The sequence below is a fragment of the Coregonus lavaretus genome (genome assembly GCF_964263955.1).
Source record: "Coregonus lavaretus genome assembly, chromosome: 4".
NCBI lineage: Eukaryota > Metazoa > Chordata > Actinopteri > Salmoniformes > Salmonidae > Coregonus > Coregonus lavaretus.
Window position 1 is genome coordinate 51,057,835 of NC_139991.1, and position 72,089 is coordinate 51,129,923.

Sequence of the window (72,089 nt, forward strand, 5' to 3'; positions counted from 1 at the left end):
CATTAACCACCTTCACTCCTCACAACACGGGACGCTATCACGGAAGCAGACAACTCGCTTTCAGTGGGTTTCAGTCATCTTTCAGTTCGGTCTTATAATATTAATGTTTTGAATTTTCTGAAGCAGACTCGTGTTATGCCACAGGGGCTCACTGGTGGGTTCAAGTCAGATGAAGGTTTATCAAGACTTGACGGGCAATTCCACATTTCAACCTCACTTTCATTATCTCCAGCCAATACCAGTGTCTACCTATGTGCATTTCAAAGTTTGGTAGAAAAAATTTAGTTCTACCTGATGACATCATCAAAAGTTTAAAAAAATTCAAACACAGATTCGCGGTGACGTGGGGAACAAGAAAATACCCTCCCTCTGACTAGAAACTCATTGCAGGTTTTGAAAATCACTGTTCTTCCTTTTAATCCTACCCTGTGATGTCACAGACGCATTTCTGAGGACCTTTCTTCTTAAATATAGAAACGTGCCGTTTTCACTTATGTAGACAATGGTATGGTGATGGAGATTAAGGTGAAAAGTGGCAGAATGTCTCTAAGTTGTCAGGAGTCCTGCAGAGCTCAAAAATAAATACAAATAAAGAGTAACAAATACTTGTGCATTTCCATTGTTGTGTGTCAAACTTGACCCTAGATTTTTTCTACATAGAAAGACACACTACAAGCCAAGTGTCTGAATTACATAATACATTTGCTTAAAAAGGACAATTTCACATGCAGCACACCCTCCAGTGACAGGGGAAGGGTAAGAAATTAGGTAACTTTCAACATAAAATGTTGATGAAGTTTGGGGATATGATCTGTGCAGCTTTGGCCCCGGAGAGTGCCCCGGAGACTGCAATTACGCTCGCTCTCCTTCCTTGTCATCTCTATCTTGACATTCTCATTGGTTATCATGCAGGGAGCTAGCCCGAGTCCCCAGATCATGACTATGATTAATAAATAATAATGGAAAGTACACAGCTATATTTATAGACAGGAAGTTCTAACTTGACCTCACTTCACACACTGACCATGGTCGTCGTCCTCAAGCCAAGACCACTACGTCATTCTTTCACAAGTTCTGCTCACCTCCTTACCATGAAATATTAACACCTGCATACTGTATGTTTGGAGGGTGGATGGCGGACAGTAGCACCTGTGCATTTCATCACAGGACAGCGATAGACCTGTGTGCTTTCTCTCTAGACAGTAGCTATTAGTATTGATAGCTACACCTTGCATACTATGTCTATTAGAAGCACTGTGTCTATTGCAAACATGACAGTGATACCTGAATGCTGTGTCCTTGTAGGACAAGACTGCGTAACACACCTACAGTACATACTGCAGCTTCTGTCATTTGTTCTAGAAGTACTGTGTGTAACCCAGGAGTATAAAGCCTGTATGTGTCTTTAGAAAGGACATTAACACATTCACAATCTTTCTGACTTACTGTTTCGTCAGCAAAAAGCAAGTTGGATCCAGGCCAAGGTGTGTGTGTTTCTGTGTGTGTGTGTGTGTGTGTAGGAGTGCTCGGAGGGAGGTGTGTGTGTGTGTGTGTGTAGGAGTGCTCGGAGGGAGATGTAGGCAAGCAGGCAGGCAGGAAGGTACATTGGGTGCCTGTGAAGTCAGGGGGGGATAGGTGGAGTGTTAACGGGGGAGACACCTGACAGCGGTGGGGTGTATGCTCCCTGGCACTTCTGTACATTCATGTCACCGCAGATAAAGTCAGCACCTGTGAAGAAGAACTACAGCACTGCTGCCACTGTCAGGGACAGGAGGAATCCTATATACTTCTGTTCTTGTGTCCTCCTCGGTCAGCACCCTTGTCATTGTCAGGCACATGGTATGAGATGCATGTACAGAAAGCAAGCTGAAGCTGTGGTTCTCTCTCTGCTTAGGTAACAATCAAGAAGTCTACTTGGGATGTGACCTGGAGTGAGTTGAAAGGGCCTATTCTCTCCTTTTCTTCAACTGGAGACGCAGGATCTGGCAAACCCTGTTAATTATAAAACGACAAATGGGGCACACGTTAGTGTTGTAAGTTAGCGCAGATGAATGAGCGAACATGATACTATTGAGGCACAGCCATGGTGGAGAGTGAGCGTGAAGGGCTAGTAGTTGTGTGTAGAAGAAGAAATGGCTTAACGCCCAGTGAGAGTCATTAGATTGAACCCGTGTGTGGGCTGCTTACTTCATTACACTTCGCACAGTACCGGGTGCAATAATAATCACAGTTCCATCTCATTCATCAAACTCTGGGAATTCACTACTGGCTGCACCTGGATGAAAAACCCCAGGAAAAAGAAAGTTGTCTCCCATTTAACTAGAGGGTAACACAGAAGGAGTGCAAATACCCATCACACTTCCAGGCTATCGAGTTTCACTCCTGTCTCCATGTATATGGAATATAAAATAAACATACACACGTACGCTAGACAGAGGCCGCAAAACAAAGCCAAAAACTATTATGATTGTATGGCCCTCTAGTTTTGGCAGCAGTTACCTGTTCAATAAATCTGCCTCCCACTTCCAGTCCTTACATGCATGTCTGAGAGAGATCCATGCCCCTTTTCCTGCCCCATAATGCACAGCTCAGCAAAGCCAAAGGTTACCTGGAGTTGGGCTATCTATCAATGTGTTCCCAGTTCACCCCTTAAGAACGGCTTGAGCTAAATCGAGCTAAAGCCTGGTACTGCCACCTGCTGGCCCAGGGTGTAAACAGGGTAACCCCTCAATCCCAGAGTCCTCGAAAACGAACTCCTGCCTGCCAATGTAATGTAGCACAAGTCCGGTTAAATTAGTTCTAAAGCTACAGGTTATATAGAGGTGCTAAAGTTAATGTGAAAACGCATTGTACGTGCACAACATACAGGTAAATGCCAAAAAAGGAAACACTTGAATAAATGAGGGATAAAGTATTTTATCAAGCAGGTGTTTCCACACAGGTGTGGTTCCTTTATTAATTAACTGAATAAAAAACGTCCCATTATGGTCACATATAAAAATGATCTCAACCCAATTGAACACATGGGAGATTCTGGAGATGCACCTAAGACAGCGTTTTCCACCACTTTCAACAACAAAACACCAAATTATGTAAATTCTCGTGGAAGAATGGTGTTCCTTTATTTTGGCAGTTACCTGTATTTGGATACTACCCCTAGAAAGAGCTGATCTGCAACAACTTCTCTCACTAGCACATAATGGGATGTAATAGTCTAATAAGTGGTGGGTTGTTTTTTCCTCCACCCCCTTTGCTTTCTAAAAGACTGAAAATGAGAGCTTCCCTAATACTTGTGCTTTAAGCAAACGTCCAACTCTGTGGTGAAACGGTGTGGAAAAACTCACCTTCAGCAGTGGGGCAGGGAGGGAGAAGGGGAGGCCGCATGTGCTGTGAATTAGCTTTCGCGGGTAGGCTTGTGGTGGGAGTAACCTTGGAAACCAGCGCGGGTGTTTCTGCATGGCTGCAGTCTGCAGTGCCTCAGGGGCTCAGTGACCCGGGTGCGAAGGGAGGAAAAAAGACAGCAGGCCGAGACCCACGCTCCCCCTCTCCTACTCCCTCGTCCCACCAGTGGCCCCCGGGGAACCCTTGCACGCACCTCCAACCAACCAGCCTCTCTGTAAGGCATCGCTCTCCTTTTCCTTACATGTGAGTCCTCTCCCTCACTCTGCCTTTATGTAAGGCGTATTCGCCCCCTCAGTCTCTCACTCAGCCACTGTGTAAGGCCTTGCTCGCCCTCTCTTTCTATTCCACTGAAAAGCAGCCACCTGTCTCTCATCACGTTCATTTCTGAATGGAGGGTGTCTCAGTCCTTTCTGTCTTACACACACTCCAGTCAATGCATGGACACTGCACATAAGAGCACAGCCAGAGGCTGATGATGTTCATTTCAGCCAGTTTATTCACACAGCACATACTACAGTGGGTAATGTATTTCAAAACATTGTACAGCGCTGTCACATCTGACAAAAGACTCTTGATCCTATCAGTAGTATAAAAATAGTGTCACTACAAAAGTATAAATTAGGCCTACCGATAAGACAACTCAAATCCAAAAAACGATCTGCCAAAGCGTGATAAAAAGACAAATTATGGAATCAAAATAAGCAACATGAAATCAATTTTTTGCAGCCCAGCAGAGTATAAAAATTACAAAGAATGACAATTCTCCATAAAATAAGATAAACACAACATTAATGCTCTGTTAGAATTGAGAATAGTCAAATTCTGAACGAGAGGGAAAGAGTATTCATGTTAGCCATCTTGTATTTACAGTTAACATTAGCATCTTCTTTCAACACACCCACTGGAAAAAGAACGAGACCTGTGTTTCTGCGAAGTCATAAGTTAGCAGCAATATTATTTTATTTTTTGAATGTAGTTCTCTATAACAGTATTTAGCTTGAGTTGTGTGTATCAAAACCTTTGAAATGCTAGTTTATAAAAAGAGGTATGGTGTTATCAACGGTGCTACCCATTTCTGCAACACTTGCTCCCTCTAGTGGAATAAAACAGCAGTTATCTTGTATTTACATACTGCCACCCCTGAAAGGAGTACAACGAAGTTGCCCTTAGACTCTGAGCTAAAGTCAGTTTTGTGCCTTTGCCCCTAATGTTTAAAGCTAGGACTTGGGGAGGTTAAGCAGATCTTTAGATCTGTGCCTATGAGCAACTTCTAACCCCCTGAAACTGTTCCGTCTTAGAAGAAACACACTGGCTTATATGATAGAATAGATCAGTACTCTAATATTGATTACATGCATATCTTGTAATAATTCTAATCTTACCAAAGAAAGTATATGAGGCAATAGTAGTAGTAGTAGTATTGGAGATAGCCACATCAACGACTGACTGCATGTCCAGGATCATTTTCTGCTTGAAATCCTAATTTAAGATCTACAGGTAAAATCCCTTCACTACAGCTGCTCTAAAAAAGAACACTTAAAAACTAAAACATCAATTTCAGTTCCATTATCTATATGCTACACTTACTATTTTATCATATTGGACAGATCCAAAATCATCATGTCGGACAGACCAGAGCCTTTACTGTATGTCCTTCAGTCATAGAACTTGAGGTAAAAAAGCACACCATTGCTTTGGACAGAGGAAAGTTAAGTCTGAACTATCTATACTGAATGGGAATGTTATCAAGATGTACCTCGGTGTGTGACACTCACTTCCAATATAGTATTGGTCAAGCCGTTTGAGACATTATGCACATTCCAACTACGTTGTGCAAGTTTGTACAAAGGCAACAAAGATTTCACACACTTAACTCCTAAATTAGAAAGTGGAACTTGTGTCACTGAATGGAGGACAGACAAAACTCAAGTGCGGGGAAGGATGAACATACATTGCCAAAACATTTAATCCTTCAATCGAAATCATACAAACAAATCCAGTGCATTAATTAAAAGCATGAAACCATAACAGCCACACCAGTAAGTTTCTTTGGACTACTTGCTTTTGGATAAATTAACACATGGGTCTATCTTTGATGTAAAAAGTACAAACGACAAATGAAGTCTAAGAAAGACTAATAAATATGAGAAACTGACAAACATAGTACATAAAGACAAGTGATGTTTGGTGTAGTGAAAGACTGTCTTTAAAAACAACATGGCTAAAGACAATGGGAGGACCAGACTCAAAGACACCATCTCACATAGAAAAAGTTGAAAGATGCCACTAACAGTCCTGGGGCAATCAGGCCAACGAGTTCCAAAACACATCCACCCCTACCGTCAAGTCATTCAGTATAGTTACTCAGTAACACAGTGGAGTCTAATCGCACCATTGTCCAGAATGGATCTGAGCCCAGGCCCTACACAACCACTGGAGCGCACACTCGCCTTAAGCTGGCCATACATTACACGATTATAAACTGCGATTTTGCCACGATTTGGGATCCACTACAAATTTTCTGCGATCGAAGGTAAATCGTGATGTCGTAGGCTCTGACCAAGACGTCGTACTTCACATAATGTGATTGGGTGAAAGAAGTGAGATTATGGGTTTTGCGCTCTGCCGATCCACATTTTAGGTCCCGATAATTTTTCTGCCAGAAATTTTCAGTCGTGTCTTGTGTAGTGAGGGGGGTGCTACGATGTGACTTGCAACTTGTCCTCCGTTGCTCGGCTACAGCAACAGAGTAGGAGGTGGGCCATGACACATCTGGAAATAGCAGGACAGGGAGGGGTCTAGACAGGTCGCAATGTGAGCAAACTGGTGTAATGTGAGCACACCGGTCAGGGTGACAAGATTATGCAGTCAATTCAGATAATGTGAGTGCGCCAACGATGTAAAGATTTGTATCGTTGTCTAATGTATACCTAGTTTAGTCCTTCAAATAGTTACTATAGTCAGACAACTACACGCCATGGAAGAAATGGTGAAAAGGCAATTTGATAACAATGTAAAAGGCATGAAGTTGACTATGACGTATAGGGACAGAAGTAACCTCGCCTGGTAACACAGTGCAACAAAGTGGGACTTGAAAAGTGTGCGGTTAAAAATCAAGGCGGGAGAGGTCCTGTGGTCTTGTGTAGCTCGGTTGGTAGAGCATGGCGCTTGCAATGCCAGGACTGGGGGTTTGATTCCCACGTAGGACCAGCATGAAAAAAAGTATGAAAATGTATACACCCAGTACTGTAAGTCGCTCTGGATAAGAGTGTCTGCTAAATGAATAATATGTCGATGTAGAGCGAGCCGCTACAGCTGTATTACATGGGACTTTGAAAAATGTCCTAAATCTCCAATCAAAATAAATGTTCTATCACATTGATCATATTAATTTTGGGAAGCCCAGTTGATTCTGAGTTCAGCATATAACGTTTATATGTGAAAACTATTTCTAAGATGCATACTTTCAGAACTCACTTCCTTGTTTAAATCAGTTGCGCTGCTCGCGCAATGTAGGGGGGAGGTTCTAAAGGTTATGCTAGATGGTGATGGACTGAGAGACCAGCCAATTAAAACCAGTGGTTGTTTCATCTGCTCCTGCCATAGACTTCCGGCCAAGTCTCGTTCTGAGGCGCTGTGAAACCAGACTGTTCGACAGAGGCAGAGCCGGCTGGTGGACGAGACTAGGTCAGAAGTGAATCAGCGAAAGACAGAGAGAGATCTTTAAGGCCCAATGAATAACAGAGGTTACTTGCAAGCACCATATGCAACACCTTTACCATCCTTGTCATTTATCCTATGAATTTTAAGCCATTGAACCGCTGATAATTATTTGTTGTTGCATTTGGCACTAACCAGATCAGCATCTTGAGAAGACCCCCTATTCCTCGCCTCCTTGAACAGTATCCAACCAGTCCGGGTGTTTGATAAAATAAAATAAAAACATGACACGGGGGACTCGAACCTACGCTGCAAGTTGTGACAATTGTCAGGAACTAGACGTTCTACACTGTAAACTAGCTAGTTACTTTGATTATCAGAACGTGCCAGTGGACTTCTGGTAAGGACGCTTTCGTGAAAATGTGTTGGATCACGTCCAACTACGTCAATTATTTTAATTGGCTGATACAGAATCTGTTACAGGATTTAATTACGTGCTCAGCTGGTCGTCCTCAGCATCATGGCTAATTGTGCCAGGTTGGCCTATGAGAAACGCTAGCAGCTAGCCATTTTAGACCACAGGTATAAACCTTGGGTCTAAGCAAACGTTCACGAGTATGGCCCCTCTGGGCTCCCCTATCCCTCTGTAGATAGCCTGTGTAGTCATTGGTGGAAAGGTCGTGGTTAGGTCAGCGTTGGTGGTCGGACCGTAATGTTCAGGCCATGTTGGAGCGCAGGAAGACAAGTTTGTTCATCTCCTCGGCGGTGACCTGCTGCCTCCTCTTCATGGCCAGGCTCTGCTCACACACGCTCACACACTCGCTGCGGACGCCCACGGCGGGCACGGCCAGCAGCCACAGTGCTAGGCGTGCCAGTCTGGGGAAGCGGTCGCCCACCGTGGTGCTCCAGTAGTGGAAGAGGTCTGGGGTGGTGCCCTGGAGGAGCGGTTCAGCCAGATACTGGAACACCTCCTGTCTCACCTGGGTCTGGCTTTCATCTGACGACGCCTCCGACGACACGGCTACTACCCCTCTGGCGTTCACTCCACCACCGGGGACATCCACGCGAAGCCGTTTGGGTGTTGAGGGTCCATCCATGTCCTCAACTCCGGACCCCCCGCCGGTGGCTTGCCCCCCGTCGCGGGGGTCTGTGGCCATCTCGCAGGCACGGGCGATGATCTCCTCATGCTGGTAGGCTGGGACGGGACGCAGCTTCAGCTGAGGATCCAGGACCATGGCTACCTGGTGGGCTTTCTCCACCTTAAAGTTCTCCTTCAGGGCTTCCAGGAAGTAGTGGCAGAGCTTGCTGGCGGTCCCCACCTCCCCAGCCTTGGAGGTGAACAGTTTCTCCAGGCGCAGGTAGACAGGTAGCACCTGCTGCAGGGTGGGCCTCCTCTGGTTGCTGAGCTCCAGGGCGGCCAGGCGCAGGGGGGCCAGCAGGCAGGCCAGCGTCCCCAGCAGGTGTTTGTTGAGGCCCTGCAGCGTGGAAGCTGTGGCCTTGCTCCTCCCATATGCCTCACAGATCTGCTCAAAGTGGGCGTGCACCTGAAGCAGGGCCTCAGCCGTGCGGTCCCAACAGGGAGGGGTGTGGCTAGGCCTGGGGGGAGCGGAGGGGTTAGACGTGCCCTCGTCCATGGCGGCGCTGGTGGAGTCGTCGCGCAACGAGAGGCTGGTGGAGGCAGCAATGTCGCGGCAGGCAGCCAGCAGCTCAGTCAATTCGTGGAGCCCCCGCGCCTGCAGGCTGCGCTTCCCCAGCACTGCCTGGACCACTACACCCAGCGAGCACCCGGCGCACCGCAGACACACCCTCCCCCGCCCGCCTCCAGCCAGCGGCGAGCCCCCCACCCCCACCGCAGACACCCTCGGCTCAGTCACATATACTGTGCGGATGTCCGACATGACGAACTCCGACAGCACGTTCTGGGTCCACTGGTGCACCTGCTCGGGTCCCTCCCTCAGGTCTGCCTCCTTGACGCCTAGAACGTAGCGCTTGAGCCTGGACCCCTCCACCTGGTAGGCTGTCAGCACTAGGCAGGCGTCAGGCCCCACTGTCTGGGAGTGGCAGGTGACGGCAATGCCCAGTGAGGAGTTTGAGCCCAGGGCGCAGGTCACCTTCACCTTGATCTGGTTGTACATGCGGGGAAGCTGACGCAGGGCCAGCGAGCTCATGTTGCCCAGGGCTTCGCGGGTGGAGTAGGCACCATGGCGGGCGCCCGTGTCCACCAGAGTCTGGGCCAGCTTCAGGAAGTCCTTGCTATTGAGCATGTTGAGCACACCCAGGTCTGTACACATCACCCTCAGGAGACGTTCGGCCACCTGCTGCCTCTCCTTCTCCGGTAGTCCACCACTGTTCTCTGTGGATAGAGAGAGGCAGTGAGAGAGAGGAGAGAGTGAGAAGAGATGGAAGGAGAAAGAGGAAAAACAGGGAATATATGGGAAAGAGAGGTAGAGAGAGGAGAACGAGTTTGAGTGTGTGTATTCATAGGCAGTGTGGCCATATCTATTCAGTGACAGTGATGATTAATAGTAGCCTACTCACGGTTGGTGTAGTGGTTTCTCTGTGTAGGCTGGGGCTGAGCCCGTATCTGGACTTGAACTATTTGAGCTTGGGCCTGATGCTGGGGCTGGGGCTGGGGCTGAGGCTGGGGCTGGGGGGACCTCCACAGCTGGTCCTGTGAGGCTGGGCCCGGTGATGTCTTTGGAGACTCCCCTTTGGTGTGGTTCTCATTATCCGCTGGGGGGGAAACAGAGATACAGGGTTAGCATTCTGTGATAGAGAAGGTCAACAGCTACTAGCTACAAGTTAGTTAATTGCTAATAACAAAATGGGGATAGCTAAAGGTTAATAGCTAAAGCAGAGGCTAAAGGGTTAGCTAATGACTAATTGTTAATGGAACAGCTAGCAACGCGCTACAGTGGGTTTAGCTAAAAGCTAATAACCAGAGGGTTGGCTATTGTCTACTAGCTCGAGAGTTAACAGATAGTTACATAGGGTTAGGAAACAACCACTAGCAAACAGGTAGCCTCTAATAGAGTGGCTACACATGATAAAACAACAGGGGTGAAATGGTTGTAACACAAAGAGCATACTCAATTTAATATGCAAAAATGAAATTAGAAAATGCAAAAAAACAAAGTGTTAGATGAAAATATCCCTTCTTCCTCTCTCCTAGGAGTTTGTATGTTTTAGCTTGGAGTGCAATGTACAGCAGCTATTTCGGCCACCAAATTTGGCTGAGCTTTGTGCAAAGGAATAAACAATTCCAGTAGTTGGAAATACAATTGACAGTATCTGAAGTATTCCGCCATTACAACCGTACATTTAAACTTCTGCTGAAAGCTCCCCCACCCATTTGACTGCTAGTGTTACACTTTGGGGGTACATCCAGTCTGTTGCTGTATGTATATCCCTCTAGGTGCAGTTAACTCACCAGCGTGGGACTGCATGTGCTCCAGCAGGTTGTTGTAGAACTGGAACGGGATGCCACAGGCGCCACATGTGTAGGGTTCTAGAAACACAAGGCCCAGAAAAAAGGGTTCCCGTATTGTAACAAGAGCACATCCACTGTGGACCTGCCCAGTCTATCCCCTGAGTGGTGCAAGATCTAGGCCACTGTAACAAGATGTTTAATTTTAACACATATAAAACACATGTTAAACCTACTTAATGAAATATTTTCTTGTATTATCTATCTATGCCATTTAAGAGTGATTGAGTCTTCCTACCTAGAGACTTTGTCTCTGCCACTGTCGCCTTGTCTTTGGGGTTTTGGGGGCTGTAGGCCCGGATTGTTGTGAAGCCCTTTGTGACTAATGAATTTGCAAAAAGATGTAAATAAATAAAGATAATTTGATTGATTGCTTGAATACATTGTATTTGACATTTTCCCACCTGGCTTGTTGTCAACAGTAACAGGTTATTGTTGAAGAGCACATAAGCATTATGCCCAGCTGAAGTAAAGTATGAGTCAGCAAATATTCTCATCTGCTGCCACAACAACACGAAAAAACAGTTATGCCACACCTAGTCTCTTCCAATTCACCATGGAGTAACCTGCCCAAATCCAAACCAACTACTACAGGGTCACAAACACTGACTAAATGGAAGAGCAAGTGTGACAAGCCCAAATGAACAGGGAGACTGATAAGAAATGACAAGTGAAAGGAAAATATCAGTGGCAGTAGCTGCATCTCATTATGGTCAAAATAAACAACATGGAGAGGGTGAAATGGTCCCATTTGTTTGTGTTTTCAAGCATGCAGGCAGAGAGAGAGAGAGAGAAGTAGACTCACTCTGTGATGCAGGGAACGAACCGGCCACCAGGGGGCTTGGAGTACCTTAGGGAGAGCGTGAGAAAGTGACATCACAGACACTGCATTGGTTTTTAGATACGATTCCCTACTCTTCACCCATTTCAGTGTGCACATGCTCTCTTCCCCTTGTGGAGTTAAAAGCATTCGATTTATGTAAGCATTGGCTAGAGAATGTTTCCCTATATTTCATAGACAATCCATTATTTTTTAATCCACAAGGGGGAGTAAATTAGTGCGTACTTCAGGGAGAAGGGTAGAGAATCAGACTATGGCCTCGATTTGAACGTGGATATATGCTTGGACACTAAACCACCAACACTCACACTCCTGTCTGATTCACTCTCCATCTACCGCAGTGTTCTACCCAAGTCTCAGTAAGAACACATCTCCCTGTTAATTGACATTCACAGCTGATATATTGGGAGAGTTGCCCAGCAGAAAATAAATTTCACTGTGCAGAGAGACATTCATAAAACACATAGGCACACAGCTTATGAGAAGAGCCTCAGTGCTCACCGCTTGAGTTCTGGGAACTGTTGGTGTCCACCAGGCTGGACTGGATTTTGCTCTCCATTTTCCGACTAAAGGGACTGTCTGTGAAAGATAAACAATGTTTGAACTGACAAGACAAAAATGGAAAACCATGTCACGCTCCCAAAAGGTTTCTTACTTAGTGCGTAGAAACAGTTAGTGCACATACACAAAATAAATACCTATTAGTGCAGACCCACTGAAAAGGTGAAAAGCAGGTGGATAGATGATTTCCGAAACCTACACAACACTAATCCATAGCGGAACGATATATATATAGGTACTCTGCGTATTGAATTCTATCATGTCCTTGGGATGATCCATTGCCTTTTCGGCACAAATTTTTTAAATGAATATTCACCCATAGCATTTGAATATGGGTCCCAGTACTCCTCTCCACTATTTCTTTTGACCCATATTTCTGTGCTAGGGGAGACTGCCAAGCTTTAAATAGCTCTCCATAGACAAACTGCTCAGTGGAGAGAGACAGGAACTGATCAGGTTAGAGATATGATAGATAAGAGGAGCGAGGCAGCGTTTCGGATCACAGCAGACAAAGTAGAGCCAAATCATCTTTGGCGGGAGATTGTAGCCTTGGTTTACAGCAGGGATGGGCAACTTTGATGGGGGTGGAGGCCACAAAAAATCTGAACTACTCATGAGGGGCTGCAGTGGCTCGCAGGGATTGCAATGCACCCACCCACCTTTCGAGCAAAACATTTTAGCGGCCCCCCTCTTGACAGTGGAGAAAATAATGTATGTGTTGTGTTTGAAAATGTTGCAGTTAGTTTAAAGCAATTTCGCTGCCATTCTACACATTTTGCCATGGGGCGGAGAGAAGACATTGCAATTTTGTAACTCATTTCATGCAATTCTACTCATTTTGCCATGGGGCAAAGCGAAATATGACATCACAGTGAGTGAGAGTGGCTAACAAAATCAATGTGGGCCCCCAGGTCGGTAATTCGACCACGATTACTACAAGTTTAGATACAGTGCCTTCAGAAAGTATTCACAACCCTTGACTTTTTCCACATTTTGTTGTGTTACAAGGTGGGATTAAAATGGATTTAACCCTGTACAGACTAAACCATGTCTAAACCGGGAGAAAGGGGGAGGTTCTACTAAGCTATATGGAATTGTTTTAAGAAGGTCATACCAAGGATCATTTAGCCATTTGATCTTGAATTTTAAGAACCCTTGAAGTATCCCAAAAAATACACACACACACATATATATATATATATATATATACACATACATATATATATATATATATATATAAATAAAATGCTATTAGCCCACACAAAACATTTACTACATGGAACAGATAGTACAAAAAAATCTAAAGGAAATTTGTTCTGAAGTGTCTGTCCTATATCAGAGAAATAACAAAGATCAGGATTTTCTCAACTGGTACCGGGGGACCTTCAGACGACATGTTCATGAGAGTCTCACCTTTCCACAGAGGGGTCATATATTATTGTGTAGCCCAAACTGTTATGACGCTCCAGACAGAAGTTGGCAGATCGGCTGTACCGACTTCAGTAGAGTCCCAAGACACTTGTGGGGGTCGTAGAGCAAAACGGAGAACACCATCGTGTTCGTGAGAGTCTCATCTTTCCATTGAGGGGTCATAACCGTTCAGCCGCTACAGACCGATTTCTGGGATGTCTCATGGTCTGACAAACACCGCTCTAGCTCTGTCACCTTTCACCGCAGATGCGGAAGTGCAACATCGCGGAAGCGGTGGATTGAGACACATCCAATGCAAAAAAACATCTAGCTTAAAACTGCCCAATTTTTTTATTATGCTAATTCGACTTTTTGTCAGTGATCTACACAAAATACTCTAATTATAAATATTCAACCCCCCGAGTCAACACATGTTAGAATCACCTTTGGCAGCGATTACAGCTGTGAGTATTTCTGAGTAAGTCTCTAAGAGGTTTGCACACCTGGATTGTACAATATTTGCACATTATTCTTTAAAATAATTATTTAAGTTGATCATTGCTAGACAGCCATTTTCAAGTCTTGTCATAGATTAAGACGATTTAAGTCAGAACTGTAACTAGGCCACTCAGGAACATTCAATGTCATCTTGGTAAGCAACTCTTGGTAAGCAAAACTGTTTTAGGTTATTGTCCTGCTGAAAGGTGAATTTGTCATCCAGTGTCTGTTGGAAAGCAGACTGAACCAGGTTTTCCTCTAGGATTTTGCCTGTGCTTAGCTGTATTCAGTTTATTTGTATCCTAAAAAAACTCCCTTGCCGATGACAAGCATACCCATAACATGATGCAGCCACCACCATGCTTGAAAATATGAAGATTGGTACTCAGTGATGTGTTGTGTTTGCCCCAAACATAACACTTTCTATTCAGGACATAACATGTATTTCTATAGATACACCATCCAAAGTGTAATTAATAACTTCACCATGCTCAAAGAAATATTGAATGTCTGTTTTTTTTGTTTTTTTACTCAGCTACCAATAGGTGCCATTCTTTGCGAGGCATTGGAAAACCTCCCTGGTCTTTGTGGTTGAATCTGTGTTTAAAATTCACTGCTCGACTGAGGGACCTTACAGATAATTGTACGTGTGGGGTACAGAGATGAGGTGGTCATTCAAAAATCATGTTAAACACTGAGTCCATGCAAGTTATTATGCGACTTCTTATGCACATTTTTACTCCTAACGTTATTTAGGCTTGCCATAACAAAGGGGTTGAATACTTAACTCAAGACATTTCAGCTTTTCGTTTTGATTAATTTGTAAACATTTCTAAAAACAGGCCAGTGTGTAGGCCAGTGACACAAAATCTCAATTTAATACATTTTAAATTCAGGCTGTAACAACAAAATGTGGAAAAAGTCAAGGGGTGTGAATACTTTTGAGGGACTGTAGCTGGCTAAACCCACTTACCAATCTAAAGAATGTTAGCTGTCATGGGCTAATTGAGTGACTGCCAGTGACTGACATAAGAGAAAAACTGCTGATGCACAACCATATTTTGAAATTGCACCTTGTGCATTCTACTATTCCAACTCTCAACAATAAGTGGAGACCCTGACTGAGTTCCAATTTAAAAAGAAATAAAACACATTTTGGGAAGGGGGGGGGGGGGGGGGGGGTGATCCGCGGGCCGCCAGATGCCCATCCATGGTTTACAGTGATGTCAAATGATGTTACACAAATGTTACAGGTAACGGTTTGTGGGGTGTGATTGAACCTACCCACGATCTGGGTAAATTTGCAGGTCCATTTGATGGTCTAAAAGTTGACATCTTTAAGTGGTATACAGTATATTGTATACGTTCAAGCTCAGTGATTGCGAATGAATCTCAGGTTGTGAGACAGTGCGAGAGCTGCTTAAGCACAGATCCCAGGTCAGTTCTCCATACCTGTTTCTAATTTAGTGGCACTGTATTTGCTGACGTCCATGTTTCCATCCACACTTCCACGGGATCGAGGCGACTTCATATTATCAAAGGAGAAATCTGTGGGAAGACAGTTCTGTCAGTATCATCATATAAATAATAGTGGTAAATTATCAAGCTACTTTAACTGAATTGATGATAACACAGGTGTTTTGATGACCCAGGTGAGTTTGGGAGGTAAGAGAGGGAGGTTATGGACTACAACAGACGACTAAGTCCCTTCTGTAGACCTGTGAGATTACTTACTCATTGGTTGGTGAAGAGCCACATGCTCCTGGTATGGGTTGAAGTACTTATACTGCTTCCCACAGAACTCACACTCATAGCTCCCCGTTTCTGTGAGAATTATTTTTTTGAAAAAAAATAAGTTAACTAAAATATCACATATCTGCATGCGCTAAATATATATAACATCTCCTTCTGTAATGATAAGAGTAGCATCCTTGGTGGTTCACTGAAATGGTTTCCTTAATTTTCAGTAGTGGGGACATTGATTGAATTATTCCCCAAATCTAAATCATATTTTATTTCTCTCATAAAGGATATAATGTACAAATAATACCTATCCCGAGAGCAAAATACATTGCATGTATGAGGTAAAGAGCTAAATGAGGACAAAACTAATAACATTGCCTTAACACACTGCAAAAGTAGGACTTCAGATACAAAATCAACCACTGGAAAAAAAAAAAAAAAAAAAAATATATATATATATATATATATATATATATATATATTAATAAATATATATATATATATAATAATAAATATATATATATATATAATAATATATATATATATATATATATATATATATATATATATATATATATATATATATATATAAATAATAATAAATATATATATATATATATATATATATATAGTACCAGTCAAAAGTTTGGACACCTACTCATTCAAGGTTTTTCTTTATGTGTACTATTCTCTACATTGTAGAATAATAGTGAAGACATCAAAACTATGAAATAACACACATATGGAATCATGTAGTAAACCAAGAGAGTGTTAAACAAATCAAAATATATTTTATATTCAAATAAAATATAGCCACTCTTTGCCACCCTATAGCCAATATAGCCACCCTTTGCCTTGATGACAGCTTTGCACTCTTGGCATTCTCTCAACCAGCTTCATGAGGTAGTCACCTGGAATGCATTTCAATGAACAAGTGTGCCTTGTTAAAAGTTAATTTGTTTGCGCCAATCAGTTGTGATGTGACAAGGTCTTGGTGGTATACAGAAGATAGCCTTATTTGGTAAAAGACCAAGTCCATATTATGGCAAGAACAGCTCAAATAAGCAAAGAGAAACGACAGTCCATTACTTTAAGACATGAAGATCAGTCAATCTGGAAAAATTCAAGAACTTTGAAAGTTTCTTCAAGTGCAGTTGCAAAAATCATCAAGCGCTATGATGAAACTGGCTCTCATGAGGAAAGGAAGACCCAGAGTTACCTCTGATGCAGAGGAGAAGTTCATTAGAGTTACCAGCATCAGAAATTGCAGCCCAAATAAATGCTTCACAGAGTTCAAGTAACAGACACATCAACATTAACTGTTCAGAGGAGACTGCGTGAAGCAGGCCTTCATGGTTAAATTGCTGCAACGAAACAACTACTAACGGACACCAATAAGAAGAGACTTGCTTGGGCCAAGAAACACCAGCAATGGACATTAGAGATTTTTTTTGTCCAAATTTGAGATTTTTGGTTCCAACCGCCGTGTCTTTGTGAGATGCAGAGTAGGTGAACGGATGATCCCCGCATGTGTGGTTTCCACCGTGAAGCATGGAGGAGGTAGTGTGATGGTGCTTTGCTGGTAACACGGTCAGTGATTTATTTAGAATTCAAGGCACACTTAACCAGCATGGCTACCACAGCATTCTGCAGCGATACACCATCCCATCTGGTTTGCACTTAGTGGGACTATAATTTGTTTTTCAACAGGACAATGACCCAAAACACACCTCCAGGCTGTGTAAGGGCTATTTGACCAAGAAGAAGAGTGATTGAGTGCTGCATCAGATGACCTGGCCTCCACAATCACCCGACCTCAACCCAATTGAGATGGTTTGGGACCACAGAGTGAAGGAAAAGCGAATGCCAAGACTGTGCAAAGCTGTCATCAAGGCAAAGAATGGCTACTTTGAAGAATCTGAAATAAAATATTTTTGGATTTGTTTAACACTTTATTGGTTACTACATGATTCCATGTGTTATTTCATAGTTTTGATGTCTTCACTATTATTCTACAATGTAGAAAATAGTAAAAATAAAGAAAAACCCTGGAAGGTGTAGGTGTCCAAACATTTGACTGGTACTGTGTATATACAGTGGGGAGAACAAGTATTTGATAACCTGCTAAATCAGCAGTGTTTCCTACTTACAAAGCATGTAGAGAACTGTAATTTTTATCATAGGTACACTTCAACTGTGAGAGACGGAATCTAAAACAAAAATCCAGAAAATCACATTGTATGATTTTTAAGTAATTAATTTGCATTTTATTGCATGACATAAGTATTTGATACATCAAAAAAGCAGAACTTAATATTTGGTACAGAAACCATTGTTTGCAATTACAGAGATCATACGTTTCCTGTAGGTCTTGACCAGGTTTGCACACACTGCAGCAGGGATTTTGGCCCACTCCTCCATACCTTCTCCAGATCCTTCAGGTTTTGGGGCTGTCGCTGGGCAATACGGACTTTCAGCTCCCTCCAAAGATTTTCTATTGGGTTCAGGTCTGGAGACTGGCTAGGCCACTCCAGGACCTTGAGATGCTTCTTACGGAGCCACTCCTTAGTTGCCCTGGCTGTGTGTTTCGGGTCGTTGTCATGCTGGAAGACCCAGCCACGACCCATCTTCAATGCTCTTACTGAGGGAAGGAGGTTGTTGGCCAAGAACTCGCAACACATGGCCCAATCCATCCTCCCCTCAATACGGTGCAGTCGTCCTGTCCCCTTTGCAGAAAAGCATCCCCAAAGAATGATGTTTCCACCTCCATGCCTCACGGTTGGGATGGTGTTCTTGGGGTTGTACTCATCCTTCTTCTTCCTCCAAACACGGCGAGTGGAGTTTAGACCAAAAAGCTCTATTTTTGTCTCATCAGACCACATGACCTTCTCCCATTCCTCCTCTGGATCATCCAGATGGTCATTGGCAAACGTCAGACGGGCCTGGACATGCGCTGGCTTGAGCAGGGGGACCTTGCGTGCGCTGCAGGATTTTAATCCATGACGGCGTAGTGTGTTGCTAATGGTTTTCTTTGAGACAGTGGTCCCAGCTCTCTTCAGGTCATTGACCAGGTCCTGCCGTGTAGTTCTGGGCTGATCCCTCACCTTCCTCATGATCATTGATGCCCCACAAGGTGAGATCTTGCATGGAGCCCCTGACCGAGGGTGATTGACAGTCATCTTGAACTTCTTCCATTTTCTAATAATTGCGCCAACAGTTGTTGCCTTCTCACCAAGCTGCTTGCCTATTGTCCTGTAGCCCATTCCAGCCTTGTGCAGGTCTACAATTGTATCCCTGATGTCCTTACACAGCTCTCTGGTCTTGGCCATTGTGGAAAGGTTGGAGTCTGTTTGATTGAGTGTGTGGACAGGTGTCTTTTATACAGGTAACGAGTTCAAACAGGTGCAGTTAATACAGGTAATGAGTGGAGAACAGGAGGGCTTCTTAAAGAAAAACTAACAGGTCTGTGAGAGCCGGAATTCTTACTGGTTGGTAGGTGATCAAATACGTATGTCATGCAATAAAATGCAAATTAATTACTTAAAAATCATACAATGTGATTTTCTGGATTTTTGTTTTAGATTCCGTCTCTCACAGTTGATGATAAAAATTACAGAACTCTACATGCTTTGTAAGTAGGAAAACCTGCAAAATCGGCAGTGTATCAAATACTTGTTCTCCCCACTGTATGTATGTATGTATGTATGTATGTATGTATGTATGTATGTATATATATATATATATATAACATCACAGTACGACGTGCCCAATCGCAAATCCTACTCTGCCAAGTAACAGTAGACCAGCATGCAGTGCTGCCTTACTTGGTCCTATTTTCTGGAAGGGTTCCACTGGTTCCTCCTCCTTGAGGTCTTCCACAGGTCCTAGAACGACCTGCTCGTATGGGTCTGGGGTGAAAGGGGGGGTGACATAAACATACAACATACATGGACAGATGGAGATGGAAAGGAAGAGGTCAAGTTAATTCACACAGGTTACTTTATTTAAAGCAGCAGTAACCATGATAGTGGAAGTGAAGTTTCAATAAAATCTCTGTTTTCAGGGCTACAATGATACTTACTCTTACACATAACACTATAATAATTTGGATAGCCACGTTAGCGTCGCCCTCATGTGGGTGCTAGCAAGCAGGCTAGGTATCAACAGCCAATCCAGTAGGGCCTGGAACCCCTTCAAATTAGTGGATTCAGCTTTTTCAGCCACACCCGTTGCTGACAGGTATATAAATCGAGCACACAGCCATGCAATCTACATAGACAAACATTGGCAGTATAATGGCCTTACTGAAGAGCTCAGTAAATTTCAACGTGGCAGTCATAGGATGCCACCTTTCCAACAAGTCAGTTAGTCAGATTTCTGCCCTGCTAGAGCTGCCCCAGTCAACTTGTGAAGTGGAAACGTCTAGGAGCAACGACGGCTCAGCCGCGAAGTGGTAGGCCACACAAGCTCACAGAACGGGACTGCCGAGTGCTGAAGCGCGTAAAAATAGTCTGTCCTCGGTTGCAACACTCACTACAGAGTTCCAAACTGCCTCTGGAAGCAATGTCAGCAAACTAACTGTTCGTCGGGAGCTTCATGAAATGGGTTTCCATTGCCGAGCAGCCGCACACAAGCCTAAGATCATCATGCGCAATGCCAAGTGTCGGCTGGAGTGGTGTAAAGCTCGCCGCCATGGGATTCTGGGATAGTGGAAACGCGTTCTCTGGAGTGATGAATCACGCTTCACCATCTGGCAGTCTGACGGTCAAATCTGGGTTTGGCAGATGCCAGGAGAACGCTACCTGCCCCAATGCATAGTGCCAACTGTAAAGTTAGGTGGAGGAGGAATAATGGTCTGGGGCTGTTTTTCATGGTTCAGTTAAGGCCCCTTAGTTCCATTGAAGGGAAATATTGTCCCAAATCGTAACGGTACAGCATACAATGACATTCTAGACGATTCTGTGCTTCTAACTTTGTGGTAACAGTTTGGGTATTGCCTTTTCCTGTTTCAGCATGACAATGCCCCGATATACAAAGCAAGGTCCATACAGAAATGGTTTGTCGATATCTGTGTGGAAGAACTTGACTGGCCTCCACAGAGCCCTGACCTCCACCCCATCGAACACCTTTGGGATGAATTGGAACGCCGACGGCGAGCCAGGTCTAATCGCCCAACGTCACTAATGCTCGTGGCTGAATGGAAGCAAGTCCCTGCAGCAACATCTAGTGGAAAGCCTTCCCAGAACAGCAGCAAAGGGGGGGACCAACTCCATATTAATGCCCATGATTTTGGAATGAGATGTTCGACGAGCAGGTGTCCACATACTTCTGGTCATGTAGTGTACAGTGAGTTTTGAATGGTCAATAGCGTTGCAATATTGCAGAGTATTTGCATAAAGTTCAGCTTTCCCCAACTTTGGTCCCACCCTGTTCACGGTCCCTCGTCCAAGCTCACCTCCCTCAATGGGGTTCCGTTGTCTCATCGCCCCCATTGTGTTATGTGCAAATGCACGGTTATGCATATCAGCAATTTAACTGCCTAGTTTCCTGTTCTAAGCACTTTGAGCTCTTCATTTTTCACCAGGACTTCACATCCATAACTTCCCAGGAATTCATTCTAGCAAAACCACACAACTATGATGGAACTGCAAGTCATGTCAAAGTTGGCACTGAGGCAGAACAAGCTACCACTCGAATCCATACAGACAAATAATAGAAAGGCCTAGTAGGAATGCAATAATGGAGAGTAAATTAGAGGAGAAGAGAGGGTAGGTAGTCAGTTACCGTCCACAGCGTGCAGGTCGCGGTGCTCCTGGAAGCAGCTGTAGTACTTGTACTTCTTCCCACAGATGTCACAGGAGTAGCGGAAGCTATCTGCATTCGGACACAGAGAGACCGCATTGTCTGGTCTGTGGCACACACTGGCATTCAATGACATCACAACCCGCTGGTCACTGCCTAGCACACAGCACTGATTTGTTTCATATCACTCAATAAGGTATAAAAACCAGTAGATGGTTTGCTGTGTTATGGGTCCATCAACTTTGCTTTTGTGTAGTGTTGGCATATTCCATGTTGTACAGGAATAATATATTTATATTTTTTATTTGACCTCTATTCTCTTACTAGGGATGGAGTCAATACAGTTGAGTATCGCAGTATTTTTGACGACATTATATTAAGTCTGACTCAAAGTAACGATCTCCAAAAAAAAAAAGCCAGGTAGTTAACATTAGCTAGCGCTAGTTGGCTATACCTGCGCCAAAACATCTGTATTTCTCCTCTTATAGCTTGGACTCAATCTTCTTTTTTTTAAAATGGTAAGCCAACATGCTTTCAGCACTTATTTCCATGACTGATCAAAACTAAAAACGTTCTATTATGGCAGTCTTGTCCCTGCTTTTATTATGGCTCTCTCTTGTACCTGATAAATTGTGATACATATAGAATCACAATACATATCGTATCAGCGGCTAGTTATCATGATAATATTGTATCAGGAGGTCTCCGGCAATTTTAAATGTTCTCTAAATAAGCTTTATTGTACAATTAAAAGGTCAAATACACTGCATTTCAAACAGTCAGCAATACTCTATTGAATTCAGGGCTTCTGAAATTATACCTAGGCTAAATATAAGCCTTCCACAACCACAACACCCACTCGTAATATAATTATTTTATCAACATACAGTAGTTTAACATGCTTTTTTGCAATAATCACTGATCTAGCTTTCAAGTCGGTCTATGAAAATGACCTTTTTGTTACAAATTTAACCAGAACCATGCATAATGCACATTCACTAATGACACACTTTTTGTAGTAGGCATTATAGAAAATGAACACAGGTCTCAATCTTTCAAGCACAAACTAGTGCGTAGCCAGCTAATCTTTATATTTCAAGTTAGTCAACTTGGATCTATTTTCACACCCTTCTGTCAGTCTCCAACTGTTTGAACAGCATGCTAGCCTGTCCACTTTGTTCAGATGTTGAAATCAAGTGGCTTAGCTACCTTATTTCTCAGAATGAGAACGAGTTGTCAACTCTTTATATAATTGTGTTTTATGCTTATTGCTCATTTATAAAAACACAGACAAGACAGCTAGTATAACAATCCTTTACTAAAATGCTGCTAGCGGTACGTGGTACCGTAATGCGCACGCGACAAACTGAGCATACATTTTCCAGAATCAATGTTAATTGATACTCCCGTTTTAGTAGTGTCTGCTCTGCGCGCAATTTGAGGAGTAGAGACAAAATAAAACGGGTATCATTAGAAAGGTTAACTTCTCTATTACAATAAAATAATGTCTCAATGTGTTTGTCTATATGACCGATTCTGTTGGACCAAACTTCAAATGCAAATAGCGAGTTGAAACCGCTTGTCAGAGGGGAAGAAGTGATGTCTAAACTTTGTTATTGTGAGTGGCAGGGGCTTGGTGTGTGTGTGTGTAAACAGAGAGGAAGAGACAAAGCAAGATGTTTCACTCTCGCCAAAATCTGTCCAAAACAAGCCCAATGCATTTCTATGGGCTTATTTTGGACGTAAGCTTGTCCCCTGCCTTCCCGCCTTTGGGACAATGACTCCCATTGTTAGGGTGGAGACATGAGCATCTCATCATTATATATAGATCAAGTGTAAAATCAGAGAATGAAGGTGCAAACAGTAAAAGCCTTCCGAAATGGACCTGTTTCGAAATGGACCTGGTGCTTTTTCACCTGGACCCGATATGCATAAATACATGTGTTTTTTTTTTCAGGGGGTGCGGAGGCCATCCATCGTTTTTGCAAAAAAGAGCTTGCTTTTTCATTGTAAGATCATTTGTGTGGCTTCCCGCGGGTATGCCTCGACGATACACCACTGGTTATTTTACTAAGATTTATGAAGTCAAGTAGCGACTACTACTAGCTAGCTACTTTGACTAGCTAGCTTTACAATGTAAACAAAAAGCAGCTTGTGTAATTAGAGGATAATTTAGTACAACCACTAGCAACAATTTAATGAGTACTTGCAAAAAACTGGACCAAAGCTATTGTACTTATGCATAATCGATGAATATGGTACAGTAGGGGAAAATAGAATAAAGATGCTCTTCCCCCTCTGCTCCTCTCCACTCTCAAAACAGCATGCTCTGTGTATCAGGTAGAACGTCACATTGACAACGCTGATGGCATAGCAACACAAAGCTTATAGTGGAGCTGAAGTGTAAGGGACAATGAAGTTCTACCGCAGTCATACAGTAGGCCTAAGCATCTGGAATCTGCTTTGTGGCTGCCTGAACGTGCATATGAAATTTAGTCCCAAAGCCAACCGTTAATTCACGTTGCCTCTAGTGTTCCTTCCATTTGTTATGTGCATTAGCGAATCACAACAAAAAAGAAACCTAGCCAAGTGATCACAGCTCTTCTCCCTAAATTCTCTTTCCCCTCAGTTACGCGTCTCTCACTCAATTTCGATCCCACCGCTACATTCCTTGCCAAATCTGACAGATTTATCAGTCTAGGGACATACTTTGTTTCATGTTTAACAAAAGCCTGTCCACTAAGTTTAAGCTCACAAATCAAACACGAGGCAAAATAAAACACGCGCCAAATGCGGGTATCTACTGGTTAAAAAGGGAAGGATTTTAGCGTTCTAATGCTGTTAACTGTATGTCTCAACTCCCATTATAAAGGGAATAACACCCTGTTGAAACAGGAGTAAACGGTGAACAGTGTTTTTGATGAGAAAGACGCACCCGTTTCAGTAGTGTGAGTCGCGGCACAAATGACGCTTGCAGTCCTTCATTTAGCAAATTACTTCGCAACTCAAGTAGGCCATTGACAGTGGCTGCATTTCAACTACAATAATTTCTGTAATTAGCGCTTTTTTTCCAACTGTTAATGACGATGTGCTTATATCCGTGGCAAATAATTTTAAAGATGCATATCCCCTCTTACCAACCTTACAGCAATTGTTGCGTTAGGTAGTAGGGTTGGGCGGTATCCAGATTTTCATATCGTCATACTGTCCTTCTCTCCAGGGATATACGGTATTACCGTCTTAGTACACAAGGGGGCGCCAAATGATGCAAAAAACATTGGGCGTCTGTTACCAGAATGCTACCAAAATTAGCACAAGTAAGAGCGAATTTCAAAAGCGGCTGCTAGCTAAATATGCTAACGAGCGCAAATGAAAATAAACAAATAGCAAAGACAGCTAATCCAGCTCAAAGTTATACATATATAGGAAGGAGCTACCAAATGTCATTTTTGGTGAGTTCTGACATTTACAAGCGAATGTGAACTAGACATTGTGCATATGCTTGTCTGAAGGAAGAACAGTCCTGGCTCTGAGCAGCATGTGTAGGCTACACACCATGTCTGTGTGGAGTCTGGAGTCACTAGGGCAGCGTTTCCTAAACTCGGTCCTGGGGACCCCAAGGGGTGTACGTTTTTGTTTTTGCCCTAGCACTACACAGCTGATTCAAATAATCAATGATGATTAGTTGATTGTTTAAATCAGCTGTGTAGTGCAAGGGCAAAACCCAAAATGTTTGAGAAACGCTGTGCTAGGCAACGGACCTGCCTGCTCTGAGAAGAGGGGCCGAGAACGGAGAGGAAAATAAATAGATAGAGGCAGCTGTACAAATAACTCATCCAAAGGGCTTTGACTTCTCAAACACAGCAGAAAGCTAACACAATATGATGCCCCATCACATTATTATTTCAGCCACTTAATTAGATTATTAACTACCAAGTTAAACTTAGGGGTCGCGTTAATGCAGAATTTTGCATTTTTCACACAGGAAAAAAAGATCAAACGCACAAGAATGCCATGACTAAGTCGCTTTGGATAAAAGCGTCTGCTAAATGGCACAAAAAAATCAAATAAAATATCTTGCTGCGTTTTGTAAACGAAGACTTAAAATGCTTCTTATTGTAATTTATTCTCGGTATCAGACTAAATTCATGCTTCAGTTGCACTCCTCAACTAAGATGAGAATGCACAAATGCACATTCTATCAGCAGACAGCACTGACTGATGTGTAGCTACTTTTGTAGTTGTAGCCAGCCTAATTTTCTCCGGTAAAATGCAAGATTCACTTTTAGGAAATGTAGCTGGCTACATTCTTTCTATGATAAACATTAGAAATATGGCCATCCATCATTTTTGCAAAAAAGAGCTTGCTTTTTCATTGTAAGATCATTTGTGTGGCTGCCAGCCAAATAGCGTTGCAATTAGTTGTCATCGGATGAAAATGATGCTATTTTCTGCCGAATGTGTTGCACTAATGTATTTTCTGTGAAGGAAAGCTATAGTTGTACGTCCCTGATCACTCTATTGAAGAAGAAAAATAAAAACACACACAAAAACAATACACAGCTGGACACACCTGCTCCCGCTTTCTCCCATAGTGCTATTTCCAAACAAACACGTGACTGGCCCAACTGTTCTGGGGAACTATGGTAAGCTTCATAATGTAAAATAATGTGACAGGTGAAATGAAGAACGCAATCTGCTTTATATCTAATGTATGCACAAGTTGACTGTAGGTATTAACTTAAAAAGTAGCTACAAGTATAAAAATATATTGAAAAACTTCCCATGGCTATTTCCAAATACCTCAGTATACGGTATACCGCCCAAGCTTATTGGGTAGGCCTACTTGTTTAATTTTTTTCCATTTATGATGATGACGATCAGGACCCGTTAGTGGTAGTTTTGTGATAACTGCACTGTGATTAAAATGTAGTGGTGGTGGGGGACAGTGACGGACATAGTTTTTCGGTTAGGGATTTTTTCTTAACATTAACTCTTCCATTTTGTTTAAACGTTCACAACCCTAGTGTGCATACACATCCATGTACTCACTGTTGGGAGTTGGTGTTGCCCCCTCTCCTGGCATGCTGTCGGACTCTGCGGGGGGAAGAGAGACAGGCACATTCAAAAAGAAATCTGCTGTTGGCGTGGTGCCAACGCTTATAACAGCTTGACTCACTCCGATCTCTTGCACACAACATTTGGCATCGATCACATTAAAAATAATGATGTCAGAAAGGAAAGGGGAAAAGAGAATACTTGAAAAGTATTAGCGGATGAATGCAGCTGACAAGTTAGAGGGCAACTCCACCACTTTTCAACCTCATATTCATTATCTCCAGCACCATACCAGTGTATAAATATGTGACAACACCGCATTTCTATGTTTTGTAGAACAAAATATAAAGTAAAATGGTTCTACCCGATTACGTCATGAAAAGTGAAAACATTTTAAAAAGTGATTTTCAAACACTGACATTCACGGTGTCGTGGGGAGCAAGCCAATACCCTCCATCTAGCTAGAAACTCATTGCAGGTTTTGAAAATCGTTAATGCTAAGAAATGTTCTAAAAATTGGGTTCATGTGACTACGGATAGAGGCTTGCATGATCATGCCCCATATATTTAGCAGGAGGGGGATATTCAAAAATAAGGTGGTATTAAATCATGTATGCAAAGACTTGAGTTTATCATTTTAAATTGTACACTACATATACAAAAGTATGTGGACACCCCTTTAAATTAGTGAATTCGACTATTTCAGCCACACCCGTTGTTGACAGGTCACTTCGTCAAATTTCTGCCCTGGTCAACTGTAAGTGCCGTTATTGTGAAGTGTAAGCTTACAGAACGGGACAGTCGAGTGCTGAAGCGCGTAAAAATCGTCTGTCCTCGGTTGCAACACTCACTACCGAGTTCCAAACTGCCTCTGGGAGCAACATCAGCAAAATAACTGTTCGTCGGGAGTTTCATGAAATGGATTTCCATGGCCGAGCAGCCGCACACAAGCCTAAGAACTCCATGCGCAATGTTAAGAGTCGGCTGGAGTGGTGTAAAGCTCGCCGCCATTGGACTCTGGAGCAGTGGAAACGCGTTCTCTGGAGTGATGAATCACGCTTCACCATCTGGCAGTCCGACTGACTAATCTGGGTTTGGCGGATGCCAGGAGAACGCTACCTGCCCGAATGCATAGTGCCAACTGTAAAGTTTGGTGGAGGAGGAATAATGGTCTGGGGCTGTTTTTCATGTTTTGGGCTAGGCCCCTTAGTTCCAGTGAAGGGAAATCTTAACGCTACAGCATACAATGACATTCTAGACGATTCTGTGCTTCCAACTTTTAGGAAGGCCCTTTCTTGTTTCAGCATGACAATGCCCCCGTGCACAAAGCGAAGTCCATACAGAAATGGTTTATCGAGATCGGTGTGGAAGAACTTGACTGGCCTGCACAGAGCCCTGACCTCAACTCCATCGAACACCTTTGGGATGAATTGGAACGCCGACTGCGAGCCAGGCCTAATCACCCAACATCAGTGCCCGACCTCGCTAATGCTTCTGGCTGAATGGAAGCAAGTCCCCGCAGCAATGTTCTAACATCTAGTGGAAAGCCTTCCCAGAAGAGTGGAGGCTGTTATAGCAGCAAAGGGGGGACAAACTCCATATTAATGCCCATGATTTTGGAATGAGATGTTCGAAGAGCAGGTGTCAACATACTTCTGATCATATAGTGTATCAAACAATTCCCATTTCATCACACAAAGAAGCATTACAGTGTTTCAGGGTAGGCCTTCCTTACCTCTGTGTGCACGGACGTGTGTTTGAAAGCAGTTGTAGTACTTGTATTTCTTCCCACATATCCCGCAAACGTAGGAGCCTGTATGAGAGGAAAAGCAAAATAGAGAGCGCTGGAAAAGCTACAAGAGTTAACTGCATCGATATCACTGGCGTGTAACAACATGACTTAAAATGATTGCACAAGGTTTGTCTTAGTTAAGACTGTAAAATAAGTGACCAGTCTTGATTCACATGTATTTATCAATACATTACATGGTCAGACAGTTATTACATAATTTCCTAATGATTACCTTTTCTTCTAAATATGTACAGAAATGTACCGGTTTCCTAGCATGTAATTTCTCAGTAAATACCAGATACATTCCAGCTGAGATGGTTAATGTTCAACTTCAGGAGGCCAGTGTGAATGAGGGCAGGCTAAGAAAGGTGTGAGGTAGCTAATGACAGGTGCAAAACAGTTTTGTGTAACAAACCCAGATGTTGGGAGTAGGTAAAAATGAAGACATTTTCATGGCCGGGTGCAGGTGCACAGGTTTGGAACAGAGGACAGATACAGAGGGAGAAGTTAAAATGACAGGTGCAAGGGATCGTACCTTGGGTCTGGTCATTGCGCGACCTTCCTCCTCCTCCTCCTCCTCCTCCTTCTGCTGCTCCTCCTCCTCCTCCTCCTCCTCCACCAAGGACAACACAGATCTCGGCAGGCACATCTTTCCCGTTACTGGCCCCCTGCAAGCCAGGCTCCTTCTTTATCGTGACCGGAACAGCGAGGGTGGCGGAGGTGGTGGTCGGGGTAGGGGAGGGGCCATCTGGGACTCCACCCCCCACGTCAACCTGCTCCTGCCCAGGATTGGCGGGCACCTCCTGAGCACTCATGACTGACTGCTCAGGGCCAGCACTCCTGGGGCTGTGAGTGAGTGCAACAGACAGCCAGGCAAAAGGCAGGAGGAGGAAGAAACAAAACAAGCCAGAATTACTAATCCAACTCTCCAAAAACAGCAGCCTTCCTTTGAAACAAACGGGTGCAGTTCAAATACATCAAGGGATAACATCAAGGCAGCAGAGCTCTGAGAAACCCATCTTTAGCAAGTTCTAAAGCAAGGCACTTGACACTCACAGACTACCATATGCCTGACCAAGGTACTTCAAAGAGAGAGAGGTAGTCTGGCATACCAATGAGAGAAAGTGCAATTTAATGGTTCTAAAAATGGTCTCCATAAGGACATTATTTCAATACCATTTCTCTAGTCTCTGTCCAGGTACTGAACAATTTTGTTACTGAGATTAATAAAAAAAGGTATATTCTAACCATGGGGGCAACCAAAACCAGCATCTATAAAAGATTGTGACCCGTGACAATGGAGTTTGTCCAAAATAGGAGGGGCTGAGATGGGAGATCTGCATTATTATTATTATTATTATCTATTATTAGCCCTACAGCACAGTGCTTCATTGTGTATGGGTGACCTTTGATGACAATCCACAGCACCCAGGTGTTCTAATTCCAAAAAAAATCCAAATTACCCAGCCTTCTACTGCAAGTATCATTGTACACTAGGACTATAATGAGAGGGCTCGAGTAAAGTAAAATGCAACCAAGCAAAACAGAGTTATAACCTGGATGACAGATTTTTAGTGGAAAGAGAAATTACATTTCATGGGCAGCACCTTTTCTTGGAAGGGATAACTGACTGACAATGGCGCTAATGATTAAAACAGATCATAGTTACATGGGCAGCTGTTGTCCCCAAAAATATAGCATTGCTATGTTTCCGTTTGTCACCCTAAATATGAATAATTGTGCAGAACTTTTAGATTCCCAAGCTGTGGAGGGAGTATTGCTGGATGGCAATGGGTTAAATCAGGAGTTCCTTAGACAGAGCTGGCAATATCGTAAAAGGGTATTGGTTCAATAGAATGGTGTGTGGTAGGAGGGAAGAAGCTCATTGCATGTAGGCTAGTCATTAAAACATTAAACAATTCCCAGTTACTCCAACTTTGTTAAATATTAATTTCAAAAGGTGTTTCCTGCTCCATTGTTTTATGCCCCATTTCCATAATTTTGCAATCTAGTCTACATTGGTGTGTCATGGTAGAGAAAATGCTGGTAGAGAAAACACTCCTGATCTGGTAGAGAAATTGACAATGGCAGAACCTCCATGTTTTTCATATCAGCATGGGTTCAACAGTTTAAGGGGCTGATGCTATACTAACATCATATAGCATTAGAATAAATGCAAAACGACTAACCGCCTCAGACATCTATAGCCTACTTGATAAAATGATGCCTGCAAAGAAATGTAGCTAGCCGACAATGACATTCTAATCTCACTCAAAAGAGGCCAATTCAACAAGCCTGGGCAGATTGGAGGCCGTAAAAGCTAATTTGGGAAGCGAAGGGAACGGCTGAGTGTTCATTTCAGCAGCAGCCGTGTCGCGGCCGTGCGCCATGTTGTGTTGGAAATTATGACAATACTTTTTTTTTTTTTTTTTTTACAAAAACACAGCCCCATCAGGAACAAGTGGGGGCAGGAAGCTACATGGAGTGGAATATCTGCCGAGAGGAAAAAGCAGAAAAGTGAAATCCCTCTCAGAGCTGGACATGATTGGATTTCATACCCTAATGGCAGAACGTGATTAATTTCTCCACAAAATTCCTTTAGCACACGTAGGTATTAATGCTGTGCTGCTTGGTCTGCTGCTATGCAATTGTGAGTTAGCTATCAATAGTTAGCCCAGTCTATTTGAGATGCGTTTGCTTCTGTGCTGGAACAGTCGTGTAATAAATCTAAATCAAGCATGTGAAATCTCATGGTGGAAAGCAAACAAACCACATTTTAGAAAACATTATGTGCCATTTCAGGGAATCTCTCTCATAAGCCACACAATGATACAGATATTGTCACCTGCATATATAAATATGAGAGCGACAATCTCATTTTTATGCCTCATGTAGGCCTAATTTGGTTTTTCCATTTCGTCACTGCTCAAATAATTCCATCACATAACTACAGAGGCATGACAGTCACATATTACATTATTTCATCTACATTCAAAATGGAGGATTTAGACCTCTTGCTATTCACATTATGGAATTTGACAATATCCGTTCCAAGATTCAATATCAGGAACAAAAACATACCACAGAATGTTTCCAAATAATCTAATGCTGTGAAACCGAATTGAGGCCAACTCCAAAATGGTGTCGTAAGCACAACACTTTGAAAACAGCCTGGAAATAGCATTCATGGACATTGACAAATGGATTCTGGGAAGGCAAGGCATCATTGATCCCCCCCCCACCCCCATATGGTTTAAATGGATGAAAATCAATCAATGACCAAAAGGTTGGGTATTGAGCACATTTTTCATGCCTCAGTACAGCCCATTACATAAGGTTTTGCTAAAATGGAGACTAAAAGGTCAATTCACCCTGAGAGAAGAAAAAGGGAATCAAATGAATACCGAAGAATTTACCTATTTAAATTATTGAACAAATACTGAATACATGCTTGATTTGGGCTTCTAACTAGGCCAGAATCGTTTTGGCACCCATATAACATTTCCATTGTGTATAACTTTAATGTATTTAGAATGGATACCCTGCAAACAAAATGGCTTGCTGCATCTTTTATCGAATTGAAAACGTGAAACAGCCATCATAAATGCTTTCTGAAGGATCTATAAAAATTCCCCATCAATGTTTTTCAACATTGTTCCACACAAAAAGCCAATGATATTCCTATTTAATAAAATGTTCAAATAAATATTGAATGGTTAAAATGTTCCTATTCATGGCTGATTGGAGGATGGGATGGGGCCCTGTGTAGCTCAGTTGGTAGAGCATGGCGCTTGCAACGCCAGGGTTGTGGGTTCGTTTCCCACGGGGGGCCAGTATGAAGAAAAAAAATATATGTATGCACTCACTAACTCTAAATCGCTCTGGATTAGAGCATCTGCTAAATTACTAAAATGTAAATGATAGGAAAATGTTCCATGAAATAGGAACACATGACCAGATCATTCTGAAAATGTATCGACAAACAAAACCTTTGTGAGGCCCCTGGCAATTCCCAGCCCTAATACAATAGTAATTTGAACATTTTATTTCAAACTGAAATTCCTGGAATAAAAGCATTTTTGGGGGGCAATTGGCAGTGTGTGTATGTGAGACAGCATGATATGAAAATAGTTTAGCTTGAAACTAAACCATTTGAATAGACTGCTTTCCTTAAGATTGAGGGCAGCGGTTTAGTTTATGTCATTGCACGACATTAAACATATTGTTCTGGACTACAGCCCTAAGCGAATCAGTCTCAATGCTAGAGATGTCGGAAAGGTCAACATTGGACGGTAAATAAATGAATTAATATTTTTTAAACAGCACAGATTTGTCAATATACTTTAAATACTAGAATGTGTGTGGAAAGTACACGATGGGCTAATACCAGAATAAATTACAGTGCCTTCAGAAAGTATTCATACCCCTTGACTTATTCCACATTGTTGTGTTACGGCCTGAATTCAAAATTGATTAAATAGTAGTTTTTTCTTAACCATCTACACACAATACCCCATAATAACAAATTGCAAACATGTTTCTAGAAATTAGTGCACATTTATAGAAAATGAAATACAGAAATATCGAATTTACATAAGTATTCACACCCCTGAGTCAATACTTTGTAGATGCACCTTTGGCGGCGATTACAGCTTTGAGTCGTCTTGGGTATGTCTGTATAAGCTTTGCACATCTGGATTTGGGGATTTTCTCCCATAGTTCATTGCAGATTTTCCCAAGCTCTTAAGTTAGATGGGGAGCGGCGGTGAACAGCAATCTTCAAGTCTTTCCACAGATTTTCAAATGGGATTCAAGCCTGGGCTTTGGCTGGGCCACTCAAGGACTTTCGCATTCTTGTTCTAAAGCCATTCCAGCATTGCTTTGGCTGTATGCTTAGGGTCATTGTCCTGTTGGAAAGTAAATCGTTTGCACTCTGAAGCAAGTTCTCATCAAGGATTTGCCTGTATTTGGTCCATTCATTGTTCCCTCTATCCTTACCAGTCTCCCAGTCCCTGCTGCTGAAAAGCATCCCCATAGCATAATGCTGCCAGCACCATGCTTCAAGGTAGGGATGGCGTTAGACGGGTGATGAGCTGTGCCTGGTTCTCCAGACATAGCACTTTGCATTCAGGCCAAATAGTTACATTTTTGTCTCATCAGACCACATAATATTTTGCCTTATGAGCTCAGTCTTTCACATGCCTTTTTGCAAACTCCAGGCATGCTGTCATGTGCCTTTTTCTCAAGAGTGGCTTCCGTCTCTCCTATACAGCCCAAATTGGTGAAGTGCTGTAGAGACTGTGGTCCTTCTGGCATGTTCTCCCATCGCAGCCAAGGAACTCTACTTCTGTCAGAGTGGTCATTGGGTTCTTGGTCACCTCCCTTAACAAGGTCCTTCTTGCCCGGTCGCTCAGTTTAGTCAGATGGCCAGCTCTAGGCAGAGTCTGGGTAGTTCCATATTTTTTCAATTTCCCAATGACTGAGACAACTGTGCTCTTGGAAACTTTCAACACTCTAGAAATAGTTTTATACCCTTCCCCAGATATATGCCTCATCACAATTCGGAGATCTACGGACAGTTCCTTGGACTTCATGGTATAGTTTTTGCTCTGACATGCACTGTCAACTGTGGAACCTTATATAGACAGGTGTGTTCCTTTCTTAATCATGTTGGGCACAGGTAGACTCCAATCAAGAGTGTAGTGACATCTAAAGGATGATCAAAGGAAATTGGACGCACCAGACCTCAATTTGGAGTGTCATAGCAAAGGGGTGTGAATACTTATGTAAATGAGATATAGATTGGTTTGCTATATCCCTGCTATGCAGAGAGGAGAATATTATCAGCCACAGGGATGAACAAAACCTATTTCAGCCTGAATGCTTTCCCCCACTACTTAAAATCAGAAGCACATTTTCCTAGCCTCCTCGGTGTAATGTCTCTCAAAATGGCTTCCAACCAACGATTTCAAAAAAGCAATAATGCAGAGAAATGGGAGAATATTTTTTCCCCCTTTTTTCTACATTTCCTTCTATTAGCCGGAATGGTATGGAAACAGACCTGTCCACTCTTGAAATTACATCCGCATGCAGTCCGAAACCCCATAAAACATTTTCAATGTATATGTTAATGCTGTGAATTAAAATGTAATAACTAGAGATATTGGAAAGTGGCCTTGAATTATACAACAAATAAATCCTGAAAGAGCAGCCCTAAAATTTGAAATTCAGGGCAGCATCCGGTCTGCCGCTAAACCCTTATACCCTGGCAGATTAATTTTTTAGGTGAAAATCTAAATTGCAGTGCAGTCTGAGGCAGGTCTGGTAAACCTGCTCCTTTGTGATTTATGGATTCATTAGAGCAAGAGGTGACTTTTCCCCCCCTTTCACAGAAATGAGATTCTCTTTGTAAAATTTGTATTTTTTGAAAGGCAACCTGCGCCCTGAAACATTAAAAAAAACACTTCCTATGTACCACAGTACACAGACGGGCCTTAAATCATCTCTGCTGCAGCAATTGAATGTCCTTGTGCATTATTCATGAGACCAATAAGGTTCATTTTAAGTAGAGAAGGGGAGGGAAATATGCACAGAATGCACATATTCCCCCAAATGCCAAAAACTATTTTCATGTAGCCGTCCAAACCTGAAATACCAGTGGTATTATTTTCAGAGATTTATCAGGACAACTATGCTTATATAAGGAAGGTAATTGTTGATGCATTTAGCAGATTTGGACAGATGCCAAGGTTTACCTGGCCAATAAGGAAAGAGTAAAAAAAACAAAACAAAAAACACTAACTATCACCTGCAATTGCTAAACTTTTGCAGCTCTCAGCAAGAACATCAGAAGGAAGGATTATGCCTATCTGGGTCTCCTGAACGACAGGTATGCCTACATAATGTTTGTGACTGCACTCGAGTCTAGAGAAAATAAGTAAATGACACCAAGTCCTGGCTAGTGAAAGATGGTCTAGGGAGGCCTTCATGGATTGTTATGAACTGACAAGATGGTTTACTCTCTCTCTCATTGCCCATCTTTCTCTCCAGACCTATTGAGTTGTTTTGTTTTAATTGGGGTGGCATATATTTTTTGGTTCACAAGTAGACCAGGACATCCTACCTCTTGGTGATCAGTGCCTGAAGGTACAAACAGCCCTGTCTTGCTCAGTCCTCTGTCTCCGCTCTTGCAGAGTCCCGCAAGCCACAGTGTCACCTGGGTGGGTAGAGAGCTTAGGTCTGAGAAGGCATCAAACTACTATGAATGAATTTATACAACGATATATAAACACAAAACACTCCATCAAATGTAATATCAAAGTTGCATTTTGTGTGTCTATAAAAAAGGAGCCTTTCGCTTCAATGCTACCTTCCCCAAAACAAATCCTAAATGCCTTTTACTTGGCTGCGCTGACATTTAATAATAATAATAATAATAATAAAATTCCTGTCATTCCTACATTCATGCTCTTCCATTAAAACCATGGAATTTCCTAGTGTAATTTATAGCCAGCATTTTTGATTACAGTGAATGTGGAGGGAAAAGGTCAGGGTTCCGATTTAGCATACACACCCAAAAAAAATCCACCAACACATCAAATTCGTACTACAGTACTGAAGGTCAGCATCAAAATTAACAAAGTAAAATGGCTCTGCCAGATCTACTTACAATGACAAACTATGCAAGACAGAAAATAGTTTTGGGTCTACAAGATTCATGTAAAAAGCAGAGAGATTGGTAATGATTGTTTTTCCTGTTCTTAAAATGTTCCGACTTGGTCCTCCTCTGCATTTGTCCTCTTTCGTGTACCGTTCCCTTTTGTTTGGTCAGTGTCCCTGTCCCCCCCCCCCCCAAGTTTAGACGCATAACAAGTCCGGTGCATTCCTTGTTTACCATGTTTCACCAGCCAAGCAGGCCATGAACTCACTCTATCCTTTCTCAAAACACACAAACTAATCAAAGATTACCAACCTTTTAAACACAGCATTTCTATTGTTTATTACAAAGGGAATCCTTATAGAATAATCTCTGAATGGGTGACAATGCAGAATCTCTTACTTGAATGTACAGTGGTGTTACCATCTCTGCACCCTCTCTTCTAATGTACATCTAAGGGCTTAGATATGTCATACACTGTCATCCTTTCTTTAACACTATGGAAAGGCACACGCAACCTACAGATTAGGCTGATTGTTACATTATTGGTAGCCTACTAAACACCTCTTCACAATTACCATCAACATCAGAGAGGATGTTAGTAGTATAAAAGCCATAATCTACCATTTCAACAGCCAGGCCCTGCCTGCCACTTTGTTTGGTAAAGCTGGATGGGACTGGGTAAATGTGACCACTCAAATGCATCTAAACTGTGGAAACAAGTATTAGTTCTAAACTGATTTTGAAGCTATAGCCTACATTGTTTGTTGTCAAATGACAAAAACATCAACAATGGATTAATACAGCCTAGATCTTTGGTTATTATTGAGTAAGACAGTTGCACTGTAAGATAAGGAATTTATATTTGATTATTTTAAGTAGGAGAATGCTAATTAGTAGGGTATTTTAATTAAGGACATATTGTCACTATTATACAAAATAGATAGCAGTCCAAACTTTGAGATAAGACCTTAAGATGAGAGTTGACACACCCTGATTCAAGCTGTAGCCTACTCCTATTGTTTCTCATATTCAACATCAAAGAGCGCATCGTGATCGAACGAATCTGTTTCTAAACGAGGCAATTTTGCAACTGGTATCATTTGATCGTTTTTCATGAACTCAAACAGAGCTGCTCGTGCAATCTACTAATTATCCTCTACAGTAAAAAAAAAAAAAAAGTCTTCATACTGACAGTCAAGGCACTTAATCATAGGCTACCAACGTAGCCTACTTATTTTTAAAAACACGTTCGACATTAAAAAATAATTTCATGTCACAAAATGTTTCAAAACTAAGGTTCGAATAAAATGCTTAAACAAGGCAAATTAAATGGAATTTCTTAATTTCACAAAATAACCGCCAACAGGTGGCGCCAATTTCAGAATGAAATGAATTAAAATCCTACAGCCATTTCGAAAACAGAAGTAGAAATTATATTCGAAATTGGAAACATTTTCTTCATATCGACCGATTGAACCAAATAGCCTACCTACGCTTTACCACAACAAACACTGACGACTCAATTGTGAATATAGAATGTGAGAGAAAATTGAAGCAAAATTCCCAAAACATGGCTGCAAGGTTGTGTTTTCAGATTGTTCCCCCTCGTCCTTCATGTAACCACCGCTGCTAATTTCCCACGCGTTTTTAAAACTACAATTTACAAAGTATCGCTGGGTTAATTAGCCAGTGTAGACAGCTGAGTTTACTCAAACTTTCTTCGAAATCGCTGTCTAAAATCAACAGATTATTTGCGACGGTAACTAAAACCAGCACCCTTGCTTTCGATAAAGCTCAGCAAACATGCATTAGCGTGAAAACACACACCCTCACTAATTATGAAGAGCGAGTCGAGAAAACTATCAGCAACTGCGGCCTGTACAAAAAAATTAAATTTTGGATTTCTAAATCAGAAAAAAACGATTAATAATTGTTTGACGTTACCTCCCAAAATGATGCAGCACATGCGAGTAGGATAGCTCGAGCTCCAAAATCCTCCTCGGACACCAAAGGTGACTGCACAACTAGAGCTTTGAAATAAAATTAGTTATTCATTTTCAAATTATCTCAACTAAAACTGCTTTATTTTCGAAAATGCAACCTTGACATCTTTCGGCATGAGCCCGAGTGTATGATTGTGTTGACGAAGGTGTAGGCTAGTCCGTCCAGGCTCAGCTTTTGCCGTATTCAGGGTAGGCTATGCGTTGCGGTTTCTCCAGTGGAAATTTTCGTCGTCCGCCATCATACAAGGACAGATTCCGAAATTGCTACGCCTGCTAGTTATATCAAAATGATTCTGGGCAGAGTGAAAAAAGGTCGAACGACCGTAAAGTTGCGCAGGGAATTATGGAGACCAGAAATCACATGCAGAATAACATGTCTGCATCTAATAATGTGAAAGTTGTATTGGAGTTGAAACAAGTAACAACTTCATGACACACATGATGTTGAACATTCAAAAAATTCTGTGAATTGCACCCTTTGTCCATGTATTTCCAAATGATAGCCTATAAATCAATCCAACAAGACAGATGAGGATATTATGTTGTATATTTTGTCACTTACGTCATTTTTTTATTCAATAGTTTTTGCTATGTCTGAATTATATATTTATAATTCAGACATATATGTGTGTGTAGTGATGTATTTTTTCAGACAGATGTAAAAAAACAACACCATAAACCAAAATGCCATGACTATTAGCTTGCTAGGCTAATGAAACTAGATGAGAATTGCTGACTTCTTGGTTGGCCAACACTTTAGAAAATTTCCAATTCAAAGAGTATGCTGACACTGCATTCAAAACCAAGTGGGAAGGTTGTATTTGTCCATGACTGGGAAAAACAGCATTTTCGGCAGTTAAATGCAACTCAACATTATTTATAACATCATTTTACATTTTAGTCATTTAGCAGACGCTCTTATCCAGAGCGACTTACAGTTAGTGAATACATATATATTTTTTTTATACTGGCCCCCCGTGGGAATCAAACCCACAACCCTGGCGTTGCAAACGCCATGCTCTATCAACTGAGCTACATCCCTGCCGGCCATTCCCTCCCCTACCCTGGACGACGCTGGGCCAATTGTGCGCCGCCCATGAGTCTCCCGGTCGCGGCCGGCGGCGACAGAGCCTGGATTCAAACCAGGATCTCTAGTGGCACAGTTAGCACTGCGATGCAGTGCCTTAGACCACTGCGCCACTCAGGAGGATAGCAAAATTGAAAAGCATTATATCAATATAGTTTTTGAACACTATAATATTTTTTACAAGCATGATAGCTGTACTTTTAGTTGATGAATGACACAGCTTGTTCAAAGCCAATCTGCGTTTCTCAACAAGTTCAAAGCACGTGAATGCATCCAACTGGTATGCACGACTTCACAACTGGTAATTTCCACCTTCCCACTTTGTTATGAATGCAGCATTAGTTTCAGTCCAAATAATCATACAACATACATTCACATTTACATTTACATTTGAGTCATTTAGCAGACACTCTTATCCAGAGCGACTTACAGTAGTGAGTGCATACATTTTCATTCATACTGGTCCCCCGTGGGAATTGAACCCACAACCTTGGCATTACAAGTGCCATACTCTACCTGAGTACCAACTGAGCCACACAGGGGTGTACGAGGATAGTAGGCATAGGCTGTGCTGTAAAATATAGTGTGCTTTAAATGCCAGGATGTCATGCTCATAAGGCTTTGTCATATGCCTAGCCGGAATTCGCTGCATACTTCAGGAAGTATCTGAAATAAGACCCAATTTAACAATAGGCCTACCCTTTACACACACAAACGTATAGCCTATTATGGCACTATATAGGCCTATTATTAGTTATTATTAATGCACATTATGTTTTACACCACAGCATTGTTGAATACTTGCTTTCACCATTGTGTGATCAACTGATTCTCTTATCTGTTTCTGTCGTCCTGTCTCTTCCCATTCCCTCTCTCCCTATCCCTCACTTTTTCCTCCCTCTCTGAGGGCTTTTATTTTCAAAGTGAAGAATAAATAGGCCTAAAAGCATTGGGCCTAAAAGTACTATGCCTGTGCCAACAGTACTTACAATACAATATTTACAATAAACAGGACAAATAACAACAAGTGAATAAATCAACACTAATTGAACCCAATAAGTCAGAGTATGGAGCGATGTCAGTGTCAACAGAAATTGTATTTTAATTCCATAATTTTAAATATGTATGCATTCAGATTCAGTGTTCAAATTCAGTTCTCTAAATTCTGATTCAAAACCATAGGCAACACCCTGGGCATATTGCATTCAAACCCTGGAATGAATGCAATATCTACCATATTGAAACTGAGTATATACATTTCATTGAATTTTAATATTGAATTAAATTTAAATTAAATTTTAAAACAATATTGCAATATTCATTCAGTTAAGTTTAAAATCATGAAATGTATGAACTCAATGATTCAACTAGCGCATTACAAATTCAAAATTATTAAATTCAAATTCAATATCCTAATACAAATGGAAAATTATGGAATTCTAATACAATTTATGTTGGCACTGATTTCGCTTCATATCAGAGCACTGAACTACCTTAGCAAGGTCTCAGTAATGCCAAGTGGCACATTCTTCTGCCCAGGCGTTGCTGACGCCTGCTAGCTCTTATGACTGGAAGGTATTTTACGTAGCAGCTAACCACATTTTAGCAATCTGTCAGTTGATGACACAGTCGATGAAGTGGCACGCAACCATTGGTTGATGCATGCAACATCTGAGCAGGGGAACGCAACCATTGCTTTAGTAATTGCAGCGGCAAGAACAACCCAACCTTCCCTGTCTGGCCACTACAGGGGTGTAATCATTACTCCAAACAGTTGAAAAAAGGTCCCTCCCCCTGTTTGCTGAACCTGTCCAATAGAAACGCTAGTTTGGAGTAATGATTACACACCAGGTAAATGAGGGGTTTGAATTATTTGAAGACATTTTACCCATAATGCATTTCAGCATGGAACATACCATAGAGATAGATAGAGGACTCATCTTTGTATCTGTGCCATTATAGTGTCTATGACAGCATGGGCAGCGCAATTCATCTCCATTTTAAACGATTGGCTGATCCCTCCTGATGACCCGGTTCGACATGACTCCAACAGGGTCACCAGGAGGGATCAGCTCGAATTTGGAAGTCCCACCCAGTTGACTGAATTAAAATGGTGGAATCCCTAAATGGCACTGCCCATGCTAATAAAGCCTTTTGGCCACTAGAGGCCTCTATAATTTTCTATGAAACATACCAACATTTCAACCCCCCCCCCCCGTCCCCCCCCCCCCCCCCCCCCCCGTCAATCAACAGGTTGGCATGAACCAAAACGTATAATGAGCTCTAAAAATTACTTCCGATTGTCTGTCACCAACTCCGACCTGGAAACAACAAGAACAACTCTACACAATTACGAGGACAAACAAATAAGCATTTACATTAATTAGCTTAACTTTAGCATTAATTATTAAACATGATCACCTTGTAGTTATATATTGAACAAAAATATAAACGCAATATGCAACACTTTCAAAGATTTTACTGAGTTACAGTTCCTATAAAGAAATTCATTAGGCCCTAATCTATGGATTTAACATGACTGGACAGGGTTGCAGCCATGGGTGGGCCCGGGAGGGCATACTGTAGGCCCACCCACTTGGCAGCCAGGCCCACCCACTGGGGATCCAGGCTCAGCCAATCAGAATTACTTTGTCCCCACAAAAGGGCATTATTACGGACAGAAATACTCCTCAGCACCCCTCCCACCCTTCCTCAGATGATCCCGCAGGTGAAGAAGCTGGATGTGGAGGTCCTGGGCTGGCGTGGTTACACGTGGTCTACGGTTGTGAGGCCGGTTGGACGTACTGCCAAATTCTCTAAAACAACATTGGAGGCGGCTTATGGTAGAGAAATTAACATTAAATTATCAGGCAAAAGCTCTGGTGGACATTCCTGCAGTCAGCATGCCAATTGCATGCTCCCTCAAAACTTGAGACATCTGTGGCATTGTGTTGTGTGACAAAACTGCACATTTTAAAATGGCCTTTTATTGTCCCCAGCACAAGGTGCACCTGTGTAATGATCATACTGTTTAATCAGCTTCTTGATATGCCACACCTGTCAGGTGGATGGATTATCTTGGCAAAGGACAAATGCTCACTAACAGGGATGTAAACAAATTGTGCACAAAATTTGTAAAACATGTAAAATTTGGGACCAACACTTTACATGTTGCGTTTATATTTTTGTTCAGTGTACTTTTGATCAACAATGCAAAAAATGGAAAACAGAGTAACGTTAATGACTGGTAGTCAGGACTGTGCATAGCTTCATCCAGAAACTAGGCATTTATATAACAATTTATATTAACGATTCTGACTTTAACTTTATTGTTTACAGGGATGCCTAGTTGCGTAAAGAACCATAGATTGGAGTTTGATCACTGAATGGAATTAAACCTGACAAATTGTAAGTATTGATCCTAGAGATTATGGATATGCCGTTGTTGACAGGAAAGGTTTTTATGGTGAAACCGAATAGTTTAGGTTTGGTTTATCAAGGATGCCATGCTACGGTTCTTTCCGCAATGAGGCATCTGTACACAATAAAGTAAAAGTCCAAATTGTTCATATTGTGGGGATCTATTTTCTTATAACTAGATGTGATGCCTAGCTTAGAAAGAATACATTAATGATTAAACATAATAGGTTTGTACTGTACTGATATAGATTGTTTAATATAACAAGCTGTGATTAATGTGGGGAACTGTTAGGGGGTAGGATGAGATAAGACTTGTGTCTCACATACACACACACTGCCTCTTTGTTAAACCGCTCAAGGACATGTGTTCTGCTACAAAGATGTCTGAGGTTGCTGACTCAAGACAAGTTGTGGAGATAACAACAAATGCCTGGCAACAGTGAAGCGCCAAGGGGCTGGGACCAGCCTGTGCGCCAACGATAGGCTGAGTAAGTCTAAACAACGCTCAGACTCTACTCTGATAGGCCTGCTTGGAGCAGGAACTATCTCTGTCAGAGTTTTTAAAGAAGAACTTATAACAATGGCTCAGTTCTCTGACTGCCCTGCGTGGTTTTTCAGTGGGCCCATATATACGAACATCATATTTACCTATTCAAGTGTTTGCATTAATTAAAATACTAGTCTATTTTAGAAGACGTGTATTGACCTCTTTTTGTTCCTATACCAGATTTGAACTTAACAATATAAATGCCTAGTTGCGCCACGAAGCTGTGATATGCACAGAGCTTTGGTGAGGCAGGTGCTCAAAGTGAAAAGAAGGGCCACATCCCACCCCAACCCCTAAAAAAGAATGATGACCTTAATTCCATTCATTGATCAAACTACAGTTTGATCAATCAAGATGCCGACCTGGCATCTTTTCACTCCCTCCTCTCTACATTTTCTTCATCTGTTTCTGCTGCTAAGGCCACTTTCTACCACTCTAAATTCCAAGCATCTGCCTCTAACCCTAGGAAGCTCTTTGCCACATTCTCCTCCCTGCTGAACCCCCCCCCTCCTCTCTCTCTGTGGATGACTTTGTCAACCACTTTGAAAAGAAGGTTGACGACATCCGATCCTCGTTTGTTAAGTCTAATGACACTGCTGGTCCTGCTCACACTGCCCTACCCTATGCTTTGACTTCTTTCTCCCCTCTCTCTCCAGATAAAATCTTGCGACTTGTGACTGCAGGCCGCCCAACAACCTGCCCGCTTGACCCCATCCCCTCCTCTCTTCTCCAGACCATCTCCGGTGACCTTCTCCCCTACCTCACCTCGCTGATCAACTCATCCTTGACCGCTGGCTATGTCCCTTCCGTCTTCAAGAGAGCGAGAGTTGCACCCCTTCTCAAAAAACCAACACTCGATCCCACTGATGTCAACAACTACAGACCAGTATCCCTTCTTTCTTTTCTTTCCAAAACTATTGAGCGTGCCGTCTTTAGCCAACCCTCTTGCTATCTCTCTCAGAATGACCTTCTTGATCCAAACCAGTCAGGTTTCAGGACTGGTCATTCAACTGAGACTGCTCTTCTCTGTGTCACGGAGGCTCTCCGCACTGCTAAAGCTAACTCTCTCTCCTCTGCTCTTGTCCTTCTAGACCTGTCTGCTGCCTTTGATACTGTGAACCATCAGATCCTCCTCTCCACCCTCTCCGAGCCGGGCATCTCCGGCGCGGCTCACTCCTGGATCGCGTCCTACCTGACCGGTCGCTCCTACCAAGTGGCGTGGCGAGAAGCTGTCTCCGCACCACGTGCTCTCACCACTGGTGTCCCCCAGGGCTCAGTTCTAGGCCCTCTCCTATTCTCCCTATACACCAAGTCACTTGGCTCTGTCATATCCTCACATGGCCTCTCCTATCATTGCTACGCTGACGATACACAACTAATCTTCTCCTTTCCCCCTTCTGATAACCAGGTGGCGAATCGCATCTCTGCATGTCTGAAAGACATATCAGTATGGATGACGGATCACCACCTCAAGCTGAACCTTGGCAAGACGGAGCTGCTCTTCCTCCCGGGGAAGGACTGCCCGTTCCATGATCTCGCCATCACGGTTGACAACTCCGTTGTGTCCTCCTCCCAGAGTGCGAAGAGCCTTGGCGTGACCCTGGACAACACCCTGTCGTTCTCCGCTAACATCAAGGCGGTGACCCGATCCTGCAGGTTCATGCTCTACAACATTCGGAGAGTACGACCCTGCCTTACACAGGAAGCGGCACAGGTCCTAATCCAGGCACTTGTCATCTCCCGTCTGGATTACTGCAACTCGCTGTTGGCTGGGCTCCCTGCCTGTGCCATTAAACCCCTACAACTCATCCAGAATGCTGCAGCCCGTCTGGTGTTCAACCTTCCCAAGTTCTCTCACGTCACCCCGCTCCTCCGCACACTCCACTGGCTTCCAGTTGAAGCTCGCATCTGTTACAAGACCATGGTGCTTGCCTATGGAGCTGTGAGGGGATCGGCACCTCTGTACCTTCAGGCTCTGATCAGTCCCTACACCCAAACGAGGGCATTGCGTTCATCCACCTCTGGCCTGCTGGCTCCCCTTCCTCTGCGGAAGCATAGTTCCCGCTCAGCCCAGTCAAAACTGTTCGCTGCTCTGGCACCCCAATGGTGGAACAAGCTCCCTCACGACGCCAGGACAGCGGAGTCACTCACCACCTTCCGGAGACATTTGAAACCGCACCTCTTTAAGGAATACCTGGGATAGGATAAAGTAATCCTTCTACCCCCCCCCCCTAAAAAAAAAAAAAAAGATATTGTAAAGTGGTTATCCCACTGGCTATAGGGTGAATGCTCCTATTTGTAAGTCGCTCTGGATAAGAGCGTCTGCTAAATGACGTAAATGTAAATGTACAGTACCGTTCATCTGTGGTTATAGCTTGTTTATCCTGCAATGTAGGCTACTGCTCCTGTAACCAAATTATATACAGTACCAGTTTGGCCACACCTACTCATTCAAGGGTTTTCCTTTATTTTTAGAATTTTATACATTGTAGAATAATAGTGAAGACATCAAAACTATGAAATAACACATATGGAATCATCTAGTAACCAAAAAGGTGTTATACACATTTTGCCTTGATGACAGCTTTGCACACTCTTGGCATTCTCTCAACCAGCTTCACCTGGAATGCTTTTCCAACAGTCTTGAAGGAGTTCCCACATATGCTGAGCACTTGTTGGCTGCTTTTCCTTCACTCTGTGGTCCAACTCATCCCAAACCATCTCAATTGGGTTGAGGTCGGGTGATTGTGGAGGCCAGGTCATCTGATGCAGCAATCCATCACTCTCCTTCTTGGTCAAATAGCCCTTACACAGCCTGGAGGTGTGTTGGGTCATTGTCCTGTTGAAAAACAAATGATAGTCCTACTAAGTGCAAACCAGATGGGATGGCGTATCGCTGCAGAATGCAGTGGTAGCCATGCTGGTTAAGTGTGCCTTGAATTCTAAATAAATCATGGACAGTGTCACCAGCTACACGATGGTGTCACATGCTTCACGATGGGAACTACACATGCAGAGATCATCCGTTCACCTACTCTGCGTCTCACAAAGACACGGCTTAGCGAACACAATTTCATCATAGCGCTTGATGGTTTTTGGGACTGTACTTGAAGAAACGTACAAAGTTCTTGAAATTTCCCGGATTGACTGACCTTCATGTCTTAAAGTAATGATGGACTGTTGTTTCTCGTCGCTTATTTGAGCTGTTCTTGACATAATATGGACTTGGTCTTTTACCAAATAGGGCTATCTTCTGTATAACACCCCTACCTTGTCACAACACAACTGATTGCCTCAAACACATTAAGAAGGAAATCAATTCCACAAATTAACTTTTAACAAGGCACACCTGTTAATTGAAATGCATTATAATATAATATATAATATGCCATTTCGCAGACGCTTTTATCCAAAGCAACTTACAGTCATGCGTGCATATATTTTTTTTTTTGTGTATTCCAGGGACTACCTCGTGAAGCTGGTTGAGAGAATGCCAAGCGTGTGCAAAGCTGTCATCAAGGCAAAGGGTGGCTACTTTGAAGAATCTCAAATATAAAATATATTTGTTTAACACTTTTTTGGTTACTACATGATTCCATATGTGTTATTTCATAGTTTTGATGTCTTCACTATTATTCTACAATGTAGAAAATAGTAAAAAAGAAAGAAAAACCCTGGAATGAGTAGGTGTGTCCAAACCTTTGACTGGTACTGTATATTTTTAACATAGGCTTTAATTAAAAAATTTATATTATTTATATTCAAAGACTCAACCATGGACACTCTTACTGACAGTTGTGGCTGCTTCGCGTGATGTATTGCTGTCTCTACCTTCTTGCCTTTGTGCTGTTGTCTGTGCCCAATAATGTTTGTACCATGTTTTTTTCTGCTAACATGTTGTGCTGCTGCCATGTTGTGTTGCTACCATGTTGTTGTCATGTGGTGTTACTACCATGCTGTGTTGTCATGTGTTGCTGCCATGCTATGTTGTTGTCTTAGGTCTCTCTTTATGTAGTGTTGTGGTGTCTCTCTTGTCGTGATGTGTGTTTTGTCCTATATTTTTATTTTTAATCCCCCGTCCCTGCAGGAGGCCTTTTGCCTTTTGGTAGGCCGTCATTGTAAATAAGAATTTGTTCTTAACTTACTTGCCTAGTTAAATAATAATAATAAAATACAAAATGTTTCTGCAAAAACACACTCACTCATCACACATTGCAGGCTAAACAAGCTAGAACCACAGATGAAAGGTAGTTCGTTAAAAGTACATTACATGGCCAAAGTATGTGGACACCGCTTCTTATTAGTGGATTCGGCTATTTCAGCCGAACTCGTTGCTAATAGGTGTATAAAATCGAGCACACAGCCATTCAATCTCCATAGACAAACATTGGCAGTAGAATGGCCCGTACTGAAGAGCTCAGTGACTTTCAATGTGGCACCGTCATACGATGCCATCTTTCCAACAAGTCAGTTTGTCAAATTTCTGCCCTGCTAGAGCTTCCCCGGTCATCTGTAAGTGCTGTTATTGTGAAGTGGAAACGTCTAGGAGCAACAACGGCTCAGCCGCGAAGTGGTAGGCCACACAAGCTCACAGAACGGGACCGCCGAGTGCTGCACGTCAGCACAAGAACTGTTCGTCGGGAGCTTCATGAAATGGGTTTCCATGGCCGAGCAGCCGATCACCATGCGCAATGTCAAGCGTTGGCTGGAGTGCTTTAAAGCTTGCCACCATTGGACTCTGGGGCAGTGAAAACGCGTTCTCTGGGGTGATGAATCATGCTTCACCATCTGGCAATCCGACGGACGAATCTGAGTTTGGCGGATGCCAGGAGAACGCTACCTGCCCTAATGCATAGTGCCAACTGTAAAGTTTGGTGGAGGAGGAATAATGGTCTGGGACTGTTTTTCATGGTTCGGGCTAGGACCCTTAGTTCCAGTGAAGGGAAATCTTAATGGTACAGCATACAATGACATTCTAACAATATTGTGCTTCCAACTTTTTGGCAACAGTTTGGGGAAGGCCCTTTCTTGTTTCAGCATGACAATGCCCCTGTGCACAAAGTGAGGTCCATACAGAAATGGTTTATCGAGATCGGTGTGGAAGAACGACTGGCCTGCACAGAGCCCTGACCTCAACCCCATCGAACACCTTTGGGATGAATTGGAACGCCGACTGCGAGCCAGACCTAATCGGCCAACATCAGTGCCCGACCTCACTAACGCTCTTGTGGCTGAATTGAAGCAAGTCCCCGCAGCAATGTTCCAACATCTAGTGGAAAGCCTTCCCAGAAGAGTGGAGGCTGTTATAGCAGCAAAGGGGGGACTAACTCCATATTAATGCCAATGATTTTGGAATGAGATGTTCGATGAGTAGGTTTGTACATACTTTTTGCCATGTAGTGTATCTTTGTTAGAACCACTAGTTGCGAATTAATCGGCTAGTTAGCTAGGCTATGCTGTCAAAACAAGCTAACTAGTCTTTACTTGATTAAAAGATTATGGATATACTGACAAGATACTTGTCTCTCCGCCCTAACACTAGCAATATTTCCATTAACTTGCCAGTGATTTTTTTTGTCGACAGAAAGTTTGCATAGAAAATAGATGAGACAATTGTCTGGTAGGGTGCGTTTCCATTTAACTATCTTGCGTCGATGAAAACAGACGGACAGAAAACTATTTTTCACAAAACCTACAGTACCCACGTTTCCATCCACATTTTTAAATGCGAGTAAAGTCATACCGTATTACAAAAAAAAAATCACGACAGCTGTGATGGAAACAGTATGTTTAATAAAAATGTTATAAATGCCAACACACCATTTGTTTGCAGGATCTTTTTAGCAGGATCTTTTTGTGTCTGTAAAATTAAATATGCGAGAAATGGCGGTGGAAATGCCTTTATGAGCAAATATTGATATAACAACCATCATATCAAAGTAAACTTGAGTCACGAGATAACAAGGTGTGTTGTCCTCCCACCATGGCTCGGGAAACCATTCAGTTTATTAGGCTACAGATGAAATAAGTTATGATGAACTTCACAGGGTGATGAAAGTGTACGGTGATCTTGATGCTACTTTCCAATAAATATTGAGGGTCTTATTCTGGTGACAAATAAAAATATGCACGCTCTTATCCATAATAATCTCATCATGTAGACTAGCCTACCCGCACTTCTGTGAGCTGTTGGCTAGAGCACACCTGCTAAGACTAGAGTAGGCACATTTGCTATTTAATGCAACAGTTTTTGTGACAAAACGATCGGTAGAGTTGAAAATGCAATGGAAAAACATTGAACTTTAGATTTGTATTCAGTACATGAAAACGTAAGCGTAGATTTTATGTGCACTACTTCATCACGTATTGATTTTTATCTGCAACAAGTCAGTTAGGTGGAAACACACCACCGGTGGGAAAATGCGCACATCTTCATGCAGATTTTGTTCATATTCGCATGATAATCTGTCGCCAATTGGATGGAAACCTAGCTAGTGTCGAATAAAAATGTAGTGGTTGAAGTGTTTCCATTACCCATTTAGACAAATTACACATGAATAAATTGGCGACAGCCTGTATGCCATCCCACCTATTTGTGTCATGTCTCAGGTAGCCCGCGAAAGCCAGCATGGATAGAATGCAATAATTGAATAATATTTGCCATATTCAAATAAATGTGCCAACATATCGCCAAGGTCTGTGCCATGGTAAAACTTGCACTCCTGTAGATCTGAAATAATTTGATGGTGAAACCTGCCAGCCAACCAAAAAAGCAAGGCGAAACAATTCAGGCATTCATGAAAGTCAGGACAATCCTTGTCCTGCAAAGAAACATTATTCTTATAGTTAAATTTTTTAAATTTGCAAGCAGTAGGCATTTAAATGTGGAGTGAGCTTATAGTTATATGATGACATCACATGCCCCGCGTACCTTCAAAAGTATTCGGCAATCATAATATAGGCTATTCGAAAAACACAGTTTCCATAATCATTTGTCGCAATAAAGAAAGTTAGACAAAATAAATATCCACTCCACGGATACAAATTATGTCGATCTTTAAACATTGTCTCCAATATCTGCTGTTTCCATTACACATGTCCCAAGGATTTTTTTTGCAAAAATTGCTTTTGTTGAAAAACCTGGGTCAATGGAAACCTGCCAGTAGTCGTTTTCCACTAAGTCGTTGTCCACAAAGTCGTTGTCCACTAAGAGGCACGGCGGGCTGTCAAGCTCCCGCCTATTCCTCTCTTTAAATTGGTGGATAGATCTCATTATTTTGAATATTCGATTAGGGTTGTTGACGTCAACCGCCTGTAATCAATAGAGAGAGATGCTATGCTACTAACCTCATGTCATGAATATGAGTAGCCATCTCCCAACAACTCTGATATAAAGTGGTTTTTCACAAAGTTGCTGGGATGTCACGTGTCCTACTTATTAGTACACTCATAACAACCTAAGCATTATAAAACTTCTATTTGATCAGATAAACCTCATGCTTGCCACATTTTTTGTTGACCAAATTCGACACTCATTGACCTCCATACAAAAACTCCTTGCTTGGTGAGCGAAAGAAACGAAACACCGCCACCTGCTGGAGAATTCAGATTTTTGGCAGAGTTGGGCCTCTCGTTTCGCCTCTTCCTCTCTGCTTGATTTGAATTTGTTCCGCTACTGACAAACAGTCCAACTGGGTTGCGTTCAGTACGACAGAGCGGTGTAGGCTACAATGTTGAATTCAACGGAAATTGTACTGTAGGCCCAATGATTGATCCCGTTATAGAACCGTTGTGATTATGATGGCCTAGAGTGCGGAACCATATGGTGTGCTGCACGAGTTTTGCTATTTGAGATGGTCACACCCATATTGATCAGGTCACACCTCGCCACACCTACCCAACGGGAGCCAACGTATCGCCAAAGCTGTTGATGAACGGTGCACTCCGTTTTGGGAAAACGTGAAAACCGTCACGCAACGTAGCAAATGTTGAAGCGAATTGAACGCATCCCTGCTGTTTCCCGGTTGCTTGTTCCTGACCTTGAGACAACACACGCTAGTAACTCCAAAGTAACTTACTACTGGCGGTGTTCATTTCAAACTCACAGCCCGGTGCCGGTAGGTAGCTCACTTCTTATTATATCTCAGTGGTCGCTCGTGCATGTAGGATGAGTGCAGCAGCTCACTGCCGCGCTCGCAGTGGCAGAAGGGTGAAGGAGTGTATTTTTCTTTAAAGATTCATGAGTTTAAGAAATGATCTACTTTGATGTGTAATTCGATGCATTTAAATTTACAAGAGAGAAAAGAGACAACAAATAAAACATTCGTAAAAAAAAAAACGCCACCATTCTAAACTGCACTTTTTTTCATAGGTGGGCAAAGGGGCAGGTGCTCCTAACATGGTGCAGCCGCAAACAAATTGATTGGAGCCAAACAAATCTGTGTGCGACCACAAACTCATATAGCCTACACCAGGGGTACTCAAGTACTACTTACAGGGGCGCAACTTTAACTGGGGATAGGGGGGACATGTCCCCCACACATTCTGAAATAGCATTTTTGTCCCCCCCCCCAGTTTCTTTGTATTGTTGTTATTATTATTTATTCATTTTAACCCCCTTTTTTCTCCCCAATTTCGATCTTGTCTCATCGCTGCAACTCCCCAATGGGCTCGGGAGGCGAAGGTCGAGTCATGCGTCCTCCGAAACCGTACTTCTTAACACCCACCCGCTTAACCCGGATGCCAGCCGCATCAATGTGTCAGACTGACGACCGAGGTCAGCCTGCAGGCGCCCGGCCCACCACAAGGAGTCGCTAGAGCACGATGAGCCAAGTAAAGCCCCCTCAGCCAAACCCTCCCCTAACCCGGACGACGCTGGGCCAATTGTGCGCCACCCTATGGGACTACCGATCACAGCCGGTTGTGATACAGCCTGGGATCGAACCCGGGTCTGTAGTGACGCCTCTAGCACTGCGATGCAGTGCCTTAGACCGCTGTGCCACTCGGGAGGCCCTGTCCCCCCCCAGTTTTAACATTGGAATGTGATACAAAACATGGCAAAGATGTGCTTTAGGACTATGCGGACGCCTCCGAGCTGTCGGGTAGGCTCTTTGGAGTGTTTATCAGACTGGATTAAAATAAATATATATATATATATATGTGTGTGTGTGTGTCCCACTTCTAATACCACAGTTGCGCCCCTGAGTATTTGAGAAGTTCTGGTCACGCAAATTTCCTAGGTGCAGTGGCGATTTTACCATGTCAATCTTGGTGGGGCAAACTCCCCAAACATTTTTTAGGTGCATGACAGCAAAGCCACTACATAATACAACACTAAACAACACATGAATTGCACTATAACGGTGACAAACAGTGCCCACAAACTGTTAGGGCCTACATAAAGCTGTCCCAACAGCAGAGTCCTAACACCTTACTACTGCTACACCTGGCTGTCAGCAGAGCCTTGTCTGGCAGCGAAACAGTTCATTCTGCCTCATTTACTGCCTTTAAAAAAAACATAGGTGATATGGCTGACTTGCTTAAACAAATGTGTTTTTTACTGACAATTGAGATGTACAAACTATGGCAGAAGGGGACGACGAGCGGATAAGAGGCAATCCATAATTTTGATTAAGGCATTAATGAGCGAGCTAGGACGGACCTAGTCAATATAACTTTTTGTTCAGCACTTTTGAAATGTACAGCGACAGAATTCAGAACATGGGCTGTTCTTACAGTATTCTTCCAGTACACCAAGTCAGAACCGTAGGATAAATAAAGGGGGAATATAAGCAGACAATGAAAGCTCTTACAATATTGAATTATTACATTTCTCTAAAACAGGCTATAGGCTACATGTGCACCACCAAGTCAGAACAGTAGGCTAAGTTAAGAGGGGGAAAGGGAACAAATTATTAGGGTGAGGCACATGGGCTACTAACAGCTTAATACACAACATACACTTAGTATTACTTTCTTAGCTACAGTATACATATCTCCCTGGCATATTACATCATTATGCAGCAGCATACAATACATTTTTGGACTCACCTTGTTGTTCTGTGCTCACTTGAACAGGAAGGTGGCGCGGCGGTCCTTCTTTTGGGCAAATTTTGTCATCAAACTTCATCATCAAGTGTGGCGTTCTCTGGATTTATGGTGCTTTCAAGACAACTGAGAACTCTGAAAAAAACAAGGTCGAATCATGACGCCAGTGATCTTCAGGTCGGAGCTCTATAAAGAGGACAGAGTTCCCGACTTGGAATTCCGAGTTGGATGACCGTTCAAAACTTATTTTCCCAGTCGGAGCCCCCAGTTGTCTTGAACTCAATGAAGTCTGAGATTTCCCAGTTCTGAGTTTCCAGTTGTTTTGAACGCGGCAGAAGTCATGCTGGATTGACAGCATGGCCAATTTATTCAACCTTTTCTGGCCCATGGTGTTGTATGTGAATGTTTATCCTTTTAAGCTTGGAAAAGATACCCTTAAACCCAGACTTGGACCACATACCCACTCCACTGAATAGCAGGCAAGTGATTGCTTTGCAACGCTTGCAGTTAGACATTGATTCCTTCCAATCCACTCGTTGTATTTGCGATTTCCAACTTGTTGTGTAATGTTTATGTCCAATGGCGGATGAGAACCGATACTATAATTTCTCTTCAAATGACAAGGATTGAAAAGGATTTGCCAGTAGATTGTCGACTTGATTCATGATGATGACTGCTATCTTGCTAGCTAAGCTTTTGAAAGTATGATGTTTACATGATCAGTCCAATCAAAGCTACGGTAGATATAACGTGATTTTACATCATTTTATCTGTGGCCAATGACCTTGAGCCTTCTTGGATGGGCACTTCTAATGTACATATATGGCAGCACCCAAGGAGCTTGAATTTTCGAGCTCTCCCTGTACATTTTGCGATGACTAGCGTCCCCATGAGTGACAGAATACTGAACCAATCATGGCGCAACTAGAGAACATTACCAACCCCTACGCTCCGTATTTTCCGCTGGCTGCCCCACCACCACCACAGAAAGCACATGCATTTTACTAAAGAAAGCAAAAAAGAGACCATGTTTGTATGCAGCTTTATTAACTCAATTATTAACCCATGCGACCCCAAACTGTTCACAACCCTCTTGTTGGCGGAGAGAAAATGTTGCAGTTTAAAAGCAAATTTCCCACAATTCTACACATTTTGCATGGGGCAGAGATTTGTTTTGCTGTTTTAAAGCCAATTCCCTGCAATTCTATGCATTCTTCCATGTCTTATGTGTGTTTATATTAGACCAGGGGTCGAACCCGACCGATCCGGTCTGCGGTCCGCCAGTTGAATATGGGGGAGCCTATACAGTGGGGTCTGAAATGATTGACACCCTTGATAAAGAGGAGCAATAATGGCTGTATCAAATAAATAATTCAAATACTGAGCTATATTGTATGGTAGTTTTTGTTGTTGTTGAAATTATATAATTTCTCTACTAATACAATTGCTCAGAGAAAAAGAGAAATATATTTTGTTTAACAAGTAATACTTTTTTCTCAAAAGGGTACGGTTCAAAATGATTGACACCCCTAAAGATTCTTATAAATAAAGTAGTCAAAAGTTTTGTATTTGGTCACATATTCCTAGAATGCAATGACTACATCAAGCTTGTGAGTACAAACTTGTTAGATGCATTTGCAGTTTGTTTTGGTTGTTTCAGATTATTTTGTGCCTAATAGAAATTAATGGTAAATAATGTATTTTGTCATTTTGGAGTCACTTTTATTATAAATAAGAATAGAATGTTTCTAAACACTTCTATATGCATGTGGATGCTACCATGATTACGGATAGTCCTGAATGAATTGTGAATAATGAATGAGGAGTAAGAAAGTTGGAGGGTCAAAGATCATAACCCTAAAACATGTTAACCTTTCACCAAATCAAATCAAATCCAATTGTATTTGTCACATACACGTGTTTAGCAGATGTTATAGCGGGTCTAGCGAAATGCTACACCCGCTACCAATAACAGGGGAGGATATCTGTCTTGGGGGTATGATCTTTGACCCTCTGTAACTTTCTCACTCATCATTATTCACAATTCATTCAGGATTATCCGTAATCATGGTAGTATCCACATTAATGTAGAAGTGTTTAATAACATATTATATTCTTATTTACAATAAAAGTGTTATCCGTCTTCTTTTTAAATAGTGAGCTAACATGTTTTCAGCCCTTTTATTTCCCTGACTGATCAAAACCTGTTTTCTCATGCTCTCTCTTGTCTCTTTGCAGCAGACATATAGTGAGCAATATGTTTGGAACATCAAATTGCAATACATACTGTAGAGAATCAGAATCGTGAGAATCATGAAAATCGCATCTAAGTATCGTGATACTATCATATCATGAGGTCCCTGGCAATTCCCAGCCCTAATTCTAATACACTATGGTACAGTTTCCTAGACACAAATAGTTCTGGACTCAAAAGCATTCTCAATGGAGGTACTCCAAAGCTAGCGCTTTTTAGTCCAGGACTAGGCCTAATCTGTGTCTGGGAAACCAGCTCTAGCCTATAAGTAAATCGTCCAAACAATTTACTTAATTTGACCAAATACTCCAATCAGTGTTGTAGGCCTACTCGAGTCCAGGGGTGTATTCATTCAGACAAACACCGTAGCAAACAGTTGCAAAACGTATTGCAAAGGAAAACGTTTACTCCAAACTGAAAACTTTTGCAACGAAAACGAGAGTTTCTATTCTATCTATACAAATGTATCTACATCCCTCCCTGTTTCATTCTGTTGGCTTCCGTTTGGTTCCTAGTGAATACACCCCTGGGGTGCGTTCAGTACGTCAGAACGGTATTCAATGTTTAATTCAACAGAAACCGTAGTGAAGACCAGTTGAAGAACGGCGTGATAATGATGACCCAGAGGGCGATGGTGTATGGTGTGCCTCACTAGTTTGACAATTTCAACCCATATTGATCAGGCCACACCTCGCCACACCCACCCATGCCGAGCAAACATACTTCAAAGGCTGTTGTATAACAGTGTGGACCATTTTGGGGAATTGTGTTGTTCAGTACAAACCGTCACGCAACATAGCAAACATTGAACCAAACTGAACGCACCACAGGGGTGTATTCACTAGGAACCAAACAAACCAAACGGAAGCCAGCAGAAGCAAACAAAACGAAATGGGGAGGGACCTACCTGAATTTGTCCAATATAAACTATTTTTGTAGTAAACGGTTTCCGTTGCAAACCTCTTTGCAACTGTTTGTAACGGTTTGCTACGGTCTTGATCTATTGAATACACTCCAGGACTTAGATTTGACTCAGATTGAATTCACGATTTCCGTGACTCGATTCGGACTCGACCAGTTGTCACTCGGACTAGTAGTGATTTTGTCAGAAAATCTCTCCCTTGCTTAACAGTAGCTACTGTATTAGCTAGTTAGCCCTACTAATGTGCAACGCTGTAAGTCAGCTAGCTTTCAACATTATGAAATGAAGCTTCAAAGATTGTTGAACCGCAGCTTTAGCCTGTTAAGGGACTCACGACTCGACTTGGTACTCTATCTCTAGGACTCAGACTCGGGACTCGAACACTAAGGACTTGGGACGGAGTCGGACTCGAGGTTTAGGGACTTGACTACCTCACTGCGATCAGGACTGCTTCCCCAAAATTCAACAAACAAGTCTGCATTGTATGGGTAGATTGGGTCAAATTGCAACAATTAATGGGATGAAAGGACATTTCTACAGTATTCCCTTTAAACCATCTTAATGTTCCAAATGGTTTGCCTGATATGATATTTGTGGCATAAGAATGCAGGTGATTGACTGAGAATTATACCTGCTGTGACATTATGCTGAAAAGAACATTAGATTGATTCATGATGATATTTGCCCACCAGGCATTTAGTGGCGGAGGAGAAAAATGTACTTGAAATCTTGAACTTTTCTTCAAGAACAACATATATTTAAATGTTTGTAGCTTTATAGTATAAGAACCGTGTCGGTTTAAAGTTAGGGTTAAACGTACCTCTGTCCTATGTAGCATGACAAGATAGATCCCAGTCAAAACTGTTCGCTGCTCTGGCACCCCAATGGTGGAACAAGCTCCCTCACGACGCCAGGACAGCGGAGTCACTCACCACCTTCCGGAGACATTTGAAACCCCACCTCTTTAAGGAATACCTGGGATAGGATAAAGTAATCCTTCTACCCCCCCCCCCCCCCCCCCCCCTAAAAAAAATAAAATAAAAATAAATAAAATATATTGTAAAGTGGTTATCCCACTGGCTATAGGGTGAATGCACCAATTTGTAAGTCGCTCTGGATAAGAGCGTCTGCTAAATGACGTAAATGTAAATGTAAATAGAAGAAACTGGCAGCCTTGCTCAGACCCAGGTGGGTCCTAACTAGAAACATCTATCTGCTTCTGCTACTGTATTAGCTAGTTAGCCCTACTAATGTGCAACACTCAGCTAGTCAAACTATTTTAGAATTTCCTAAAAAAAAAATATATAAAAAAAAAAGTATATATTTTTTACCTTTAACGTCAATTATCTAAAAACTTGTAAACTAGGGATGCAAGGACTGAACATCCATGATCTCAAAATTATAGTGTAAACCATGTTTGGAGGTTATATAGTGTTTGTATACATTTACTTTGTTTAGAAACATTGGAGTTAAACAAGCTTATATTTTGGGTCCTGATGGGGTACGACTACGACAGTTGAACTAAGCTCATGAGGCATTTCTAAGTTATAGTCTTCAAGAATGAATGAGTACATATCATAAATGTATTAGTCCACAAATGGATGTAGCAACATCAGATTGCCCCTTTAACATCTATTATCTAAAACCACGTAGACCCTATTTTACATCATGTAAGGTTTTTGTGTTGTGCCCGGCGTCAGTTGAGACACAACATGCTCTTGAATACAGGGTGGGTGTCATGTTTTGGCTGATAAATGTACTACAATGGGGGGAAATGTAAATGTAGCCATGCATGTATTTGGCTTCAGTAGCCTTGACAGTTAGGGTCAATAACATACAGTCATATAAAATATAATACATAGGCAATCAATACAGTGTCTGAAATGGCTCTGCATGTCTTGTATTTTTCCAGGATGTGAAGAGGACATCAAAGGAGTATCTCTGTCTAAGAAGGCATCACCTCCAGAATCATTTTGAGGTAAGAACTTCATACTTCTGTCATGTTATCTGTTGTAGACTAGGGTTGTTCAAATCCTGTAAGTAAAATCCAGAAACCCAAGTATGTCATGTTCTGAAATAGGAGTGCATCAACACACACACAGTCACGTTTCCATATGGTCATGGCAGATTCCTACGGCTGACATGCTTTGAATTGCTCATTACAAATCACAGCACAGTGCTGATTGTCAGCTATGATTTCATAATTCATCGGCTGTAATATTGAAATGATTACATCAAAACCTATGAAAGCATGTCAATGGCTTGACAGTGAAAAATCATAATGTAATGCTAGTGTAAATGGTGGGGAATTAATCTTAAGGCCTCAGAGCTGACAACTTGGCCCTAGTTCTGTAGAAAGTCAATCCAGCTGAGCTAGTATCGTCTTTGCCCAGCAGAGAGCAGCAAACCATAAAATGTCCAGCTACTTGTATCAGCTCTCTCATCAAAAGCCTGTAGCTCTGCTGTGATAACTGAAGAAATCCATGTGAAGTCCCATAAAGCTGCAGCCTGAGTTGGTTACCTCTCGTTTTATCTCTTTGTTGTTGTCTCACACTCTCTTCTGTTTGATACAAGCCTGTGTTTGATTATATCATTATTCCTGGGACTCCTTAAATTTAATCAAATCAAAGTTTGTTCGCGTACACATATTTGCATAATGTTATCGCAGGTGCAGTGAAATGCTTGTGTTTCTAGCTCCAACAGTGCAGTAATACCTATAAATAATACAAAACTAACTATACACACATAATCCAGAAAAATAAAATGAGAAATAAAATATCAGAAATATCAGAACGAGCAATGTCAGAGACCGGAATATAAATATATAAATAATGTAATAAATATATAGACAGTATGGACAGTGTACAGCAGTAGTTATATAGGATGAGCCATGACTAGAATGCCTTCAGAAAGTATTCAGACCCCTTGACTCTTTCCACATTTTGTTACGTTACAGCCTTATTCTAAAATTGATTAAATAGTGTTTTTTTACTCATCAATCTACACACAATACCCCATAATGACAAAAGCAAAAACATTCTTGTTCTGAGAAATGAAGGCTATTCCATGCGAGAAATTGCCAAGAAACTGAAGATCTCGTACAACGCTGTGTACTACTCCCTTCACAGAACAGTTCAAACGGGCTCTAATCAGAATAGAAAGAGGAGTGGGAGGCCCCAGTGCACAACTGAGCAAGAGGACAAATACATTAGAGTATCTAGTTTGAGAAACAGACGCCTCGCAGGTCCTCAACTGGCAGCTTCATTAAATAGTACCTGCAAAACACCAGTCTAAATGTCAACAGTGAAGAGGCAACTCCGGGATGCTGACCTTCTAGGCAGAGTTCTCAGACTGTCCAAAAAAAATAAAAGTTGCAGCCCAATAAATGCTTCAGAGTTCAAGTAACAAACATCTCAACATCAAATGTTCAGAGGGGACTGTGTGAATCAGGCCTTCATGTTCGAATTGCTGCAAAGAGACCACTACTAAAGGACGCCAATAATAAGAAGAGACCTTATTATTGGCGAGCAATGGACACTAGACCGGTGGAAATGTGTCCTTTGGTCTGGTGTCTTTGTGAGACGCGGTGTTGGTGAACGGATGATCTCCACATGTGTTGTTACCACCGTAAAGCATGGAGGAGGAGGTGTTATGGTGTGGGGGTGCTTTGCTGGTGACACTGTCTGTGATTTATTTAAAATTCAAGGCACACTTAACCAGCATGGCTACCACTGCATTCTGCAGCGATACGCCATCCCATCTGGTATGGGCTTAGTGGCACTATCATTTGTTTTTCAACAGGACAATGACCCAACACACCTCCAGGCTGTGCAAGGGCTATTTTACCAATAATACGAGTGATGGAGTGCTGCAGTAGATGACCTGGCCTCCACAATCCCCCAACCTCATACCAATTGAGATGGTTTGGGGTGATTCGGACGATGGAGTGAAGGAAAAGCAGCCAACAAGTGCTCAGCATATATGGGAACTCCTTCAAGACTGTTGGAAAAAGCATTCCAGGTGAAGGTGGTTGAGAGAATGCCAAGAGTGTGCAAAGCTGTCATCAAGGCAAAGGGTGGATATTTGAAGAATCTCAAGTATAAAATATATTTTGATTTGTTTAACACTTTTGTGGTTACTACATGATTCTATATGTGTTATTTCATAGTTTTGATGTCTTCACTATTATTCTACATTGTAAAAAATAATAAAAATAAAGAAATACCCTTGAATGAGTAGGTGAGTCCAAACCTTTGACTGGTACTGTATATATATATATAAAAGAAATATCACATTGGGTATGACGCTACAAGCTTGGTACACCTGTATTTGAGGAGTTTCTCCCATTCTTCTCTGCAGATCCTCTCAAGCTCTGTCAGGTTGGATGGGGAGTAATAATAATATAATAATATGCCATTTAGCAGACACTTTTATCCTAAGCGACTTACAGTCATGTGTGCATACATTTTTACGTATGGGTGGTCCCGGGGAGTGTCGCTGCACAGCTATTTTCAGGTCTCTCCAGAGATGTTTGATCGGGTTCAAGTCCGGGCTCTGGCTGGGCCAGTCAAGGACATTCAGAGACTTGTCCCGAAGCCACTCCTGCGTCGTCTTGGCTTTGTGCTTAGGGTCGTTGTCCTGTTGGAAGGTGAACCTTCGCCCCAGTCTGAGGTTCTGAGTGCTCTGGAGCAGATTTTCATCAAGGAATTTCTATTTATTAGGGATTTATTAGGGAATTTCTATTTATTACGTTCATCTTTGCCTCGACCCTGCCTAGTCTCCCAGTCCCTGCTGCTGAAAAACATCCCCACAGCATGATGCTGCCACCACCATGCTTCGTCCTCCAGATGTGACGCCTGGCATTCAGGCCAAAGAGTTCAATCTTGGTTTCATCACACCAGAGAATCTTGTTTCTCATGGTTTGAGAGTCCTTTAGGTGCCTTTTGGCAACTCCAAGCGGGCTGTCATGTGCCTTTTACTGAGGAGTGGCTTCCGTCTGGCCACTACCATAAAGGCCTGATTGGTGGAGATCTGCAGAGATGGTTATCCTTCTGGAAGGTTGTTCCATCTCCACAGAGGAATTCTGGAGCTCTTTCAGAGTGACCATCGGGTTCTTGGTCACCTCCCTGACCAAGGCCCTTCTCCCCTGATTGCGCAGTTTGGCTGTGCGGCCAGCTCTAGGAAGAGTCTTGGTGGTTCCAAACTTCTTCCATTTAAGAATGGTGGAGGCCACTGTGTTCTTGGGGACCTCCAATGCTGCAGAATGTTTTTGTTACCCTTCCCAGATCTGTGCCTCAACACAATCTTGTCTCGGCGCTCTACGGACAATTCCTTCGATCTCAGTGCTTGGTTTTTGCTCTGACATGCACTGTCAACTTATATAGACAGGTGTGTGCCTTTCCAAATCATGTCCAATCAATTGAATTGACCACATGTGGACTCCAATCAAGTTGTAGAAACATCTTAAGGATGATCAATGGAAACAGGATGCACCTGAGCTCAATGTCGAGTCTCATAGTAAAGGGTCTGAATACTGTTTTTTTGCAAAAATTTATTAAAACCTGTTTTTGCTTTGTCATTACGGGGTACTGTGTGTAGATTGATTAGAAAAAAAACATATTTAATTCATTTTAGAATAAGGCTGGAACGTAACAAAATGTGGAAAAAGTCAAGGGGTCTGAATACTTTCCGAAAGCACTGTACATAAAGATAATGCATCATGGAAAATTGGAGAATCCAGGCCTGCTATTCATAGCAGACTTCGAAAAGGCATTTGATAAAGTACGACTGGGGTTTATATATAAATGCCAGGAGCATTTCAATTTTGGGTCAAAATCATGTATAGTAACCCTAGGTGTAAAATAATAAATAATGGCTATTTCTCAGAAAGTTTTAAACTGTCAAGAGGTGTGAAACAAGGTTGTCCACTATTGGCATATCTATTTATTGTGGCCATCAAGATGTTAGATATTAAGATCAGATCCAGCAATAATATCAGGGGATTAGAAATCCAGGGCTTAAAAACAAAGGTGTCATTGTACGCTGATGATTCATGTTTTCTTTTAAATCCACAACTAGAATCACTCCACAGCCTCATAGAGGATCTAGATAAATTTTCTAACCTCTCTGGATTACAACAAAATTTTGACAAATGTACTATATTACGTATTGGATCAATAAAAAAAAAAAAATTACATTGCCATGTAGTTTACCAATTAAATGGTCTGATGGTGATGTGGATATACTTGGAATACATATCCGAAAGGAAATAAATGATCTCACTTCAATAAATTATAATAGAAAGTTAGCAAAAATAGATAAGATCTTGCTACCATGGAAAAGAGGGTGCCTGTCAATTTGTGGAAAAATCACCCTGATTAACTCTTTAGTATTATCCCAGTTTACCCATTTGCTTATGGTCTTGCCTACGCCTAGCGAACAGTTTTTTAAATTATATGAGAAAAAAATATTCAATTTTATTTGGAACGGCAAGCCAGACAAAATTAAACGGGCCTATTTATATAATGAATATGAATTCGGAGGACAGAAAATATTAAATATTAAAGCATTAGACCTATCACTAAAAGCTTCAGTCATACAAAAGTTATACTTAAATCCGAACTGGTTCTCAAGCAAATTAGTAAGATTGTCTCACCTGTCACACCCTGGCTCTGGGACTCATTATGTTGAGCCAGGGTGTGTGCATTCTATGTGTTCCATGTTCAGTCATTGTCACTGTGGACTTCACTATCGTCATTTGTTTTGTTGTTTTCGTGGTTGCTTTAATTTAATAAAGTCAACATGTTCGCTAAACACGCTGCGCCTTGGTCCGCTTCCTTAGACGATCGTGACAGAAAAACCCACCATACCAGGACCAAGCAGCGTGTCCAGGAACAGGCAACCTGGACGTGGGAGCAGCGTCGGAGGGTCGAGAGGCAACCCCAAGAAATTTTTAGGGGGGGGCACACGGCATGGACGACGGAGGCAAAGATGGGGCGAATCCAGGAGGCCACCAGGCCAGGGGTACACCGCCCTGTACGTCCTGTGCGGATGCCTCACACAGAGTGTGTGAGGGTAGGCATTCAGCCAGGACGGGTGGTGGCCGCTGTTCACTCCAGGCCTCCTATCCGTCTCCACAGCCCGGTCCGGCCTGTTCCTGCCACCCGCACCAAGTCTACGGTGCGCGTCGCCAGCCCGGTCCGGCCTGTTCCTGCCACCCGCACCAAGTCTACGGTGCGCGCCGCCAGCCCGACCCGGCCTGTTCCTGCCACTCGCACCAAACCTACGGTGCGCGTCGCCAGCCCGGTCCGGCCTGTTCCTGCCACCCGCACCAAGTCTACGGTGCGCGTCGCCAGCCCGACCCGGCCTGTTCCTGCCACTCGCACCAAACCTACGGTGCGCGTCGCCAGCCCGGTCCGGCCTGTTCCTGCCACCCGCACCAAGTCTACGGTGCGCGTCGCCAGCCCGACCCGGCCTGTTCCTGCCACTCGCACCAAACCTACGGTGCGCGTCGCCAGCCCGACCCGGCCTGTTCCTGCCACTCGCACTAAGCCAGGGGTGCGAGAAGTCAGCCTGGTAAGGCCCGTTCCTCCTCCACGCACAAAGCCAGGGGTGCGAGTCGTCAGCCTGGTAAGGCCCGTTCCTCCTCCACGCACCAAGCCTACGGGGTGCGTCGTCAGCCCTGTCCGGCTCGTTCCTGCTCTCCGCACCAAGTCTGTGGTGCGCGTCGCCAGCCCATTCCGGTCCATTCCTGTTCCACGCACCAAGCCAGGGGCGCGTGTCGTCAGCCTGGTAAGGCCCGTTCCTCCTCCACGCACCAGGCCAGGGGTGCGAGTCGACAGACTGGACCAGGGGCGCATTGGGGGGTGTATTGTAGGGTGGTGGTCAAGGCCGGAGCCAGAACCGCCACCGAGGAGGTATGCCCGCCCAGCCCTCCCCTGTTTGGGGTTTTTGAGGCGCGGTCGCAGTCCGCGCCTTTAGGGGGGGGTACTGTCACACCCTGGCTCTGGGACTCATTATGTTGAGCCAGGGTGTGTGCATTCTATGTGTTCCATGTTCAGTCATTGTCACTGTGGACTTCACTATCGTCATTTGTTTTGTTGTTTTCGTGGTTGCTTTAATTTAATAAAGTCAACATGTTCGCTAAACACGCTGCGCCTTGGTCCGCTTCCTTAGACGATCGTGACATCACCCAATGTTCAAGAATGGCCTTTTCCCCTTTATTCAGATTACAACCACTCACTTTCAGTTATTTGAAAAGGAAATCATCTCCCAAATATCACTATTTCTAAAACAAGCCATAGAAAGTTGGTTGCAATTTCAATTTAATCCTCCAGAAACGACAGAACAAATAATGCAACAAATATTGTGGTTAAACTCAAATATACTAATTGACAAAAACAACAACAAAATGTTTAAAAAAGGTATAATCTTTGTAAATGATATCATCAGTAGGACTGGTGGAGTTATGTCGCACATGCAGCTAACAAAAACATATGGAAATGTCTGCTCTACCCAAAATTACAACCAAATAATTGCAGCCTTACCGCAAAAATGGAAGAGGAAAGTGGAAGGAGGAGAAAGTAAGGAACTTGTCTGTCGGCCTTGCATTAAAGAACATAATTGGTTAAGGAAAACTGTGATAAATAAAAAAGTATATCAGTTTCATTTAAGGACCAAAGGATTGACAGCCGTCCCATATAGATTGCAAAATAGTTGGGAAGAGATTTTTGACGTACCGATCCCATGGCATAGTGTTTATGAACTGATACGCAAAACGACATCGGATTCAAAACTTAGAATCTTTCAATTTAAATTATTATATAAAAATCTTGCTACCAATAGAATGTTATTTATATGGGGGATACAATCTTCCCAGCTCTGCAGATTTTGCTGCGAAGAGACAGAATCATTAGATCATTTGTTTTGGTACTGTCCATTTGTAGCTTGTTTTTGGACACAGGTCCAGGAATGGCTAAAGGATTGCAATATTTACCTGGAGCTAACCCTGCAGATAGCACTACTGGGTGATCTGAAAAGTCATAGTCAATCGATCAATAACATAATAATACTATTAGCAAAAATGTTTATTTTCAATTCACAATCTGTAGAAACAATGAGAATAGAAAGGTTCAGAACTTTTGTAAGACATCACAGTTGAAATATAAATGGCAAATAGAAATCCTATATGGATGGTGTTAAAAGATAGACGGGAGGTGTTGAATGGAATTGAAGGATGGGACTAATAACAACTAACAACAAACAATAACAAGATAACTAATAATGTAGGCACGCTGTGTCCATAATAAGTGTATGGGTTGTAGGTTGGGAGCTTTTGTGAAGGAGCACAGTTAGAAAGTTATGGCATATAGAAGCAAACCGGATGGACATCATGAAAATGAACTGAGAGGTTGAGAGTAGAAGAAGTTCAGGAGAAAGAACAAACGAAATGTAATTACTGTAAAATTGATTGTGTCCATAAAATGTAGATAGTGGGTATGGGCTGGAAGTAGAGGCCTAGGCGTTGTAGTTCACTAGTTTACTCCAAGTGGGGAAAGGGTGGCGGGGTTGGAAAGTAATAAAGGGGAATATATATATATTTTTAAAGGATATGTATGTGCATGTATGTATGTATGTATGTGGGTGTGTATGTGTATGTGTGTATATGTATATGTATATATATATATGTGTGTATATATGTATACAGTGGGGAGAACAAGTATTTGATACACTGCCGATTTTGCAGGTTTTCCTACTTACAAAGCATGTAGAGGTCTGTAATTTTTATCATAGGTACACTTCAACTGTGAGAGACGGAATCTAAGACAAAAATCCAGAAAATCACATTGTATGATTTTTAAGTAATTAATTTGCATTTTATTGCATGACATAAGGGTGATTGACCGTCATCTTGAACTTCTTCCATTTTCTAATAATTGCGCCAACAGTTGTTGCCTTCTCACCAAGCTGCTTACCTATTGTCCTGTAGCCCATCCCAGCCTTGTGCAGGTCTACAATTTTATCCCTGATGTCCTTACACAGCTCTCTGGTCTTGGCCATTGTGGAGAGGTTGGAGTCTGTTTGATTGAGTGTGTGGACAGGTGTCTTTTATACAGGTAACGAGTTCAAACAGGTGCAGTTAATACAGGTAATGAGTGGAGAACAGGTCTGTGAGAGCCGGAATTCTTACTGGTTGGTAGGTGATCAAATACTTATGTCATGCAATAAAATGCAAATGAATTACTTAAAAATCATACAATGTGATTTTCTGGATTTTTGTTTTAGATTCCGTCTCTCACAGTTGAAGTGTACCTATGATAAAAATGACAGAACTCTACATGCTTTGTAAGTAGGAAAACCTGCAAAATTGGCAGTGTATTAAATACTTGTTCTCTCCACTGTGTATATATATATATATATATATATATATATATATATATATATATATATATAAATAAATAAAAAAAGATAATGCAACAGAACGAAAAGAGAATGACATGGTCGTTGCCAGTGTTACTGTCCTCCCTTTTTTATGTCTTTGTAAACGTTTAGGACAAACACAGGATATTGAGGCTAAATGTAAAGATAGTCTTCCCACAGTGATACAACATATTTTTTATGACAGTAATGCACTTTCTAGAGTTAATTGCAGTCATGAATGGTCTAGAATTAGACATGTAGTATCGTGTCACAGTTATATAGTAATTATGTTACCACCAAAGTATAACCGCAACCTAAAATCAACATCCTAACACTGCACAACATCAAGTTTACTGGGTCTATATTATGTCACATTTATGATTGTTGTCCTCCCACTACTGTCTTATGACCTCCCTGACGCCTAAACTCAGACAGTGTGAGGGAGAGCAGGGACAGCCAGACAGACAAAGGGTGGTGTCCTCTTCCTCCACTGTTACTGCCATGTCACCCCAGGGCCACAGAGGGCGTGTTTACCACCATGGTTTGTGTAAAACACCCCATTAAAATGACCTAATTCCTATATGTTAATTGTGAATGGAAAGCTGGAAACTATGAATGAGCTGATTCGGCTATCAGCCGATAATGATAGATGACTTTTATTTTTATCTGTCCCATTATGTCGTCTGTAATCGCATGGGCAGCGCCATTGAGGCCATCTATATTTTTCTTCTTCTACTGCGTTTATGACTTGGTAAACAAACTGAAAGGGTGCATACTTCCACCTGGTGTGTGTTGTTCGAACAGGTATAAAGCCAAGGTTTGTAATTTACTGCCACTTGTAGTTATGGAATGTTTGCTCAAAAGTATAATTCATTGGCTGATCCCTTCTGATGACCTGAATGGAATTATGTGATTCTTCCTTAACCTATAGAAAGTCCAACCAAGTTGACTACTTAAAAATTGTAAAAGTCCTCAATGGCGCTGCCCATGCTAAAACAGGCTTTTGGGCACTAGAGTCCTCTATCATTCTCTATGGTTATCCCTTGAATATTGAATGATTGATGTGCCAAGGTTTGGTTTTTAATGCACTTTGTTATGGACAGACAGGACCTGAAGTAACCCGGACACTTATAAGAAATCCGCTATGCCCTCCGACGAACCATCAAACAGGCAAAGAGTCAATACAGGACTAAGATTGAATCGTACTACACCGGCTCTGACGCTCGTCGGATGTGGCAGGGCTTGAAAACTATTACAGACTACAAAGGGAAGCACAGCCGCGAGCTTCCCAGTGACACAAGCCTACCAGACGAGCTAAACCACTTCTATGCTCGCTTCGAGGCAAGCAACACTGAAGCATGCATGAGAGCACCAGCTGTTCCGGATGACTATGTGATCACGCTCTCCATAACCGATGTGAGTAAGACTTTTAAGCAGGTCAACATTCACAAGGCTGCAGGGCAAGACCGATTACCAGGACGTGTACTCCGAGCATGTTCTGACCAACTGGCAAGTGTCTTCACTGACATTTTCAACATGTCCCTGACTGAGTCTGTAATACCAACATGTTTCAAGCAGACCACCATAGTCCCCGTGCCCAAGGACACTAAGATAACCTGCCTAAATGACTACCGACCCGTAGCACTGACGTCTGTAGCCATGAAGTGCTTTGAAAGGCTGGTCATGGCTCACATCAACACCATTATCCCAGAAACCCTAGACCCACTCCAATTTGCACACCGCCCCAACAGATCCACAGATGATGCAATCTCTATTGCACTCCACACTGCCCTTTCCCACCTGGACAAGAGGAACACCTACGTGAGAATGCTATTCATTGACATCAGCTCAGCATTCAACACCATAGTGCCCTCAAAGCTCATCACTAAGCTAAGGATCCTGGGACTAAACACCTCCCTCTGCAACTGGATCCTGGACTTCCTGACGGGCCGCCCCCAGGTGGTAAGGGTAGGTAACAACACATCTGCCACACTGATCCTCAACACGGGGGCCCCTCAGGGGTGCGTGCTCAGTCCCCTCCTGTATTCCCTGTTCACCCATGACTGCATGGCCAGGCACGACTCCAACACCATCATTAAGTTTGCCGACGACACAACAGTGGTAGGCCTAATCACCGACAACAATGAGACAGCCTATAGGGAGGAGGTCAGAGACCTGGCCGTGTGGTGCCAGGATAACAACCTCTCCCTCAACGTGCCCAAGACAAAGGAGATGATTGTGGACTACAGGAAAAAAAAGAGGACTGAGCATGCCCCCATTCTCATCGACGGGGCTGTAGTGGAACAGATTGAGAGCTTCAAGTTCCTTGGTGTCCACATCACCAACGAACTATCATGGTCCAAACACACCAAGACAGTCGTGAAGAGGGCACGACAAAGCCTATTCCCCCTCAGGAGACTGAAAAGATTCGGCATGGGTCCTCATATCCTCAAAAAAGTATACAGCTGCACCATCGAGAGCATCCTGACTGGTTGCATCACCGCCTGGTATGGCAACTGCTTGGCCTCTGACCGCAAGGCACTACAGAGGGTAGTGCGTACAGCCCAGTACATCACTGGGGCCAAGCTTCCTGCCATCCAGGACCTCTATACCAGGCGGTGTCAGAGGAAGGCCCTCAAAATTGTCAAAGACTCCAGCCACCCTAGTCATAGACTGTTCTCTCTGCTACCGCACGGCAAGCGGTACCGGAGTGCCAAGTCTAGGTCCAAAAGACTTCTCAACAGCTTCTACCCCTAAGCCATAAGACTCCTGAACAGCTAATCATGTCTACCCGGACTATTTGCACTGCCCCCCCACCCCATCTTTTTACGCTGCTGCTACTCTGTTAATTATTTATGCATAGTCACTTTAACTCTACCCACATGTACATATTACTTCAACTACCTCAACTAGCCGGTGCCCCCGCACATTGACTCTGCACCGGTACCCCCCTGTATATATAGCCTCCCTACTGTTATTTTATTTTACTTCTGCTCTTTTTTTCTCAACACTTTTTTTGTTGTTGTTTTATTTTACTTTTTTATTAAAAATAAATGCACTGTTGGTTAAGGGCTGTAAGTAAGCATTTCACTGTAATGTCTGCACCTGTTGTATTCGGCGCATGTGGCCAATAAAATTTGATTTGATGTCAAAAATCATTCACCAATGTGTTTATACAGTACATCTAGAAAGGCTATAGTGGCTACGGTGGTCCTCTAGCTACACACGTCCCTGTTTCCAAGAAGACATTTAGGTTCAACTTACTGTCAGAAAAGAGCATCTCTCCCACTGTCTGCTTCACAGCCACATTTTTCAGAACATTGTAAACTGCCTGAAAAGCTTAGTGGAGAGACCAACAGCTAAATCAATGACAATTTATGGGGTAATGGTCAAGAATAATTTTATATTTTATCTTCTTTGTGACAATGGGAAAGACCATTTAGGGTCTCCTGAATAGACCAGATATGGCTCCCTCACTGTGCTGCTGGATGGGTCTTTTCAGATCAGATGGCTAGCAGTTCAAATACAATCCTCTCCAATGCTCAGATCTATTCAAAAGAGACAGCCTGCCAAGCTTTGATGTAGTGCCCCATTTCAGAAACAGTGGTTGTTCTAATATAATAACATATGCCATTTAGCAGACTCTTTTATCCAAAGCGACAGGTATGTGTGCATACATTTTACATACAGGTGGTCCCGGGAATCGAGCCCACTAACCTGCCGTTGCAAGCACCATGCTCTACCAATTGAGCTACAGAGGATCTCTAGGATCAAGGTTAAACCATGCTGTACTTTTATGCAGTTGCATGTATCATGTACTTAGTTTTTCATGTATGAACTATTACATGCAGGGCCTACATTCAAGTAAAGAATTTGCTCGGATCCTTACGGTAACTCCCTGATATCACACTGTGGACACAATGCGGAAGATACAGCTCCTCTACCACTGGTGGTACTGTAACCACCAAATAAGGTCATTTTAGCCCTTGATAACTCAACAGTCCAAAAAATCACACATGAAAAAAATGGCATTTCCTGTTAGTCCCAGTCTTCCTGTTTTGGAATGAATTGTTTTGTCTGCCTCCCAATCCCGTTTATTGACCCTGGTGGTGAGCATTTTAAACAATACCACAGAAACCCAACCTGACATCATCCACCCCTCCATGGGCGGGGTGGATATGATGAAAACCTCTCTCCTTTTCAGTTGAACCTCAAAGTTACTGTTTCATACTGTGGTTGTGTGTTCAAGGCCAGGATGAAACAGAACCATGTCAGCAGTAGTAGAATAGCCTATTCCCTCACTGCTATCCCAATTAGACCAGAGACTTCCTATGACCTCATCCGCCCCCATTCCCTAGTCTTAGTAAGAGGGGGACAATCATTGTCTGTGAATTTACGGCTACATATTAACCACCACCAGGGATTACGAGTAGGTTGTCTGTTTTCTTAGCATCCAAGCCAAAACACATGGAGAGTTATCATTGCTATGGAGATTGGAATACACTTTCAAACAGAAAAAGTTGGGCATATTTTTGGAGGTGCAAAATGGATGAGTTATGTTATGATATCTTTAATTACTGGAGTCTGCATTTGGCTCAAAATTCAGCTTTGTCCGTTTAATTTGAAATGGAGGTCCCGCTGCTAAGAATTGCTCCAATAGCCAATAGAATAAAATGTACAAATCTTTGAGAGATTAGTGGAAATGAGGAAGTTGTGGCCGCGTGCACATTAGTATTAGGTGTTGTGACAGATGGGTATGGATTTCATCCATATCAGTCGGAGGTTTTATCTAAAAAATATTAGGTAATTCAATACACAAAACTCTTCAAGTGTTAGAAACCACACTCATTGTCACGCTCTGGCTCCGGGACTTTGTATGTTGAGCCAGGGTGTGTTCGTTTCGTTGTGTTCTGTTTGGTTGGGTTGTTCTATGTGGTTGTATTTCTTTGTTTGGATGAGTGACTCCCAATCAGAGGTAACGAGTGTCAGCTGTTTGGCTCGTTGTCTCTGATTGGGAGCCATATTTATACTGTCTGTTTTCACCTTGTGTTTGTGGGTTTTTGTTCCTTGTCAGTCATTGTCTGAGGACGTTACGTATCGTTTATTGTTTTGTATTCGTGTGTGCACCTTACTATTAAAGTATGTTCGCTCAACACGCTGCGCCTTGGTCCTCTCTAACCAACGATCGTGACAGAAAAACCCACCTTAACCAGATCAAGCAGCGTGACGAGGAGAGAGGATGGACGTGGGAGGAGATGATTGCGAGTCTGGCAAGAGGGAGAGAGGCCTGGGCCACGGGGAGGAGAGACCCCCAGGAAATTTTTAGGGGGGGGCTCACGACGTCGGGGCAGCAGGTGTACGGGTTAGAGCGGTGCAAAGCGTTGGCAGAGAAGGCCGCCAGGTTAGGGGGGCCACTGGGCACAGAGGAGAGGGAAAGTGTGGAGGCACGGCGAGAGGTACTGGGGTGTGTTACCAG

The 72,089-nt window shown here is 42.6% G+C and overlaps 1 protein-coding gene across 2 annotated transcripts; it reads right to left on the reverse strand.

Moving 5' to 3' along the window:
- Positions 1 to 3,859: 3,859 nt before the first annotated feature.
- LOC311127857 (zinc finger protein 618-like) lies at positions 3,860 to 38,194 on the reverse strand. Of its 2 annotated transcripts, XM_084159748.1 has the most exons (15): positions 37,859 to 38,193; positions 35,378 to 35,470; positions 28,790 to 29,100; positions 28,198 to 28,275; positions 26,457 to 26,501; positions 21,387 to 21,476; positions 19,427 to 19,510; positions 15,594 to 15,683; positions 15,312 to 15,407; positions 11,892 to 11,969; positions 11,355 to 11,399; positions 10,788 to 10,871; positions 10,493 to 10,570; positions 9,601 to 9,795; positions 3,860 to 9,415 (listed from the first exon to the last, which is right to left on the reverse strand). In XM_084159748.1, the coding sequence occupies exons 3-15, from the start codon at positions 29,067 to 29,069 to the stop codon at positions 7,779 to 7,781; spliced, it is 2,880 nt and encodes a 959-aa protein (XP_084015874.1). In that variant the 5' UTR covers positions 29,070 to 29,100; positions 35,378 to 35,470; positions 37,859 to 38,193; the 3' UTR covers positions 3,860 to 7,778. The 2 variants fall into 2 exon arrangements, with proteins under 2 accessions (XP_084015874.1, XP_084015875.1); XM_084159749.1 differs by lacking the exon at positions 10,788 to 10,871 and having other exon boundaries at positions 37,859 to 38,194.
- Between the last annotated feature and the right edge of the window lie 33,895 nt (positions 38,195 to 72,089).

What these genes read in the sequence shown, in the direction of transcription:
- LOC311127857 (XM_084159748.1), bottom strand. Translation starts at nt 29,069, where the DNA reads ATGAGTGCTCAGGAGGTGCCCGCCAATCCTGGGCAGGAGCAGGTTGAC. An exon ending in CTTCCAGAAAATAGGACCAA is followed by an intron (nt 15,684 to 19,426) that starts GTAAGGCAGCAC and finishes TAATTCTCACAG; the next exon opens with AAACGGGGAGCTATGAGTGT. An exon ending in GAGAAACCACTACACCAACC is followed by an intron (nt 9,416 to 9,600) that starts GTGAGTAGGCTA and finishes CTCTATCCACAG; the next exon opens with AGAACAGTGGTGGACTACCG.